Source organism: Sardina pilchardus, chromosome 10 (genome assembly GCF_963854185.1).
Source record: "Sardina pilchardus chromosome 10, fSarPil1.1, whole genome shotgun sequence".
NCBI classification, from domain to species: Eukaryota; Metazoa; Chordata; class Actinopteri; order Clupeiformes; family Clupeidae; genus Sardina; species Sardina pilchardus.
Genome location: NC_085003.1, coordinates 26,820,915 through 26,880,914, shown reverse-complemented (window position 1 = coordinate 26,880,914; position 60,000 = coordinate 26,820,915). Strand labels below are relative to the sequence as shown.

At 42.4% G+C, this 60,000-nt stretch overlaps 3 protein-coding genes and 1 long non-coding RNA gene across 10 annotated transcripts in view; 2 read left to right on the top strand and 2 right to left on the bottom strand.

Moving 5' to 3' along the window:
* Positions 1-2,729: 2,729 nt before the first annotated feature.
* LOC134094078 (uncharacterized) lies at positions 2,730-7,548 on the bottom strand. 2 transcript variants are annotated; one of them, XR_009940415.1, is made up of 8 exons: positions 7,218-7,548; positions 4,387-4,449; positions 4,196-4,265; positions 4,013-4,076; positions 3,817-3,886; positions 3,621-3,690; positions 3,366-3,405; positions 2,730-2,838 (listed from the first exon to the last, which is right to left on the bottom strand). It is a non-coding gene; the product is annotated as an uncharacterized LOC134094078 (long non-coding RNA). The 2 variants fall into 2 exon arrangements; XR_009940416.1 differs by lacking the exon at positions 3,817-3,886.
* Positions 7,549-22,667: 15,119 nt separating this feature from the next.
* bnip2 (BCL2 interacting protein 2) lies at positions 22,668-37,392 on the top strand. 2 transcript variants are annotated; one of them, XM_062547374.1, is made up of 11 exons: positions 22,668-23,734; positions 26,043-26,138; positions 26,679-26,767; positions 26,956-27,132; positions 29,264-29,446; positions 31,009-31,111; positions 31,415-31,546; positions 32,879-32,965; positions 33,156-33,254; positions 33,614-33,649; positions 36,406-37,392. In XM_062547374.1, the coding sequence occupies exons 1-11, from the start codon at positions 23,346-23,348 to the stop codon at positions 36,461-36,463; spliced, it is 1,449 nt and encodes a 482-aa protein (XP_062403358.1). In that variant the 5' UTR covers positions 22,668-23,345; the 3' UTR covers positions 36,464-37,392. The 2 variants fall into 2 exon arrangements, with proteins under 2 accessions (XP_062403358.1, XP_062403359.1); XM_062547375.1 differs by lacking the exon at positions 33,614-33,649 and having other exon boundaries at positions 22,669-23,734.
* Positions 37,393-41,888: 4,496 nt separating this feature from the next.
* Positions 41,889-49,783, top strand: prpf18 (PRP18 pre-mRNA processing factor 18 homolog (yeast)). 2 transcript variants are annotated; one of them, XM_062547368.1, is made up of 11 exons: positions 41,889-42,023; positions 42,627-42,704; positions 43,303-43,329; positions 44,907-45,011; positions 46,022-46,135; positions 46,867-47,013; positions 47,409-47,477; positions 47,780-47,920; positions 48,272-48,343; positions 48,822-48,977; positions 49,212-49,783. In XM_062547368.1, exons 1-11 carry the CDS (start codon positions 41,958-41,960, stop codon positions 49,290-49,292), a joined length of 1,056 nt encoding a protein of 351 aa, XP_062403352.1. In that variant the 5' UTR covers positions 41,889-41,957; the 3' UTR covers positions 49,293-49,783. The 2 variants fall into 2 exon arrangements, with proteins under 2 accessions (XP_062403352.1, XP_062403353.1); XM_062547369.1 differs by lacking the exon at positions 43,303-43,329 and having other exon boundaries at positions 41,897-42,023.
* Positions 49,784-55,275: 5,492 nt separating this feature from the next.
* frmd4a (FERM domain containing 4A) overlaps positions 55,276-60,000 on the bottom strand; it is a 99,941-nt gene continuing 95,216 nt past the window's right edge. For 3 of the 4 annotated variants that reach the window (XM_062547366.1, XM_062547365.1, XM_062547367.1), the window contains exon 23: positions 55,276-59,582. In XM_062547366.1, coding sequence (XP_062403350.1) covers positions 59,480-59,582 — 103 coding nt within the window. In that variant the 3' untranslated portion in view covers positions 55,276-59,479. The remainder of the gene's footprint in view (positions 59,583-60,000) is intronic. The other variant, XR_009940406.1, reaches the window with a different exon arrangement.

Here is a 60,000-nt window from a genome sequence, read left to right as displayed (position 1 = left end):
TGATCTAATGAAATTAGACCAGCATCAAATCCTAATAGCCTAGAGAGTTCCAAAAAATCCCGGATTAAAGTGACATTGTCAAAAATGGACCTGTTTGGCACGCAATAGGCCTGATCAGAATGAATGACCTGCCCCACTACTTTCTTCAGTCTAATGGCCAGAGTTTTTGACAACAGTTTGTAATCACTGCTCAGCAGTGCAACTGGCCTCCAGTTCTTTATATCTTGCAAATTACCTTTCTTAGGAAGCAAAGTTAAAACCGCTCTTTTGCAGGATGTGGGTAGCTGACCTTTGGAAATGCTTTCATTCAACACTTCTAGCAGGTCCTCCCCAAGCACAGGCCAGAAGCACCTGTAGAATTCTATGGGGATACCATCAAACCCAGGCGCTTTCCCACACTCCATGCCCTGAAGAGCACCACTCAGTTCCTCCAAGGATAATGCTGCCTCTAATTCCAGGGCAGATTCCTCTGAGATCTTAGGAAGATCATCAAGGAACTCCCTTTCCATATCCAGTTTTTCAGTGTATTCACTGGTGTACAAATTAGCATAGAAACTGACGGCAATTTTCCGCATCTCAGCAGGATCTACAGATAGACCCCCTGTTTCAGAAAGCAGAGCATGCATGGATCTCCTCTGACCATTTTTACGCTCAAGACTGAAGAAGAATTTAGATGGAGCATCCATCTGTGCAACATTCTGATAGCGAGATCTGACCAACGCGCCTTGTGCCCTTATGCCCAACAGATCAGCCAATGCCACTTTTTTGGTCTTTGCTGTCTCAATATGTATGCAATTTCCTGTGGATTCAGCTAAATCCTGAAGCTCCACAATATCCATCTCTAGGCTGTTCATAGATCTGATGATGTCATTTGTAACATTGCAAGTATATTGCTGACACAGTTGTTTAATGTGAATTTTTCCAAAATCCCACCACTGACGTAAAGACTTAAATGAAGATTTTGTTTCTCTAAAATCATTCCAGAAAAAAATGAAAACCTCTTTAAAATGTGCATCACTCAGTAACGTTGTATTTAAATGCCAATATGCACTCATTGGCTTGATATGCCTCATGCCTATCACACTTTGCACCATACTGTGATCAGACAAGGTAACTGGAATGATATTGCAACTCTGAAAAACATTACGATGATGCTTAAAACTATACACTCTATCAAGCCTGGCCAGTGACAGAACATTATCCCTCGCATGTGCCCATGTGTACTGTCTTTGTTTATTAAAGTCCCTCCAAATATCACTTAATTCATATTTATTAATCATCTCAACAAGTTTTTTACGTGAAGCACTGTGTGGTTCAAGATGATTCCTATCAAAATGTGTCTCAGTGCAATTAAAATCTCCAGCTAGAACTATGTATTCATCTTTACTACAATCATTCAATACAGTACATAATTGATCAAGAAACAACATCCGGTCAATCCCAGAAGAAGGTGCATAAACACACATAAAAACAAAAACACAGTGTTCAAAAACCACTCTGATTTTTAAGAGTCTTCCCTCCACTACACTGTCAACAACACATGACAGAGGAACAAAATGTCTAGAGAAGAGTAAACCTACTCCTCCACTCAAAGATGTTTTATGGCTGAGAAAAGTTTTACCTTCCCATTCTCTAACCCAATCAGCAGCATTCTTATCATCACTATGCGTTTCTTGAATAAACATGACATCAATATGCTTTTGCTTTATCAGTTCAAAAAGCTGTGCTCTTTTCCTTAGATCCCTTGCACCATTTATGTTTAAAGTGGCTATTTTAAAGCTACTCATTGATAGAAGAAAGCATGAAATCAAATCAAAAAACAAAAATAACAGAAACAAGAAGAAAAAGTTATGCGGCCTCATTGTCACTATCATCGATTTGTTGATTTAATTTAGTCTGAAATTTCCTTAGTCTATGAACCTCTGGATCAGTGAAACTCCCTAAACTTCTTAAATGCTGAACTGATCTCACGAAACCCTTTAAGTCTGGAAAATGGTCTTCCACTCTAACCCCTCTAACATTCTTCGTGGAGTCAAGAAAACTTTTGATCATGCTTAACGTATATACTCCGGCTCCGCTAGGAGAAGGAGAACACGAGAGAGAGTCTGAAGAGTCATTTTCTGTGTCAGCATTTTCAGCAACCATGTCATCAACTATGTCCCCCGTAGTATTCACACCAGCAACCTTTTTTGCACCTCTAGAAGAGCGCCTACTAGATTTCTTTCTTTTGACATTTGGAGTTTTAAATACCGACTCATCCCAGATAGCAAAATCTTTATGGGCCAAATTTGGCCCAAAACTGGCTTGCCGTTTTGGCAGAGTTTTGGAAGGATGTACGGCCCATAAATGGCCCACATTTGGCATGCCAGAATCAAAACAAAGGTAGGCCAAAACTCGCCCAAAACCCACCCAAAACCAATTGTGGCATTCCAAAATATGACCATAATTGCCCCAAAAAGAGCCCAAAATCCCCCAAATCCAGCCAAAAAGGTGCCAAAACTTAACCACAAGTGGCCCAAAATGAGGCCATAATTGTGCCAAATGATTGCTGCTACATTAAAATTCCTCTTTAAAAAATATTTAAAATTTTAATCCACTATATGTTTATGTGAGTTTATTGATAATAATTATTAATTGCTATGTCCTACAGTAATATATAGGCTCATAAGGTTTATTTATATTGTGTATGTCTATATAGGTTTGCAAAAAACAAAAACAAGAAGATTAAATGCATTTCATGGTAATTTGATTTATTTATTAAATTATTTGATTCAATTCATTCATAGGCTGGTGGCTGGGTGGCTGGCGTTTTTTCAGGGCATGGCTCTCTCACAGCATCTGTAATCATACAAGCGTAACAAAATGAGTTAAGATTTGGAAGCATATACAGTACATCACTACCTACTTTTCAACGGAATGTCAGCAACATCAATATAAAGGTACCGGCCACCAGCAGGCTGCTGTAATGGTGACACAATCCACCACCTGTAACTAGACAGCTACACTGGGTCCACAAGTGAAGCACTCGCAGAGTATGAAAATAGTTTTAGAAGACTAGTCTAATTTTTCAAACATACTGTACATGCCGCTATCACATCTAGTGCACAGTGTAGTCTTCCAGTAAATATAATGAGGGTTTAAGACATGTTGGCAAAGACCTGTTACTTTAAAATTAAAAAAGGTAAGAAAAGCGGTTCACAGATACAACTACTTGTTAGTTATACTACAGCATTTGCATGCACAGATTAAACAAAAATGTGTTAGATGCTGAATTATAGAGCTTTGTAGGTACTGGAAATGAGGACTTTATCAAAGCAGACAAAACCTCTTTTTTATGGTGAAATGTATCTGCAATTCATCCTTACCTGGTAAAAGCAGTTGCAGAGGCCTTTAGTTATTGCTCTTCTGAAATAAAAAAAAAAATGTACATTTCATTAGAGAGCTTTTGAAGTAGAAGGTGGATTTTATTACAGCAGAGAAAGGCATTAATGTACAGTATGTCGACATTTACCTTCAATTCATCCTGAACTGGTAACAGTTACAAAAGTATATGGTTATCTTGTATGACTAATGTGTGGACCAAAAGTCAAATAAATCAAATATAAAACTGTACAGCTTACTTTATTGGGTGGCAGGACAGGATGAGAAAGGCTAGACCCCCAAACCAGGCTGGAGCCACTTGTGAATGGCCTGTAACACAGATACATAAATATGCATTACTTTTATCATCAGAAAGAAATTGCCAAAATATTTATCATGATCACTAATAAACCCAAGTCAAATAAATAAAATGTAAAGCTGTATACTGTAGCTTACTTTATTGGGTGGCAGGACATGATGAGAAAGGGTAGACCCCCAAACCAGGCTGGAGCCACTTGTGAATGGCCTGTAACACAGATACATAAATATGCATTACTTTTATCATCAGAAAGAAATTGACAAAATATTTATCATGATCACTAATAAACCCAAGTCAAATAAATAAAATGTAAAGCTGTATACTGTAGCTTACTTTATTGGGTGGCAGGACATGATGAGAAAGGGTAGACCCCTAAACCAGGCTGGAGCCACTTGGCCTGTAACACAGATACATAAATATGCATTACTTTTATCATCAGAAAGAAATTGACAAAATATTTATCATGATCACTAATACACCCGAGTCAAAAATGTAAAGCTGTATACTGTAGCTTACTTTATTGGGTGGCAGGACATGATGAGAAAGGGTAGACCCCCAAACCAGGCTGGAGCCACTTGTGAATGGCCTGTAACACAGATACATAAATATGCATTACTTTTATCATCAGAAAGAAATTGCCAAAATATTTATCATGATCACTAATACACCCAAGTCAAATTAATAAAATGCAAAGCTGTATAGCTTACTTTATTGGGTGGCAGGACATGATGAGAAAGGGTAGACCCCCAAACCAGACTGAAGCCAATGACCTGTAACACAGACACATAAAATATGCATAACTTTTATCATCAGGGGAAAAAAGCCAAATATTTATTATTACCAATATTACACCCCATTAATAGCATTATATTGGGATCCAGCGAATATGGTGTTAATCATTGTGCCCTTATATTTTATGGAAGTTAACGAGTAATCTCTACTATTCAATTGAAAAAGTCACCAGGAAACATGCCTGAAAACCAGACGTTTTAGATTGAATAGTAGGCCGGTTTCTCGCTAACGTGTACAAATGTAAGGGCACGAATCCCGATGGTACTTCTTGCTGCCATGTACGAGTTCAGAAGTCTCAAATATGTCTGAGCATGCGCGTGACATGGCGCATCGCTTGCATTACTAGAGCTACGTCGTTCATAATTTAAAATCACCAACGATATCTTATCCCGGACAGGTAATCAATGTGAAATCAGCCTCCCTCCAAAAACGAAATGAGATGTAAACACATCTAAGTCTTCTTAAAGACTCCCCAGTCCAACATCTAAGCTTTCATTGACGTTAACAAAAAACTAGTTTTCATGACAGTTTAACGTTATCGTTAGTCAACAAGCTAACGCTAGCTCACGCAAACCAACTTGTTCACAGGCATAAAGTTAGCGTTCAACCAAATCAAGCTTCGCTCAATTTTAACTCAGTTTTAACTTTTAGCTTTGATTAAAAAGTTAACAAAGTCCAAGTTGGACCAGATTCATGGATTAAAGTTTTCCGTCATATGACGGATTTCCGTCAACCGGAGGCGCTAGAGGTCAATCATGAGATTGATGCAGATCCGGGGAAAAAATATTTGGGGGGGGGGGGGGGGGGGGGTATGCGGCGCGACCTCCCTTGCAAGCTGCAGTGATGGTTACACCTCTTGTTGAACCCTGTTTTGTGATAGGCCTGTGTTTTAGCCTATGTTAAAATCTTCGTTGTGCGCAAAATAAATAAATAAATAAATGCGGTCGTGCAACTGCGTTGATGAACATTAGGCTATATACTACTAGGCTACTACTATTAGGCTGCTGCTGCTACTACTAATAATAATCATCATCATCATCATGATACAATAATAAACGAGAGAAAGGCCAATTGAAACAGATGAAAGAACAGTCTTGATTTATAGCCTACTTTGGAGCCGCATGCTTAACATAGCCTATTAGGCTTTTGTAGGTTAAACAAGCGTTGCAGAAGTTCAGGAAAGCTGTCGTTTTTTCGGTTTAATTAGTCTATGATTTGGGCTAATTATTCTTCATAAAAGTAAAATGAAAATAAACAGTAGTTTCGCCAGTTGTAATAGTAAGCTATAGAATAGCTTCAGGACAGACATCCACGCACTAGCTGCGCGAAGTTCTGCGTTGTTTGCGATGACTTCTTGTCCGCTAGTTCCCCGATCTCATCAAATTAGACTACTTAGAGGTCGGCAGTGTTGGGGAGCTTAAAGATGAATAGTCAAAAAGAACATGGCTATAGCCTACTTTCGGTCATTATTAATATTAATAGAGTCGGGTGCGCCCGAAACGCAGAGACAGACAACGGAAAAGTGTGTGTCTGCGCCACGCCACTATCAGGCTATCCTACTGTTTAGTTTAACTGCTAATTTCTCTAAAAATAATTATAATAAGCCAACAAGGTTAATTTATACAATTCAAAAGGATCCAGTAGCTTAGGCTATGTCTATACAGTTTGCCTAATTTGTCTTCTTCAAAGAGAAAGTCGTAGGTCCGTTTCCAATAAACGAAACTTTTATATTAGGAGTCCTGACTGACGCGTGTTCTTATAAAAACGTATTGTCTTCCAGTTAATATTCTTGGATGTTTATTGTAACAAACAGCACAGTTCTCATACAATTGACACGACCAACACGGTCAGAAATACCGTGGAACTCCTAACATTTCTGCCGTGCATCACGTTCTCCAACAACTAAAACGTCTTAAAGCGACATGCACCTTTAATTAAACAACATGTCACCTAATCACACTAAGTAAAGTTACACCAAATTATATCCTGACATCAGCAAACATCAGAATTCTTTAGCATATTACATTTCAAATCAATTATTCCAAATCTTCAATAACAGAGGCCTATCTGACGGTTAACCTATGGCTGTGAGTTTTAATTGTTTTCATGCATGTCTGGTGAGGATTGAGGAATGTTTTGGAGACATACGTGCATTTTAGGCATAATGCTGGCCCTAATCTCTGATTGAAAATGCACAGAATTTATGCATTTACATAACAGTATTTAATACATTTTCTCAGGGGTGACAGTGACTCCCCCAACCCCCTATTTTTTTTTTTTTTGGGGGGGGGGGGCAACGGGCTATGGCCGGCCCTCGGAGCACTCTTAATAAGCAACAGTGTGCAGTATTGAATAGCTAGGCCTACTTTAAAATGTGTTACTTGTAAACGGAGGGTACAATTAGTCTGTATGGCCCTATTTTATGTAGGTCTGCGCCAAGGCCCTTTGATTTGCCTCACTTGCGTGTGTCAATTTTTAATTTTTTTTTTGGACAAAACAATTTCAGTCAGATGAGTTTTTTTCACTTTAATCCATGCCAGATTTAGCCCTGTCTAAAGTGAGCTAAATTAGCTTGCGCAAGCTAGACGTTAGCTGCTAGGTGGTGTGTAAATGTGAACTATCATCAGATGGCCAAATTACGGATTATATCAGCAAATAAATAAAGCTAGATAATGTAACTTGTGTTATAGCAGTACGTTTTCACTGGATATAACTGCATAAATAAAGCATATAGAAGCATACTTACAGTGAGCCTTCAGACACCGCCATTTCGTCTTCTACTGAGCACTTCATCAGCGAAAAAAATGAAGAAACCGTTACTCCGTCTTTTGGCTATCCACAAGGATGCCAAAACGTAGTCCCGCTCTTCACCCAGTATTATGGCTACCCAGACATATGCCATAACTCACCCGTATAGTTATCTATCCACTGGCGCCTTTTTATCTTTTATGGCAAACCATAATCATGCCAAAGTTAAGACGAAAGCTTTATCTTGCTTACTTTTAGGCCAAAACAAAGCCAAAAACACCACATGTATGCCAAACTACAGCCAGAATGTTTGCTATCTGGGATCTGTCTCTGTTTCGGCGCACAAAACTGGCTCTGCATCCTGAACTGTGGTTTTGTCTTTATCATCCATCAAGTCGTTAGATATTTTTTCTAACATTACACTCAAAATGTCATTCGTGTTATCATTACTCGATTGTGTACTTTCGCTGTTCTCCGCATTCCCACCAGCATTAGATAAAATATCTGTACTTACCGGTAAACTGTCGGCGCTCGCAACCACCGGGTCGCTGGACGGCCCAGTCTCCTTAACTCCTTCGCTATGTCCACCATTGACTTCTTCTCCTTCTCCTTCTACCGGCCCAGTCTCCCTATCTTCTCCTACACCAATGCTAAGATTATTACCGACATTTTCTCTTTCTCCATTAACCGGCGCGTCTTGGGCCGCAGGTGTCTTTTTCTCTGGGCAAGACCGAATAAGGTGGCCTTCCTTTCCGCATCCAAAACATTTCATTGACTCGGTGGTAGCAAAAACGACATAATCGAAGTTGTCAATCTTGAACTTAAAAGCCACATTAAGATCACTAGAGTAATCTTTTAAAATCATGTAAACATGTCTCCTAAAAGACACGACATGTTTTAAAAGCGGAGATTTACAACCAAGAGGAACTTTCTTAATTGATGACATAAGTTGCCCATACCTTGCCAATTCACGTTCTAAGATTTCATCTTTTATAAATGGTGGTACATTTGACAATGTTATACGTTTAGCAGGGGTTACCAGTGGAAGAACATTAACAAGGGTATCTTTGATAATAACACCCCGAGTTACAATCTCATTCACTTTATCAACGCTGTCTAGAAAAAGGACAACGGATCCATTCATCCTTGAAGCTGATAAAACACTACCATGACCTAGGGGAGAGCCGGGTCGATTGAAACGCGGGACGAAAGTAACACAGCGATTTCCTCGAAAACCATGCACATCTGAAATGTCATATGTCGTCAGTTTGTTCAACACACAAGACTTGCCAACCACGGGAAATCTCGTGCCATGACGTCATCGAATTCCAACGTTATCCCCGCAAACCTGTTTTTGACACCGGTGTTATACGGTAACTGGCTTCCCGTGTCAACTTGCTTCCTTGATGACGTTCCACGATTGATGACGTTTCTTCGACAGATGTGGCACCTTGATTTGTCAACTTTCTGATATAAACGGGAGACGAACGAATACAAATATGCATGACATCTTTAAATGTCAAAATTGGTTGTAGTAGGCTACGTGCACTGGATCATGAATATGCCATCGAAAAATTATTACCTAAATAAAGTCATAACTCCACGTGAGATTCGAACCAGCAACAAACTAGGCGGCAAAATTGTCAGTCTACCACTCATCTAGTCACGCCACGAACCATCTGTTGTATAGCTGTGACGTGTAGGGGGCTTGAATTCCTCCATTTATATTATGATTGTAGCAAGTTAACACGCCTGATCATGTTATCTTGCTACCGAGTTATCTTGCTACCGTTGCCCAAGCCATTTCGTAGGCCTTCTAAGTTGGTTATCATGGTTAAGTTTTACAAACGTTTCAGTAACTTCTAGGCTATGGCCACCTCTACCTGTCTGTAGCAGAGACACATGAACGCCAGCAAATAAATAGGCTAAAATAAAAATATGTTGTCTAATTTTGTATCCTTTTGTCCAGCCTAGACTATCCTTTTAAGAATGCAGTTCATGAAACACGGACATTGAAATGCAATGGGCAGAAGAAGTCTAACGTCTCCATATTTTACGCAACATTTACGCACAAGGATAGTCAAAACTCAGTAAACACGTAGGCTTATAGGGTATTAACGATAACGTTGCTGACATGTAAACATGGATTTGGTAGATGTTTTACAATAGCCTACTTCATTTCTCTACTTAAAAGGATAAATGGCTTGGGTTAATGGCTTGGGCAACGGTAGCAAGATAACTCGGTAGCAAGATAACATGATCAGGCGTGTTAACTTGCTACAATCATGATATACTTGGTATAAGTCAATTACCCTAAACGTCACAAGGAAGCTGAGAGTGTTTGTGGCGTGAATAGATGAGCAACAGCCTGTCAATCTTGCAGCCTTGTTTATTGCTGGTTCGACTCCCACGTGGAGTTATAATTACTTTATTTAGGTATTAATTTTTCGATGGCATATTCATGATCCAGTGCACGTAGCCTACTACAACCAATTTTGACATTTAAAGATGTCATGCATATTTGTATTCGTTCGTCTCCCGTTTATATCAGAAAGTTGACAAATCAAGGTGCCACATCTGTCGAAGAAACGTCATCAATCGTGGAACGTCATCAAGGAAGCAAGTTGACACGGGAAGCCAGTTACCGTATAACACCGGCAAGTAAAATCTTATGTGCGGTAGTTTTTTGTGATCACAACTCGTGTTTATTGTTTCATGCAATGATCACATGACCATACGAGAGATGAATCATTACTTAAACACGTCTGAAAGTGTTAAATGTCAGCATTTTGAGGTTTAGAAGCAAACTATGTTTAAGTGTTAGTTAGCACTGTCGGGACGATTGAAACGGTTGTTTCAATCGTCCCGAACTATCAATGCTAAAAAAAATAAAATGTTTCAAAATAAAAGAGGAAGATCAATTGTGAATCCCTCAACAAGGCTTACAACGGGAAATAAGTAAATTAGATGGAAATGTAGTCATCAGCATGGTATAAAATGAAGAAATGTGAGTTTAATCGAAACGCGTATCTCGACATTGACGCACATGGAAAAATACATTTTTTGACCTACTTATATTTTGAAGAATCAGGTGAAATTTTAGCCATGACAAGTACAGAAGTATGTTGTTAGGTATGTTTCATAAAAACTAGAGTAAAGTGAATGGTTTCTGTTTACAATATCCTGTTTCATTCGTCCCGCACATGTGTTTCAATTGACCCCACTGGGTGGGTCAATTGAAACAAATGACAACTTACGTTCAAAGTTAAAAAACAACGCGATCACTCAAGGTGTATATGAAATTACACTGGTAACTAAGAGAGGACATATGTGAGTTGTTGATCATATGACAACATTATTTGTATCCCTTTCACCTGTTTTGAAAAAGACGTTAAATTGAAAAGTGTTTCAATTGACCCTGCTCTCCCCTACAACACTACCTACTGCTAAACCGCATTCCTCAACTGAATTATCAGCGCTTGCAGCAATTTTAATTGCATGTCGCCGACTTAAGTTCTCAAACGCCATTGCTTCCCAAACAAAGGGAAAAACACACCCAGCGAAAGCGCTGGGTGTAAAAACCCCTGAACGAACTGAAAAAAACACTATAATAAACACAAAAAGTAAAAGAAAAGTTAAATCATGAAAAAAAAGAAACAAAGATTATAGATAGAAAGATAGAAAGAAATCACTCAAACCAAACCAACAGCGTTCAAACGCTCCCGCACTCACAAGCCACACCCACTCAGTCAGAGAGAGAGAGAGAGAGAGAGACCCAGCAGTGTCAAAGACCAAAGTGAGACTGAAGGCCGACACCCACCGGACACGGCGTTCAGCGGTGTGGGCTTGACACGCAGGATTTTAGCACAGTTTTCCAACCCTGCGTGGCTGCCGCGCGACAGACGTTTCTACGTAAAACGTCAGACTTTGAACGAACTCAATCTCGGGAATCATCTTTTTTCCGAGACATTTAGACGTATTTTCCAGACAGTTTTGGTTTAGGAAAACGGCTGGAGGATGTCTGACGCGAGTGGAGGAAGTGTCGCAGAGGCGGTTGGTGGCAGCTGGACTGGGAATGGTCAGGAGTTTGCGAAGGGAAGTGATGTTTCAGGAAGTGAAGGTGATGGAATGGAAGACAGCGGGAGATACGAACCATGGAATGTAGCAAGGGGTAAAAAACGGAAGAAAAAGGATAAAAATAGCTTTAGCGACGAGGGGGATGTATGTAGTGTGGGGGAAAGGAGTAATTTAGAGGAAAGGAGTAAAACGGAGTTTAAAGTGTTTGTGAGATTGGTTCGTGAGGGATCTACTTTTGATGAATGGAGTCCAATTCAACTCACCAAAGTGCTTCATAAGGAGTTTGGGGAGGTAAGGAGTGCTAAAAAGCTAAGGAATGGGAGTCTGCTGATTACATGCAAGGATGAAGAACAGCAGAAAAGTGCAATCAAAGTTAATAAAATTGATGGTAACGCAGTCAAGTGTTCAGTGGTGTTTGACAAGAAACTTGTAAGGGGAGTCATTTCTGGGATACCATTAAGGGAATCAGTAGATGATATCAAGGAAAGCATAGCTAATGTCAAGGTAAAGGAAGCAAAGCGTTTGAAAACGAAACGTGATGGAGTTAGGCTATAACTGATAGCCTTTCAATTGTGCTAACATTTGATGAAGTTAAACTTCCTGAAAGGGTATTCATAGGATACATGAGTTATGAAGTCAGGATGTACAGTGGGTATAGTAAGTATTCACACCCATGCTAAAGTTGACTAAAAAGAGGAATATAAAATCATCTTTTGAGAATTGATTGTAATGCCTTAATTCAAAAAATGAGTAAAAATCAAACCGCTAAGGACACTAATTTTCTTTGTGATTGAAGAATGTATCGTAAATAGATAAATGTTCTTCCTTAAATACAGGTTGCATAAGTATTCAACCCCTATGTTAAATTCCCATAGGAGCAGGAGGAGTTTTTATATGTTTTTATTTTTAAAGTCCAGCTATTTCATGGATCCAGGATAATATGCATCCTGATAAAGTTCCCTTGGCCTTTGGAATTAAAATAGCCCCACATCATCACATACCCTTCACCATAGATAGAGATTGGCATGGTGCTTTTTACAGTTAGCCAATTAGCCTGTTTGATGCTCATTGAGCTCAATGCAAATTAAACAGGCTAATAGGCTAACTGGAAAAAGCACCATGCCAATCTCTATCTATGGTGAAGGGTATGTGATGATGTGGGGCTATTTTAATTCCAAAGGCCAAGGGAACTTTATCAGGATGCATATTATCCTGGATCCATGAAATAGCTGGACTTTAAAAATAAAAACATATAAAAACTCCTCCTGCTCCTATGGGAATTTAACATAGGGGTTGAATACTTATGCAACCTGTATTTAAGGAAGAACATTTATCTATTTACGATACATTCTTCAATCACAAAGAAAATTAGTGTCCTTAGCGGTTTGATTTTTACTCATTTTTTGAATTAAGGCATTACAATCAATTCTCAAAAGATGATTTTATATTCCTCTTTTTAGTCAACTTTAGCATGGGTGTGAATACTTACTATACCCACTGTATATTCCACCACCTCTCAGGTGCTTTAAGTGCCAAAAGTTTGGACATGTAGCTGCAGTGTGTAAGGGGAAACAAAGATGCAGTAAGTGCAGCGGAGAGCATGAATATGGGCAGTGTGATAAGGATGCAAAGTTAAAGTGTTGTAATTGTGGGGGAGAACACAGCTCAGCATACAGGGGATGTGAAGTGAGTAAGAGAATGCAGGAAGTGCAGCGGCTTAAAATGGTTCAAGGTATATCATACGCAGAGGCGACAAAGACTGTTAGAAGGACAGTGGCAGGTCCAGACACAGTTGTTAAAGAGGGGAGACAGTGCACAAAGTGTGATACAATTAAAGAGGAAACATTGATAGTGTCTAAGAGTAATTTTGTGTTGTTCATGGCTGAGGTGGTCAATTGCTCAGCACAGACTACAAGTCGAACAGAAAGAATCAAAATTATAGTCAAGTCTGCTGAGAAGTTTTTGGGTGCTAAAGATTTGATGTGGGAATCAGTGAGGGATACTTTAAATGAAGAGGTACAACAATCTCAAGCATGGGGTGGTACAGGATAATGGTTTTGATTATATTGCAATGGAATGCTAGGAGCTTAATAGCGAATGGACAGGAATTTAAGAATTATGTTGAGAATCTATGTGTAAAACCTAATGTTATTTGTATACAGGAAACTTGGTTGATTCCCAAATTGGATTTCATTATTAAAGGATATACCTCAGTAAGGAGAGATAGGGAAAATGGTAAAGGTGGGGGAGTCATAACATTTATTCAAAAAGGTATCCAATATAGGGAAATTAAAAGAGGGAAAGAGCTAGAATACACTGTGATAGAGGCCTGGTCAAATGATGGTAATATAGAAATAATAAATTTCTATAACCCATGTAAGCAATTAGAATTAGGCCAGTTGTCAGACATTTGGAAGGATACCAAAGGGAGAGTGGTGTGGTGTGGTGACTTTAATGCACATAGTACATTATGGGGGGAAAGGAATGATGCCAATGGGGATGTACTTTTAGATTTTATGGATGAGGAAAATTTAGTATGTCTAAACGATGGTTCAGGTACTAGAATGGATGTGGTTAGGGGGACAGAATCAGCAATAGACCTCACAATAACTACAATGGCATTAGCAGACAAGTGTGACTGGGAGGTTATGAAGGATAATGCTATAGGTAGTGATCATTTCCCTATAAAGATTCAAATAGGATTGGAAGTTGCAGTTGAGCAAGAAGTCAAAAATGAGAGATGGGTTCTAGAGAAAGCTGATTGGGATAGGTTTAGAGAGATAAGTGATGAATTACTGGCAGTAATAGACACACAGAAAGATATTGAGTATTTATGCAGATATATCAGTGCTGGCATAATCAGTGCTGCAACATTATCCATCCCTAAATCTAAACCCAAGAAGCTAAGTAAAATAGTTCCATGGTGGTCTAATGAATGTAAAAAAGCAGTAAAAGTTAGGAACAAGGCGTTTAGAGTGTTGAAAAGAACGCACAACTTCCATAACCTAATTGAATTTAAGAAATCTCAAGCAGTTGTAAGGAAAACTATAAGGGAAGCTAAGAGGGGTTGCTGGAGAAGGTTCTGTGACTCTATAGGAAGATCTACACCAATACAGAAAGTTTGGGGCATGATAAAGAAAATGAAAGGATGTGGAAAGGAATATGGTTATCCTGGATTGGTGGATGGTCAAAACATTATCACTAGCAGTGCTGGCAAAGCAGAGATAATAGCAAAGACTTTAAGTAAAGTACATAGCAATGAAAATCTTACTCAACAGGAAAAGAGAGCAAGAGCAGAAACAGTAGGAGAGTATCAACAGGACTGTGAGAATGAAGAGGTGATAGGAGGTGTGATGGATGAGATGTTAACAATAGCTGAATTAAATAATGCACTAAGGAAATTGGGTAAATCATCTCCAGGGGGGGATGGCATTTGCTATTTAATGTTAGAGAATTTAACTGATAAAGGAAAGGAAGTGTTATTGTGTCTATATAATAAAGTCTGGATTGAGGGAATAATTCCAAGAGCATGGAAGGAATCTATAATTATCCCCATTAAAAAACCTGGGAAAGATCCTCAGATCCCTAGCAATTATAGGCCAATAGCACTCACATCTCAAATGGGGAAGACAATGGAGAGAATAATAAACGACAGGCTGGTATATACAGTTGAGACTAATGGGTTGTTACAAAATTATCAAAGTGGTTTTAGAAGGGGCAGAAGCACCATGGATCCTTTAGTCTATCTAGAGGATATCATAAGGCGAGCTCAAGTTAATAAGGAGTCAGTTGTGGCTGTCTTCTTTGACATTGAGAAAGCGTATGACATGATGTGGAAGGAAGGCCTGTTGATTAAGTTAAATCATATGGGAATCAAGGGAAGAGTCTTTACATGGGTTAAGGAGTTCTTGTCAAATAGAACAATAATGGTGAAGATAAATGGGGTAACAAGTGGAAAGTACCAAACTGAAAATGGAATCCCACAAGGGAGTATCATCAGTCCTTTATTGTTCTCCATAATGATAAATGGGATTTTTAAGGATGTGGAGAATCTTGTGGAGGTAGCATTATTTGCAGATGATGGTGCGTTATGGAAAAGAGGAAGGAATGTGGAATTTGTGGTGAGCAAGATACAACAAGCTGTGAATGCTGTGGGTAAATGGTCCATTAAATGGGGCTTTAGGATATCAATAGATAAAACTAAAATAATGTTCTTTTCAAGAAAGAAAATATCTAAGGATCTAAGAGTGGAATTAGTTGGTAAAGAACTGGAAAGAGTTGAATCTTTTAAATATCTGGGTATATGGCTTGACCAAAGGTTAACATGGGCACTGCATATACAAAAGGTCATTGATAAATGCAAGAGAGTGTTAAATGCAATGAGATGTCTGTGTGGGGTGGATTGGGGAGCAAACAGACCTGCTCTAAGAACTATTTATACAGGGTTGATCAGATCGGTACTAGATTATGGAAGCATAGTATATGGATCTGCAGCCAAAACTTTACTGGGTAAATTGGATGTAATCCAAAATCAGGCACTAAGGATATGTTGTGGGGCTGTCAAAACCACACCAGTGTCAGCTATCCAGGTGGAAATGGGAGAAATGCCTCTTCACCTCAGAAGAGATCAGTTAGCTGTTGTATATTGGGCAAACCTGAGGGGTCATAGTGATGACCACATGAGTCATTCAGTTTTGAAGCAATGTCAAGAGCGTGGTAATGGTCAAGTCAGGAGTTTTGGGTGGGGGATCAGTAATAAAGTCTCTGAGATGGGGTTTAATGAGATTGAAGTAAGTCCCACTGTACCTTTCCCAGCTGAGCCTCCATGGGTTTTTAAAGAAGTGTCCACTGACTTGGGGTTGCTAGAAGAGAAGCAAGAAAATGACTTGGACAAATATAGGGTGCATAGCTATTTAATGGAGAGGTACAGAGAGTGTGTTGTTTTGTATACAGATGCATCTAAACAATCTGACAGAAGAATGGGGGTTGCCTATGTCATCCCAAGTTTAAAAAGAGAATCTGGGAGAAGGATTAGTGATGATTTAGCAGTTTTCACAGCAGAGTTGATTGCTGTGTTGTTAGCTCTGGTATGGGTGGAAGTCAATAGGCCAAGGAAGGCAGTAATTGCTTCAGACTCCAGTTCAGCCTTAATGAGTGTAAAAAATTGCCAATCAAATTCAAGGCAGGACATTGTACTAGATATAGTACAACTGGTTAACAAGCTGCTGAAATCAGGGACAGAGGTGACACTGGTATGGGTACCAGCTCATATAGGAGTTGCAGGCAATGAATCAGCAGATAAATGTGCAAAGAAGGCTGCTAGAAAATCCATAATTGATATAGAGGTGGAGTATAGCAAAGCAGACCTTAAAAGTATGGTTAAAAACAAAATGAAAGAAAAATGGCAAGCGTTATGGGACAGTGGGAAGACTGGAAGACAATTTTATAACATCCAGAGCAATGTGGGAAAGAGCAGAGACACGAACAGGAGCAAGCAGGAGGAGGATGTGTTCTCAAGAATGAGGTATGGGCACACAAGATTAAATAGTTCTTTGTTTTTAATGAAAAAGCATGCTGATGGCAAGTGTGAAGTCTGTGGGAGTCCAGAGTCCATAGAGCATGTGTTTCTTCATTGTCCTAAATATCAGGAAGAGAGACAAAGACTAAATTCACAAATGCAAGAAAACCAGCTGAGTCTAGACATGAAGAGCATATTGCAAGGAAGCTCAGGTGAAATATGTTTTAATTATGTACTTGGCTTCCTGAGGAACACAGGATTGCTCCATAGAATTTAATTTAGTTATGTATTATTATTATTATTATTATTATTTATCATCACCATAATTATGGTGACATTTTGATTTTGTTTTGATTATTTATTGATTTATTTTGTTTATCTACTTGTTTGGGGGTTTTGTTTATCTTGGTTTATTGGTTTGTTTTGGTTTATTTGTTTGTTTAAAAGAAAGAGTAGACTCAAGTACCACACCCCAGTCCAGTTGGTGGCGGTAATGCACCATTAACGTTAGTTGCCAACCGCCATAAAAACCGAAAGAAGAAGAAGAAGAAGAACTCAATCTCCCATAGAGCAGCCAAGAGACGAAAGAGAGGAGAGAGAGAGAGAGAGAGATACAGTATACACACACAACTATCCTTATTGGGTCGACATACTGTACAAGACGTGATGGAGTGGGAAAGAGATGGGCTGTAAGACTCGCTTACTCGCTAAAAGTTTTTTTTTTTTGTTTCAGACTTGTCCTCTTCAAGTCAGATCAAGGGGTTTGAGTTTCTTTGCCAAACAAACTGAGTGCCCTACGGGAACACAGCAGGGATTATCACAAGAGCCAGTGAAGTGACAGAGTATTGTGCTAGTGCTTGAGTTGTCTGGAGTGGAGTGAAGCCCTGGTTTGAGAAAGAGACAAAGAGAGAGAGAGAGAGAGAGAGAGAGAGAGAGAGAGAGAGAGGGAGAGGAAGAAAGAGACAGAGAGAGATTAGAGAGAGAACGAGAAAATGAGAGAGACAGAGATATAGCAGACAGAGAGATGACGGGCAGGAGGTTAGAGTGCACCCCAGAGTGTTATTTACCTCAGGAGACCTGGTGTGAGGCGAGGAGAGAATAGAGAGGTAGAGGAAGAGCAGGAGGAGTAGAGGAAGAGGAGGAGGAGGAGGTCAGTGGAAACCAGCGGAGGAGGAGTAAAGTGGGTGAGAAGGAGCAGGGGTCAGGCTATCACGAAACCAAAACACAGAGAGGAGCCGAGAGGAGACTCTGAGGCGCTACGGGAGGGAAGCTAACGCTGGCCAACAGAGATGCGATCTGCATACGTACATTACAGGAGTAACGAGCACGGCTGGCTGTGATATGAGCGAGACCCAGCCGCTGGCCTCCTGCTCGGCGGGGTGCTGAAGCAGCAGGCCAGGCTGCTTGAGCAGAGGCAGGAAGCAGGTCACAGGTGCACCGTGAAGTCCGGCAGAGTGGAAGTCAGGTTGGTCCAGTGTCCACGGCCAGTCCAGGTGGATGCTCAGATCACAGGGGGATCGCCACGGGGTCTGGTCTGCTGTCTCTAGCAGAGGGCAGGGAGGGCAGAGGGCAGAGCAGGGCAGTGTGTCTGGCTGGCATGGCTCTTTGATTGCATTCCACAGCTCATCCCTCTAGCAGAGATAGTACCGGAGAGAAGAGAACCGCTTCTCCAGCAGGCTGCTGTGAGCTGATGATTCAGGAGTCGCTGGGGATGCTGATCCGGTGTGGATCTACTACACATCCGTTCCGGGCTGGATGGGACTGGCTCCACAGGCAGCTGGCACTGCATGGGTCTGTGAGAATAGCACTGGTGATAGATTAGCTGCTCTGTGTCTGTCTGTTCATTTCTATTCTTATTGTTGGTGCAGCTGGAGCTGCAGCACCAAACCACATTCAGGCCCATAGCCGTGACCATAACCATAACCATAACCATTTACCCACAGGTTCCATTCCGCTCTGCAATCCTTTCCGAGTCCCACTTCCCCATCTCTCTTTTTTTCCCCATTTGCCTTCTGTCACCCTCAACTGCCCTGTCCAGGCAAAAGCCCCAAAATGGCCTCTCTGTCTCTGCCTCAGATACCTAGGGTGCTACTTGTCATTAGGTACAAGTGTCTAGTGCCCTATGAAGACCTTTCCACTCAGTCTCTCCCCTGCCAAGCTGATGCCGATTCTTTGAAAGCAGGACTTGGATTCCACACCCCTCCTCTTCTGGACTTAATCCTTATTTACTTTAGGAATCCTCACTCGGATTTAAATTAGGCTGTTGTGTACTCATTGTATTGCTTCTCCCTGAGCCAGGGTTGTTATAGTAACAAAAAGATGAAGACAAATCGATAGACATGGAGTGATATTTTCAATGAGCAAATTCTCCTTTTCCCTAATCAAGCTGCAGCTTCAGTTTTTATTATGAGTGAGCTGCCATCATGTGGTGAAATGGGGAATTGCGTTGAGCTCTCATTATGCCAACGCTTGATGTAGGCCTATATACAGGTCACTTGTGCACTGCTGTGAAATGCATTCTAAATACAGGATTTTTAACTCTCAGGGGTTCCTTAAATCAAGCTTCTGGAAAGCATAGGCTACTTTACAGAAGTAGGATAGGATTATTTATGTGTTTACTCCTGAGGAAATGTGGAAAAATCGAATCAAGGGACAAGACAAATGTAGGATTACATTATGTTCAACTTGATTACTGTAAACATAACTTTATTATATAATGGCAGCAAGTGCCTGAATATGCAGAAAACAATGACAGTGACAGTGCAAACTCTCCGTGGCCCTCAGTTCCCCCAGCACAGAACAACAGAAATGGCTTTAAACAGGATTCAGTTTGGCGTATCTGTTTCAGTCCAGTCTTGATCAGGAAATGTGCGCTTTGGATCAGGAAACGTGTCCTCTGGAATACTTTTATGAAGTGAAACTTATAACTGTCTTCACTGGTATCATGGTGACGCAGTTTGTGGCCACCTTAAGTTGCACAGAAAAAAAACTTTCTTGAGCTCTTAGGTTGTATTTCTCTGTAGATGGAGCAGCACACTGTGATAATGTGGGGGACTGTGGGGAAAGTGGGAAATGACATCAAGCAAACTTCTAATATGCATTTCCTGAGAACACAGAATTGTTCCGATGCAGGCTAGGCCAGGACCATATATAGAGATATCTCTAAGGCTCTAGTCTGGGCTAGTCTCTTAAGCCACACTGTCACAATTGTCCAAGCAGACTACTTTCTGAGGTAGGCCTACTGATTTTTATAAACAGCTCATTTTGGTGGTATGAATTTTGATGGTATATGATAATTTAAAGTCAAGTCTACTTTATTTATAGTGCATTTCATACAAAGAGGTCATTCAATGTGCTTTACACAAACGCAAGCAAACAGGAAAAGGGGAATAGTCATAGAATAGTTTAAAATTTTGATTAAAAGATTACAAAAAAGAAGAAAACGAAACACAAAGACATAGTACATAAAAGCATCAAAGAGTAATAGTGTAAAAGTGTTTAAAAAGTAATCATTAAAACACATTAAAGACAAACACCACAGAATGATTATAGTCAAGCAGCCAGTGAACAGCAGCACTCTTGAAGTAGTGCCAATGTGCACAGACTGCACACATACTGTATATTCCATTTCAGGGCCAAAATGCCAAACCACAGGACAGAAGTTCACTACGTTGGCAGGTTCGTCCGGGATGGAACATATTGCAAAACCAGCCAAGTCGTCTCAGCAGAACATCATTAACAATCGATTGCAATTTATTTATTCTTATTTACATATTGCTAAAAGAGGCAGTTGACATATTTGCAAGCTTTTATCAGCTGTTTATTTTGCATATGTCTTCACTAGGTTTAGACAAGATTACCTCTGGTAAGATGATCTCTGGTTTATGGCCTTGCCAAATACTTAAAATAAAGTTAGGCCTATAAAATTACAATATTTAAAACAAGAACACACTATGATCATGATAATCACTGACAGCCTTCTGAAGCAAGTTATCCATCTTGTGTATGTCAAAGAAGACAATATCAAGCCTCTTTCTCCCATTTGTATTGTAATCAACACAGATTTAGCTGATCAGTTCATTCACAGTTCTAACTGATTGTAAAATCTCACTGAACATCACCAATGGAACATTACTTAACTTAAGTTAAATCAAATGTTATCTGACAGTATAATCCACAGTTTTAAGTTTCAACTTGATTTAATTCACTACGGTCATAATTGCATCTTCAACAATGGGACATGCCATGGAATCAATACATGATTACCTTAGTAATGTGACTATGAATGCTTAAAGATCCAGTTCAAAGGGAAACCGGGAATAGCCACACTTGTAAGCAGATTAAGAGCCTCTGTGCTTTCCAGACCTACAATGACCTGACCTGATCAAGGCCAGTTTTATTCAAGAATATAAATAAAAGGTTATATGTTCATAATTTCAATTTTTTTCTGAATTTTTGTTGAAGAAATAGTGTGCTGCTTTCCAGAAACCCTCTGGCTGACACAACGTGAACCTAGACCAAATACCAGCGCACTGGTAGCAATGGCTGTGCATAGAGGAGCTAGGATACAGGGAGTCATCCCTATGTTCCCCAGGTCGTTCCCCGGTCGCAATACATACCGGGGAACATAGGACCCTTTTTAAAATTGACCAAAAAAAGGGTTCTATGTTCCCCGGTCCCATACAAAGTGGGGAACATAGGACACAGGGAACATAGGACCTGGGGAGGTACGCTCCCAGGATACAGATACACTCTTACACAAGTAAACATCTCTTGGTACTGTACTGTTGCTGTTTTTGTTTCGTTCATCATTCGGGATAAGTGGTTGGGAAAACTTGAACGAAAGAGGGAGCACTGAAGTAGCCTATAGGTGTTTCTCCCAAAAGTCAGGACAGGAGGATATGATGCCTTTATTTCCCTCTGGGTTTCAGTCAAGGTAGATGGGCAAGCTTCCACATGACCTTTGGTTGACTCCCATCACATAATTGCTGGTGTAATTGTCTGGACAATGTTGCCTGTGGCCAAAACAATAGCCCTGCTTGCAGTGCAGAAACTTGGAGAGAGGTTAGCAATTATTTCTCCTGCTTTGATCGCAAATGGCCCGCCTGGAGACAGACAGGCTCTTGGATCCCACACTGACTGGTGTATAGGCTAAGACTGATGAGTTTCAATCAGTTGCAGAAATTTGGGTGGAATAGAGCCTAAAGTAGCCCATCTATTGAGCTAAATAATATCACTGTCTCTGCCATTCGGATTCGTAAAATATTGGATGCATCAGACATGACAGGCTACCAGCTGGACATGAGTAGGCCTAGGCCTACCCTATCAATCATTAAGTAAGTCATTAATCATTAATCATATGTCATTAATAGCCTACGCTTATTCATGCCACATTTCCAACACTAGGTGAATAAAAAGATTCAGCTTTCGAAATTATGCACAAATAGGCCTAGCCTATGTTGACATTTGTTGGAGTGTCCATTAGCACAAGCAATCTAATTAATTAATGGCTATTTGGTCAGATTTATCAGTAGGCCTAGGCCTACAAAGGGGAAGGCTTTTAATAGGCTACTCATTAGGAGGCTTTTTTTTTTTGTTTTTTTTTTTTACCATTTCCTCTTATTATAAAGGACATCGGTAGATAGATCTATGTGTAGATAGAGGACTAGACAGAAACTTATTCCTAGTGAAATACGTTTTAGTTGAAAGGGGAAAAAAATAGGGATACCCAATCCTTTGGCATAATGTACCCCCGTTATTTAACCCAAATATTTCCACGCCGGCAGAGGGCAATAACAAAATTTCGTATTGGCACAGAGTGAAAGAGGAGATGACGACGTGTTGTCCGAATAACGGGGAAGGGAAGAGCTCTGACAGTTTTGGAACTGAGAAGCCCCCGTCTGGAGGAGGGGACTGGGAACTCACCCGGCCCGTATTTCGAGTCGAACAATACAATGGAGGACCAGTTAATACAACTTAATAAATAGATAAGTATATTAGATTGCGGGAGAAATTCCTGATCCATTGAATGGTAGAACTCCATGGCTCTTGACTTACCAACCACCAGATTGAAAAAGTTTTCCTTGTTAACGGTAGCAGACTAGCAAGCTAATTGTATTAGCACGCTAGCAGAGCCGAAGCAATCAAGCCTTGGAAAGGAAGGAAAGGGAAATAAGGACTGCGCACTCTATCACCAAAAACAGATCTCTACCAGGGAAGTTTACAACAAAATTGTCGGTGTGCAGGAACGCTTTCAAGGTCTCCGTTTAACTTAACTTAACTCTGTCAGAGGAATTATGTTACTGAAGAAAAGTCACTTGCATTGAAGTATATTTATTAACGTTACAGCTCTCTGCGGTTAACGTTACCTAACTAACTTCGACTGCTAGCGATAGGTTAGCCTACAGGAGTGTTGGCTGGCCAGCGAAGGAAAGGAAACGCAGATTAGGGGTAGTTTGTGGTGATTGACTTACACTTGAGCCAAATAGCTTAGCTCGAAGTAAAAGAGGGCCGTGACTGATATAAGCTCTCATGGCCTCAGATGTGGTAGAAAGTGAAGTGGACTCGAGGCTGAACACAGCTGGAGACATGGGTCTGAACAAAAGCAGCCCAGATCCAGACACACCCAGGACACTTGAGATGCTGGAAAACAATGCGACGACGAGTCCGTCGCATTCATCAGAAGGTGGAGAGAAGGAAGATGAGGAAAAGTCCGAAAAGTCCTCCACCAAAGACGTTGTTTTGTTGGAGAACGGGAATTGTGCTGCGCCACTCGACAGCCCGACCCCACCAGGATCTTCGCCACAGGAAGCGGAGACTCCAGACAATGGACAAAAACAGGAGGAATCGACTGTGGAGCGAACTTCCACTCCAGTTAACTTTACCCAGCACAACTCTTCACCTGATGATTTAAATGGAAGGTAAACCAGACTTATGCGAAGTTGCGATTAAGTATATTTATTGTTTCCCTGAACGTTCTGTTCTGAAGTGGCGAAAGTTGGTTGGTTAATTTATCCAAAACATGAACTTGTCTCAGCATGAGGTTTCCCCCCCCTGGAATGACTCTTCATACTCTGATGAAAGCAATTACTAAACTGCATTTAACAAACTGAGTATGACATGTCATCTCATGCACCATAAAGCATCAGAAATGCCTGGACCACTACATCTTTAATATTTTGCTTGAGTTAGTCTGGAGGAGTCGTGCAGTCTTGGAGTCAGCTTCTAGTTTTAAAACAACAGGTCCCTTTACATGCACTGAGGTAGTTCACCGATTCACAGGCTTCCACCGCACTGTCAAAACTCTGTTAGACATTTAATTTGGCACACAGCAGAGTCTGCAGAACTATAGTGTCACTAGTGTTTTAGAGTTGGTTAAGTGAGTGGGTGAAAGATGTTGTTTTTGGTCACGTTGAACTGTCTAACTTCCTCTTTAGTGTGAAAAGTAGTGCAGCTGGAAGCTTGGCACCTCTCAGAAACCCCCTGTTAAAACCGCACAGCAGTGAAACAGACACTGCTTGGATTCGTGTCCGGACATCGGCACAGGTTACGAGCAGAGACTTGTAGCTTCTGAAATCCGTAGACTGTGCTTTGGAGCTTGACTTTGTGAGCTATAGCCAACCCCCGATGCCCAGGGGCAGTTGTGATTACATCAGGGGTAATAGTTTAGTTAGTGCCCATGGCTCTGACACATTGAAAGGAGTGTGTCTAACGTGTCATGACTAGCATGAGAAAGAGCTCTGGCCGTCCCCAGCACTGTGCCCCAGTGTCCTGCTTCTCTTTGCCTGTCTGTCTCTGTGTGTATCATGGGGTAGGTTGTCAGTTGTCTCTTTGAAATGACCAAACAGCTGCCTCTGTAGAAGAAAAGCTCCTTTGGGTGGTTTAGGAGAGGATCCCCTAACCGCTTGCCAGCCAGGTGTGCATTTTTGCTGTGCTTTAAGCGTCAAGCAATGTATCTGTAAACTGGTGTGTCTTGTGCACACAAGTGTAAGAAAAAGAAACTACTCTCGCTTTCTTCTTTCAATCTGTCTTTACCTGCTCATGTGCCCTTTACTCCTATTATGTTCCTGTGTTTCTGTCTTGGTTTTTGCTCTCCCTCCAGTCCCATTCAACATTATGCTCTAAATAAACACCTCTTTTTAATAGGTAAGGCTATGTTAAATGTGCAAGGTTTTTTCAACCAGTGTACACTTGTGCACTGAACACTGGCTGGGCTTGTTAACCCAATGAGCATGATATTCCTTAGCACAGGAGATTTGTGTGATTCCCTCCCTGTCAGTCATGTGTCTGAGAGTAGTGTTATTGTTGTTGTTTGAAAGACCGCTGCAGCTCAGCTGATGTATATAATGGCATTTGTTGGTGAAAGGAATGCAGTACAGTTTTCTGTGTCTGGGTGTGCAAGTATATTAGCATTGGAGATTAGGCCATCAAAGAGGCCCTGTATAGTATTGAGATTCCAGAGACATACTGAGCATAGCCCAGTAGCTTTCAGCAACCCAGTAGAGTTATGATTTGCGAACTAAGCCTCATTGTGGTCCTATCATCTGAGGTGCTTAGTGGCAGTAGTCGCCAGGTCGTCTGACCGAGCCCATGACCAGCCTCGTAGACCCCATTCCAGCTATGAGTGAGTCTATAGATAGACAAGATGGCGGTGGTAGCGTAGTGTTTAAGGTGCTGGCTGGGCTAGCGTGCAGTAGCCTGAAAAGTTAAGGGTTCAATTCCCAGCTTCCACCGTTGTGCCCTTGAGCAAGGCACTTAACCACCGAGTTGCTCCAGGTACAGTGACCCTTTGGTTGTCGCTTTGGTTAAAAAGCGTCTGCCTTATGCATGTATCTGTCACAAGACAGAACAGATTGAGGTCCTATCCTCAGCTTGTTTCTTCCTGAACTTCTCCAGACATATATTTTCAGCTGTATGATGGTGTCCAGTACTTAGATGTGACTACACGTCTACATGTCATGTCGTTTATACTGTACTTTATTGCTTAGCCATATGTACCCTACTATATAGCTTAACCCACACTCTACTTTATGGATTAACAATGCCCCTCATAGCACATAATGGCCAACATATTATTATTATTGCTATTATTATTATTGTGAGTGCACAATATTATATATATTGATAGTGTTGAACATTTCTAGCAGTGCACCTGGTAACGTGGTTATGATGTTGACCACTAGTTCGATATGTGTAAATGAACTTTCTGTTCTCCGTGGTTGTTGGCAGTCTGGAGCGCCAGGAGTCTGTCGCCACCACCGAAGCCCGGCTCAGGATGGAGGGGGTGGAGCTTAAGGAAGAATGGCAGGATGAGGACTTTCCTAGGTGAGAAGCCACACCCACCCAGAGTACATAATGGAAAAAGTGATGTGTGAGCTGAGTCTTGGACTCACAATCACTGTGGTCCTTTTCAGTGCATTTTAATAGAGTTGCAGGGCACTTAAAGATGAACAAAGTGAAATATCAAACCACCAGTTATTTGTTGTTTGAACGAAACACTGAATGTTAGTATGCATCACAAACATATTAGGACATTTTCCTGTACATGGATAGAATTTCGTGCTGAAACGACTAAAAAGACTAAAAGCTCCTTTCGATAAAGATTTTTATTGAAGTTTGCTTTTAGTCTAGGATGAGGCTTAATTCACGTGTTGGCAATTGTGCCCATTACATTAAGTTATTTTGTCATAATATCCTACCTCTGTAATTTGTCAGTGGAAATAAACAGAGGTCTTTCACTTAACCTTAACCTCTCTGAAAAGCATCTTCTTATTGAAGAAATTAGACACACACACACACACACACACACACTTTCCTGTCCACCTTTACTGTCTGGGTCTGTAATGAATTATTGTGTGTTGCCAGGCCTCTCCCAGAGGAAGAGGAGGAGGAGGAAGAGGACATTGAGCTCAGTGACGATCTCTTCACTGGCACATCAGGGGAAGGAGAACCTGGTAAGAGTCACCCACCAACATAGACCCATTTAAAGACAATTGTGTAGCAGGTTTATACATTGATTTGGCAGAATGTCATCAGCTGTGAGATTAATGCGCAGGGGTAGGCTATACACGAGTATATGTACACCTGTGAGGTTTAACCTTGACTGAGCAGTACTCAAACTGCTTTGTTGATGCTGTTGTAGCGACAAAACCCTACAGTGGCAAGAAGACCAAGAAGAAGCTCCTGGCCCCAGACATCAGCCTGAATCTAGACCGGAGCGAGGGCTCGGTTCTCTCTGACGAGCTGGACGACAGCACCGAACTGGACCTAGATGACCTGGACACGCCCTCTGACAACAGCAACGAGTTTGAGTGGGAGGGTAAGAGAGGATCGGCCTGATGTTATGTGTATACACGTTGCCTGTACATCCTGCAAAATTGTGGACTTGAATTCTGCTAGTGCGTGTGGTGCTGTGTTTTATTTCTTGCAGGTCCTAAGATGGCTCTCTGCAGCCCATCCATGACCTTCCCCTCTGTACACCCACAGTACAGACCTTCACTGTTGTTATGGAATACATTTCCTGTGATTTTAATGAGGTGATAGACAGCCAGACAGACAGACAGACAGCCAGGCACATTATTTATCCTGAGGGCAATGTAAGCATCCAGTAGCCCACAGACAGAACAAGATAAAAGCTCACGCCACTGTGGGGTATACTACGAATCTCGCTGAACATAACCAGGCTTTCCTTGGATAATCTGGATCGACAAATACGATAGTCGCAATCAGAGTTGAGTGGTATTACGAAACTCACTCACGGGTGAATTTGTCAAACTAGGCTTTCAGCTCAGATGAGCTGACTGACATCATCCACTTCCTCAGGGTGGGTTTATGAAAGTGCCTACATATCAGCCAGGCACTGCCTTGGTGCCTGTGAAAAAAAGAGAAAATTTCAGGGTATTATATTGTGCCATTTTCACTGTGGCATAATTCTGCCCATTGTGCCATCAGATCACGTAAATCAGATTTTTATTTTGGGTGAAGTCACTGAGCTTCAAATGAATGTTGCCTTTCACCTGACACCTTTCACCTGACACTTCGGGTGACCTCACTTTTGGAGTAGTTAAACAGTTGTGTGTGTGTGTTTTGTGTGTGTCTCCTCCTCCAATGCTTCCGTGTCTCTGTGGCCTGGAAGGCTTGTTTCCTCTCAGTGCTTGTGAACGGGCGCTGTGCCGCCGGCACCACGTCGTGGTAAGGTCTCTTGACAGTCTCTCTCTCTCTCTCTCTCCCTCCTCGCCATCTCCGTTCCCTTCGCCTTCGAGCACATCATCAACGACGTCTATGAAATCCCTCCACCGTTCTCCTTTTGAGATTTTAAATGTATTTTTCTTTGTTTATTTACTCCTGGGTATGGTTTGGCTCGGCTCTGCCACAACAAATCAAGTTGTGTGTTCTTTTATGGTTTATGATTTTGTTATGCTTTTCATCTTATGCTTTGTCATTGTTTCCTGTCAGGTTCATTTTGGAACGCTGATGGTTTTTGCATGTTTTCACATACCTCATTTTCAAATCCCTGCTATGTGATTAGTTGAGTGTGTGGTCCTAAAATTCAAAACAAGACTCAAATTGGTTTCTTCTGTGATTATTTATTCAGAATAGTTTTCTGCGTATCGAAGCAGGTTCTACTTTACAACGTGTTTTTCAACAGCCTCATTGGAATCATCAACCTGTACTTTTTCTTGCCCGTGATGGCCATCAGAAGTTATGGTTGTTGTGACTCTGTGGATAATTTGCTTTTGAAATCAGATATGGCTATTATGTGCTGATTTTCAATCAAATTGATATTGTTTTCTGTGCTTTTGGTGAAAAATGTTTGTCCTGCATGCCTATTGCGTCCTGCAATAACAATCAGTCTCCTGGTGGGAGAGTTGGAGTTAAATCATTTTTGGGAGATACATTTCGATACGTCTGTACAGTCTGAAGTGTGTGAGTTGTAATTCAATTTTATTTAGACTAATTTACCTTTATTATTGTCATTATACCTTGTACATTTTGTAAAGGTAATGAATTGCCATTGAGCTCGTTATATTAGCATAGATTCAGAATAATAGGAATGACTGACCTGATGACCTGACATGACGTTCAGTCAGTGAAAGTAGAACATAAGATGGTTCGACTGGGTTTATGAAGTGTGAACTGGCATTTCCTGATGGTTCCCATGCCATGCACTCATTCTTTGAACTGAAAAATAACTACTTCTGTCTCTTTCTTCCTTTCCCTCACTCCCTTTCCCTCTTTGGCTTTCTTGCTTTCTCTCTCTTTCTCTCTCTCCCTCCCTCTTGCTCTCTCTCTATCTCTCTCTCTTTCTCTCTTTCCTCTCTCTCTCCATCTCTCTCTCCTTTTCTCTCTCTCTTGCTCTCTTATCTCTCTCTTTCTCTCTTTCCTCTCTCTCTCTCTCTCTCTTTTTCTCTCTGTCTCTCTCTCTCTCTCTCTCTCTCCGGTCTCGGCAGACGACCTTCCGAAGCCGAAGAGCACGGATCTGCTGCGGAAGGGTGTGGAGTCGGTGCGCGAGTACTCTGCATCTGAGGAGCGGGAGGAGGGCCGTCGCTGGAGGGTCTTCCGCATCGGGGACCAGGAGCACCGCGTCGACATGAAGGCCATCGAGCCCTACAAGAGGGTCATCAGTCATGGAGGTATGCTGGATAGCAGTAATCGGAATACGGTCATTTCCCGTTTATTACCCGCATTGTACCACAGGAGAGAGTTTCATGCCAATAATAATAATATAAAAAAGCATGTATTAACCCTACCCATATATTAACTGCAGTCCCCAGTAGTGAATCAGATTAAGATCTTGCTTTAATTATAAAGAAAAATGAAGCAAAGAACTACATTCCCATGTATAGTCCGCCCCTGTGTATTGACCTCATAGCTCAAGAAATTTGGCAAAAATCAATGTACGGTATTAACCTCAGTCGATAGATGGACAATTCTGGATGGTTTCTAGTCAACTATCATTTGTGCTTAGTTGTTATTGAAAGCCACAGGATGCCGTGACTATATGCTGCTATAGAAATAGGGTTTTCAGTGAATATAGCAACACTGGGGCTATTACTATTTTCCACCTGTAGTCCCTGAGCAGGTTGATGGAATAGTACAAGTCACGTGATAAGATCTAGTCTTGACTTACCCATAGCAATATTCCCTTTACATCTGCAGGTGTGTCTCATTGGAGATGCATACTTTAATGCTCATCATTTCTTCTGGGCTTTGCAGTTGGAATGATATTTTAATGAACATGGCTCAAACCGCTCACAGCCATATGCCATTATCCCTCTCCTCTTCCTCCCACACGTACACCTCTCAACGTGGCTTCGTAGGACCTTCACTGTTGGCCCTAATGGTTCTCTAGAGTAGCTGTTTCAGGCAGACCACGTTATCCCCTGTGGCCATCTGTCTGCCTGACTCAACGCCTCTCTCTTAGGCGGAGATGATCACATTAGAAATAAGGAAGTGGTAGCGCTAAGGCTCAAGGCAACGCTCAGATCATAATGATATCAAGTAAGTTTCGTAAGTTGCACAAGCGGTCTACATTCTCTTACATTTAACGGACAATCGATGAGCCTCGCATTGCTTTGCGCCAAGTTATATGCTCAACTTGATTGACGCTAGCGCGGCTGCACTGCTGTTCCAACTGTTGCGCTACAGAACAATAGGAAAGCTGGCGCTTGCAGCTGGTGAGTGTAATCCCCACCTTAAAGGGAGACTTCACCGATTAGCATTAAGCTTTGTATCTTTAGAAAACCAGTCATGTTTTTTGAATGGTCGTGCATCATTCCCTCAGTTTGCCTTGAGATGGGAGAAATACGGATTTCAATGTTGGACTTCCTGCTTTCAATGATCATCATTTTACATCATTGAAAGCAGGAAGTCCTATTCATGAGTTTCATTGAGATCCGTATTTCTCCCATCTCAAGGCAAACTGAGGGAATGATGCACGACCATTCAAAAAACATGACTGGTTTTCTAAAGATACAAAGCTTAATGCTAATCGGTGAAGTGTCTCTTTAAACAGCAGTTGGCTCTGTTGTCTGGTCACGTCAAGAGGGATTGCACAGTGATCCTAACAGGGTGTGCCACTGACACAGACCTTACCGCCCTAATTTGTCTTGTCTGTCTGGTCAGTGACGGGAATGTCCGAGTCATGCGACAAGAGCAGGATGGCTGCTTATGCACGTTTGTCCTTCTGTTGCAGGTTACTACGGTGACGGGTTGAATGCCATCATTGTTTTTGCGGTGTGCTTCATGCCGGAGAGCAACCAGCCAAATTACAGATACATCATGGACAATCTCTTTAAGTAAGCCTGGCAAAGTTGACCTCACGTTATTTTCCTTACATGCATTCACCCCATACATCCATTTGACAAAACAAACCAAAGATAAGTAAGGGAGCTAACAACAAATAAGAATGTGCTTTGCATAGACAAATTGAATATTTAGGAATGAAACAGTTCCCATACGCTTCAGTGTTGTTCAATAGTCTCACAGGCTTTTTATACATGTATACAAGTTAAGACAACAAGCTAAAAGTCAAGTAAAGACAAGATTGGCTTTAGCTGTATCCGCCCTGTTAACTATGATTGTGTGACCTACTTGTGCAGGTATGTGATCGGTACTCTGGAGCTCCTGGTGGCTGAGAACTACATGATCGTGTACTTGAACGGTGCCACATCTCGCCGCAAGATGCCCAGTGTGGGGTGGCTCAGGAAGTGCTACCAGCAGATCGACAGGAGGTCAGTGTACCCCTTGGATGGTTTTTGGGGGGTGCGAGCAATATAGATATGAGTTAACAGAGACAATCTTCATCACTCATGCACCACTGCTTTCTGCTCTAACCTACTCACCTCCTTCCTCTGCTCTTCCTCTTCTCTCTCACTGTGCTGCACACCCTCCCCTCTTCTTTCTCACGCTCTTGCTCACACCTTCTCTCTTCTCTTCTCTCTCTTCATCTCTCTCTCTCTTTTCTACCACTCTCTTTTCTCTCACTCACTCAATCCCCCCCCCCCCTCTCTCTCTCTCTCTCTCTCATCTGTTGGACATTAAGCTGCTCTATGGGAGATTGAGTTCATTTCATTTAAAGTCTGAAATTATATTGCATAAATTCATGCCCGAAGGCTTCTTTTGGCTTGAGCATTAGTACAGAGGTTTGGCGTGTCTCAGCCTGTAGCTGAATGAATGTTAAGTGAAATATTAAGTCACGAATTCAGGATAAAGATTTGCCAGACAATTTGAGGATACAGGTGAGAGTCTTCTTCATGCAGGGATATATATATTTTAGTTTTGAGTGATTTAATAAGAACAGCTATTATGAATCATTGTTTTTCATCATTATTTAGCTAGAACGCGAGGTAGCTTGAATACTCATCACATGTTTGAGTAGTAATTTGTGCCTTTGTAGGAGCCTTCCTTTCATCACTAGACTCTTACAGCTTTGTAACGCTGTAGAACATAATCAGGAAAAAAGATTAGAATTATAGGTGGGGAATAGTTCATATTACTATTACTATTTCATAGTATTTCAGAGCATACATAGCTGTCTTCATGCTTAAGAGGCTTTGGGTCTGTGTGCGGTTGCAAGTTAGGAACGAGACCTGATATGAGGTTTGGAAGTGGATTACAGGAACTGTACTCAGAGGTCAGTTGTGAAAATCAGCTAAATTAGCGTGTAATTCTGTTCACTCAGTCAAATGAAATGTTATTAGCCTGTTTGGCCAGTTGAAAGGAAGTAGGCAGATAAGAGAGATTCAGTTAAAACTGCAGCCTGTTATTGTAATCCAATATAGTTTTTGTCAAATTCAGTAAATGGCACTTTTTGGTCCTTGGCCCATGGTACCTACCCGTTTTATGTGTGCAAAATTGTCATCCGTAAATTGATCTAAAGTGCATTTTACTCCGGATAATTCCTTTAAACAACTACCTAAGAACATTTGTGACCTTTTTTTAATAGAAGATCTCCATGGCTTCACTCTCCTTCCCATAGAAAGAAGCCAAGCTTGCCACTTGTCTATGTTCTCGGAGCCTGAAAGACAGAACTAACTCTCTTTATTTTCCTGTTTAAATGACAGGTTACGGAAGAACTTGAAGTCTTTGATAATCGTCCATCCTTCCTGGTTCATCCGCACCCTTCTTGCTCTCACCAAACCGTTCATAAGGTAAGTCATGATGTCCGTGCTGTTGGAGTTTTTCAATGTGGCTTCATACATGGATTATATTTTCGCTGTTGTCGCTTTTAACATTTTCATTTTACCGGTATACAAATTATTCAAAACTATACTGCATTGTTTGTTGGTTTATTTGTCTGTTTGCGTTATGTTGAACACAGTTCTCTCTCTGGTTTCACAGCTCAAAGTTTAGCCAAAAAATAAAGTATGTGTTCAGCCTGACGGACCTGGCAGAGCTCGTTCCCATGGAATATGTGTCCATACCCGAGTGCATTAAACAGTAAGCACCTCTCCGGTCACCAACACTCTCTCTGAGCCCTGCCACTTCTTCATGTTTCACAACAAGTCTGAGGGAAGCGTAAATGTTAGCCGTCAGACACGCAATTTGTGCTAATAGTTATCACTTAGGATGTTACTGTTTGGGACGTTTTCCACACCTGTTGAATTATATTTGATATTTTTTTCTTTCATTAATTCTTGTATCTGGTTGATTGCACCTCAGAGCTTGTAGCAAGGCCTTTTCAGTTGACCCTGTCAAAGCCCTTTTTGACGATGTGCTTATGTGTATGTTTGCTGATGGCTGTTGAACTGTCAACCAATCTCTTTTCCCTAACCTCGTCTTCCTGCCCTTCCTCGAAGGTTTGATGAAGAAAAAAATAGGAAAAGACGTAAAAGGTACTTGTCTGCACCTTCCAGGACCCCATAGGTTTTCTCTGCATTGCACGGAAACTAACACCTCAGTCATTGGTTGGCTTTGTGGACAGTTCTTTTTTTAAGAAAGGAAACCAATTCGCACCCTCTTAGTTAATCATCAGTTTCCAGAAGGCGTCACTGGTTGCCATCCTCTCACCACTGCCAGCAGGTGCTAAGCTGTACGCTGCAGTGATTACACCCCCCCCCCCCCCTCATTCACAGAGTGAGATTTTCCTTTAGTTTCGCTGACAAGCATGCTTTAAAAAAAGCTCTGATCTCAAATGAACATGCCACTCTTGAAGCCATAGTTACTCAATCAAGTGATGGCGACCCCAGAATTTACCTTGATGAGTCAGTGACCCCTCTTTTTAATATTGCTTGCCTGTGCGATTGACAAAAGCAGCTTTTTGACCAAATACATCCCGAGTCATCGAAGCTCCTTGCAGTCCAGAATATTCTTGACATTGCAGTCATGTCATTTTCTCTTAGATAAAGCGCAGTCTCTGAGTGCACTCGGGGTAAACAAAACTACATTGTATTTGTTCATTGAAAATGAATGAATAGAACTGAGCTAGATAGAATGGCAAAAGTTGATGACAGCTGGATTGAGTGAGTGTCCCCAGAAATTACAAGTTGACGCTGAAAAATAATAATAATTAAAAAAAAAAATAGACTAAATGACCGACTATTGGGTGTTATCTTTTTATTATTATTCACTTCAGTTGTCATGGATGAATGGGTTTGTTTTGGATGCATTTGTCCCAAACCGGAAGTGGCCGTGATGGCGATAAAAGTCTAGCCCTGTAGCTACAGCACAATTTAATAAACAATCATACACAGTAAAGTGTAGGATGATATCGGAGACACGAAGGTGAGGATCACGTCACAGCCTGTTAGAGGCTGACCACAGCACATTGGCCAACGCATCAGCTGCCTGTGAGTTTTGCTGAGGGTCTGTGAAGGCTCCAGTCCCAAAGCTGACCAATGTGTGGATCGTAGGGAGACTGAGTGGCCTGCCACAGCGTCACACAGAAACAATCCAGTCCTTCACGGTGGTTAATCCCCTAACCAAGCCCCACTCGCAGCCCCTCACCCCTACCATTATAGTCACCCCTGACCCCCTCCTGTTTCCCGACTAGACCGTACTGTAGCTACCCTCTAGTACAAAATAAGGTCAAGTGAATGATGGAATGAATGAATGAATAAGAAATAGACCCATTCCCTTGATAGTGGTAATTAGTTGTGATTGTGAGATGTTTGCTCTGAATGCTGCTGCGGTGTTGCAGGGTGACCCAGTTTCCTGATTAGCCTGCCGTCCCAGACTCCCAGTACAGTTGCAGTCCAGTCCAGCGCTGGTGGCCAGTTGCTGGATTGAGTGTTTGAACTGCTCCCCTGCCTGGCCGTGAACTGATGCTCCCGCTGCACTACCCCTCCTCTGCCTGCATGTGTCACTGTTGCACCTCCTCATCCTGTACTGTACTGGGGTGCGTTTCCCAAAACCACAGTTGCTAACCTGTTAGCAACTTAGTTGGTTGGCAATGGGAAATTGTATTGCAACGCAATAAAGTTGCCAACTTAGTTGGCGACGATGGTTTTGGGAAACGCGCCCCTGCATAGCACAGCACGGCACGGCACACACTTACCCAATCACGCACGTTGCAACCCTCTGTCTCTGTCACACACCTCTTCTAAACTCCTGAAATGTGGATCAAGAGGCAAATGCAGCACTTTAGTTAGTACACAGGGTGACTGGCCAAAGGTTTTGTTTGTTTATTTGTTTGTTTGTTTATTTGTATGTTGTGATATTGTAAGTTATATGTATTTGTTATAGATTTGGTGTGTGTGTCTGTGTGTGTGCGCGTGTGCGTGTTTGTCTATGGTTAAACTGTCTTTGGAAAATAGTCCAGTTCTATGTTGCATCTTGGAAGCAGATTGAAGTAGTCTGATAGTTCATAGTCTGATGTTTTAAAGAGGGGTATGAATGAAATGTCCTGGCAATCTATGATCTGATTGGCAGCACACTAATGAAGTGGGCTACCGTACTGTTTAGCCATGAAGAAACATATTCAGTTCATGTTGATACTTCATATTGAATTTTCTCAACAGTTTGCACACATACAGTACACGCACAATCACATTTACTGCACATTCTCTCATTACTGTGCATCTTTGTCGTGTTGAACCATATTTTGGCTTTCTTTCTAACTTGATCATGCTACTGTGTATGTATTCATAGACCAGACCTCACAGCAATACCTAAATTCTACTACCTCAACAGCTGCTTATATATTTGTTCTCATAAGCTTGCTAAAGCAAAATGTGCTCCCTTTGGTTTTAGTGAATTTGTGAGAACTCTCTTCTTGACCCTCGTGACCGTCTGAAATCCAGTTCTGTTTTTAATCTGTGTACTGTGCTAATACTCACTTGCTTCAATCTGATCATCCGTCTGGTCTGTTGTAATGGCGAAAAAAAATCCTTGCCATGGATGTGGTGGAATTTCAACGATGCCACACAAGATTTATAGGGTACTCTGGAAAATCAGCCAGACATATTGACCTTGGTATCAAACATGACATACCGTACCAGTGATGCTTTTGGGCATTTATAACCATCATTTCTTATCACTTGTGTTGGCCATTGTCCCTTAACAGTTGGGTTGGCTAGAGATGGGAACTGGGTTACTTTGGCTTTTTCTGTGTTCTGTTTGTGATGGTTAATGGGGGTTTTCTTCCGTGCAGGACTGACCAGGACATGCATGGCAAGGTGGAGATGGCCGCAGCAGCAGTGCCGGAGTGATGCAGGGTGTGTGCGTGTGTGTGTATTTGTGTGTTTTGTGTGTGTTTGCACGCAGAGCCCCTCGCGTAGAGCAGCAACAAAAAAAACAGGATAAAAGACAGAAGAATGTGCAGCCAGTGGCATCCAGGCTTGTTATCGTTTTGGTTCTGTGTTTTTGGTTGGTTCTCTTTTTCTGAAGACTCATCGAGATCGAATGGAGATCTTCTCTTGTTGCCGACTTCAGAGTTGTGCCTTTTAAGACGCCGCTGCCTGTTCTGTCTGTGGACATTTTCTGATCTGTGTGTTGTAGTAATGCCAAACACCCGGTCAATACTTTGAGATCTCAATTCCGTTGCAAGCAAGCCATTTTTATAACCTTTTTACATAATGTAGCCACACATAGACATTTCTGTAGCCTTTGTCATAGTTACTGATGTATGTGTAAGGCACTCCATTTCCACATAGATGATGCATGGTCCTCATTTCAGTTAAAATATATATTTATATTTCAAAAAAGTGATGAAAAAGGAGAGATTTAATATATTTTTATGGCTATTGATTTGAACAATATTTTTAGACTGCTCACCACTGGGCTTAGATCACACCTGTTGTTATTTACTGCTGAATAGAACAAGGAGGTGCATGGAAAAAAGAAGAAAAAAAAAGGTTTGTAGCGTGTCCTTTCTCCCTCACATGCTGCAGGTAAAAGGAAGTTAAGACAGAAAAACGTGATTAACCTGAACACGGAGCCTGTGGCCGAAATAAAGGACCGCTCGTTTTCTGACATGTGTTTTTTAAATTGGTTGCCAAATGTAAAATGCCAAATGTATGTGTTGTGTAAATGTGTTTTACTGTAATTTGACAGATGAATAAGAGCAAGTGATTGTAACTACATAAGGAATGGAATCTGTCAAGTCAAATACGGCCTGAAAAAAAAACACCATATGATATGATAAACTATTGGTCTGTGTTGCCCAATCATTTTGAATGTAAACTGCCTAAATGATGGAAATGATGTCTGATCTCACCTGCTGTCTTGGACCCAAGATGAGGTCAGTGTGCCTGCCACTGCGGTTCGCTACACATAATCATGGGGAACCGTCCCTCTCTTGACTGCATGTGCTGTGTGGTCAATTAAGTTAACAGAAAGCGAGAGTACAGCACTCCTAGTCATGTATAACTTTATTTATCTTTTTTCTTGCCTGTGACCAGACGTTTCGGGGTTCTCCCTTCTTCAGTGTCAGTCAATTAAGTTAAGCCAGATTTTTATTTTGTTTTGGGGTTTTTTTTTCTGAAGAGATTTTCAGCAATCTATAGCTAGGAGTTTGTGAATTCTATGTTCTTTTGAATGCAGTTGCTCTCAATTGCTTTGGTGCATTAGTTTAGTTTATTTGTTTATTTGACAGGGGCCATGTACAGAACAATTCCTATACCAGATTTAGCTATACAGCTAATTTACATCTGTGGTCCCTGGGCAGGAGGCAGTAAAACAATACATTTAAAAAAAACAATACACATAGACATATAACACTACACACCCTACTATTACATATTACACATTAGCATTACACAACAGTTGGTGCATTTCTCAAAACCGAGCAAACTGCAGCACATGGTGGAATACCTGCAAAAGTGCACACATTGCTTAGTTGATATCAAAAGCAAATATTTATGCCAATGAAACTGTTGATGCAACCAAAATGACAGTAGTCAAATTGCCTTGTCATGTTGTCAAGTATGACTGTTTACTCTGTAGGATAAGTATTTTCCAATGAAAAATCCACAAGGCAACGCTAGTTTCTGTGTGGCATAGCTGTTTCAAAGCTATGATGTGCTCAAGAAATAGGATACGGTGATATGGGAGACATTATATTAGAGATTTCAATTATGATCTGAAGAATACACGAAAGCGACTGAGAAAAACTGTAATGTCAAATTTAGTTGAATTGCATCCATAGGTGGCACTGCAACTGACATGCTTCATTATCTACTTGGACCCCTGGAGCGGGTCTGTGTGTGCGAGTGCACCTTTTCTGTTATTCACAAAAGAATCAGGAAGATATTCCATATGGTCCCAGGAGAACTAGGGGGTGTTCTCGGAGGTTTAAGTGAGCATTTTTTGAACAAAAAACACCAGGTGTTTTCAGTCTTCCCCCTCCCCTCCTCCTTTTGTCATCCTTATCATCCTGGATTCTTATCAGTTTGCTTTCCCTGGCAAATAGATCTATAGAAGATGCCATCAACCTGGCTGTTCATGAAACACAACACCTGGAATCAAAGAACACTCGTGCAAAATAGTGCATCTTGTTCACTTACTTGCTCGGCCCAGTTGATCCTCTCAAGGCATGGCCAGCTTCATGTCACTGGATACTGGACTTTCTGAGGAACAGAATTCAATCAGTCAAGGTTAACAATGATACAGTGATGACGTCTGATTCTCAATACGGGTGCTACAGGCAGTGTGTTATCGCCTCTGTTTTTCTTGATCTATGACTTGATATCTCACCACTACTCAGTCAAAAGTGAAATGTGCAGATGACGCCACCATCATCGCTCATGAGTGACAATGATTAGTCTAAATAGCCTACAACACGAGGTGAACTGGATTGTAGACTGGTGCAACAAGATTAAGATTAATACAATTTTAGGCCAAACACCAATACCCCAGTTCATATATGTCATTAGGTTGAAAAACAGTTTAGTCACGCGTTTGCGCACCCCGGAGAGCTCCTAATAAAGTTCCTTTTATTTGTTTAGCTAGTAGGCCTTATGTTTTAAGCCCTAGTCTGAGTAGGGTGACCACCTCCAGTCAGACAAAATGTGGGACAAGTAGCATGGTAAAGAGGGACAATGTGGGACAGACGTAATAACTTTAAACTTAAGATATATTGCCAGATCTAATTTACTAAGCAACATTTTTTGTAATCTACCGACATAAGATTAAGACACTACCTAGGCTAAAAGACAAAACATTAATTTCGCAACATCTCATCTTTATTGGGACTATCAAAATTGTCAGCTGTCCAATGGACCAGGCATTATGCAGCTGAAAGAATGCACTCAGTGAATCAAATTCTTAAAACACACAAAGAGGCTTGCATAGAAAGTTGAACTATTTCAGTGCAAATAGGTAAACCAGAATCTTTTATGATTTGCATGTTTCTTTGATGTGTTTTTTTTTTATCTGCCAAGGAGGTTATTTTCATCGGGGCTTGTTTGTCTGTTTGTTTGTCTGTCTGTTGGTTCGCAAGATAACTCAAAAAGTTAAGGATGGGATTTTCAGGAAATGTCTGAAATAATGACCCACGGAAAACGATTAAATGGGAGTTATCCAGGAGGCGGTTGTGTTTTCGCTTGGCCTAGGTCTGCGCTCTCGGAGTGTTTTTTTAGTTTTGTAGGACTCACTTGCACCATGTCGCTTCACATCGTATTCTTCACCATGCCCCAGAGAAAAACGCAAATGCAAAATGCCCTCTCTGCTTCGCCGTCTATAGGTCTTTGCCAAGAGTAGGCTATATGTTGCGGTCCATTCGCTGAAAGTGATCTTCTCTTTCTTGTGGCCACACTGGCCATGGCTGCTTAACCTGACCGAGGAGCGCGCTCTCCAATTTGAGATCTTTGACAACGTTGCGGAGGCGTTCGTGCACCAAGCAACAGTTTGATTGACGTACGACTCAGCCTCGACTACCGATTTTATTGCTCTCCTTTGAACTATTGGACATAAGTTAACACTACGCCTGTGGGCGTATGTGTATTTATTTTCAATTGGCCAGGGTCGAACGAAAAAGCGGGACAGATGCTCAATTTGCGTGAGGCGGGACAAAGGGTAAAATTGCTGTACAGTACAACGTAAAGCGGGACAGGTGGTCACCCTAAGTCTGAGGAAGGGCTGTAAAATACAGTATTTGCAAAGCACTATAGATACAATGGGTTGTTCTTATATGATATTTTGAGGCTAGTTCAGTGGCTTAAAATGGCAAAAATAAATATTTGAAATAATGCCCTCTAAATTGTGGAATATTTATTTTGTATTTATTTATTTTTACAAGACAGCTTGAAGGTTAGGCTGCTAGAGCAGGCTAGTTCAGTGGCATAAATGATGGTTAGGCTACTGAGTATTCCTGTAAGCCACATGTAATGGAACTCACTTGAATTAGTGAGATTTGTCGAAATAAGACAGAATTTGCCTTTAGCTTAATTGCAGCTAATACTTCAGGGTATCAGGCCAACCAGGGGTCAAGGCTGAAGAGTGAAAACCCTACAGAAATAAATACTGGTCCTTTATAAAATAGCTTTGAGACAGTTCTGTTAAAACAACAGTCTGCACCAAATGCCCTAACACTGAAATGAAGAAGGCACATTCAGTAGGCCTACAGTGTTTGGACAACTGGAAAACACTGACATTTGATTAACACATTTTTCTTCTGTACAGTTTTGTGAAAGGTGTGAGAGTTTTTTTTTTTAATGAGACAGTTAGATTAAACAGTAGATGGCGCCAAACTCTGTGCCCCATCTAGTGTGAATGCTGAACAGTTCAAGTGAGGACATTTACTCAGGTTATGGTTGAAATGCTGAAAGGTGTTCAGAGTATTCATCGGAGGGTAGTCCAAGAGAATGATGATTTGTATAGGACTGCACTGTCAGGGAGTCTGGCTCATCTATGAATGGCCGTCAGGTGAGGAGCAAGACACTGATGACTAATGACGTAGGCTAAAGACAATAGACGTCCTCGGTATGAGAACAAGATAGCCTGCTATAAGATCAATCTTTGGAGTAGTATTGGCAGTCTGTGTTGTATTTCTGCACAAGATGCATGATCAATGGGTGTAATTCAAATGACTGTACACTTGGATAGTCCTTAAACCTATCAGACCAACGATCTGGATGCACCTGGGCCATAAGCCAGTTTGTGATTGGTTCCAGCAAACGGGGACAGGAAGCAGGAGAGATCTGTGCAGGTTTCGTCTGAGCTGAAGGGCAAAATCCAACACCCATGAACAGGATAGAAATGTGGAAATGATCTCTCCACGCCAAGCTTTATCTGGATGAAAATGACAAAACATTTACAAACAATGATTATTATTAATATTTTAAAACGTTTTCCATTTAGTGCTGTGTAGGCTGTCATTTGAATAAATGGATAGGCTATATATTCAGTGAAAACACTAAATCTTTTTGTTGTAGGTCATACAATAATATACAGCGCTGAACACTTGAAATGAGAGTTTGTCATTTACAATTTTCAAAGTTTCATGGAAATGTGACTTGGACATAAAGTAATATTCTGACAAATTCCTTCTGTGTGCAAGTAGGCCTACGTTTGTGCAAGGTGTTTCGCCGACGCTGTAGGCCAGCCTAACAAACACAGGATTATGCCAATCCGCTAGGTGGCAGTAATGTTATAATGTAGTTAAAATAATAAGTGTTGTTAGTTGTTTCACATAACCAGAAGAAGACTCCAAGCTGGTAGCTAACAGATTATTGTGAATCAACAATCAAGTTTTCAGTATTGAATATGGATATCCTTAAAGCCGAAATCGCAAGGAAGAGGAAGGTGATGGAAGAGAAACACCTTGTAGATGTGAGTAACAGGTACTAACCTCGCTGTAGTGATGGAAGAAAGTATTGTACGCTAGCTATGCTAACGTAGCTTAGTTATCATAGCCAGCATATGTGGCAGCTAGCCATTCTCAGCGTTTAAAATCCTTTTCTAAAATTTGTATAGCTAGATCTACCCATATAATACTGCCGATTCTTTTCTGAAATGGTCGGTTCCACGAAAACACCACTCATGAAAGTTATAGCAAGGAGTGTTGGTTATTTTGTGTAACATGCTAGCCACGTAACATTAGCCACATAACGTTGTTTGTTAGTGGTCTAATTCGTGTGTGTTTTGATGTTGCAATTATATGTGCGCTTTTTACCTAGGTCGCCTTTGTAGCTTTTAAATGTGTATGACACACACGGGTTATTATTAGGTGTGTGTGTGTGTGTGTGTGTGTGTGTGTGTGTGTGTGTGTTGTGTGTGTGTGGTGTGTGTGTGTGTGTGTGTGTGTGTGTGTGTGTGTGTGTGTGTGTGTGTGTGTGTGTGTGTGTGTGTGTGTGTGGGGTGTAGGTTTACTTGCAGTGTGATGTCATTTTGCGTCCCCGTTCTATTTTTAATTTGTTTTTGTTTATTATCAAGGATTCCAAAAAATACTTCAAGCGAGCTGATCTTGCACGGAAGGAGGAGGAAGAGTATTACAAAAGATGTGGTTACAAGGTAACTCTCACCATACATTGCAATGATCACCATGCAGTTAGTCAAATCTGACTTCATATTGAAATGTATGTAGTCTCTAGTCACCACAGAAAAGTCCAACAGAGTATTATGCTGTTGTCAGTGCATATTGATTTTGTTAAATTAATTTATTAACTATGAGGTTGCTACTGTGTTTGTTATATTGGAGCAGTGTTTTTATGAACTGTGTCAAAATGTGAATCTTAGGCTACATTTACAGTGATTGAGGGCAGTCAGTGCGGCCCTATTTGTAATCTCTTTGACAGAAGTTGCAAACAAGCATAACAGACTGATTCAGATCTGTTTTGCCTTGAAACTTGTTAAGGTTTGTCTAAACAAATTGGAAATGACCAAAACCATGCAGTGTAAACGTAGCCTTTATGTGTTCAATTAAATTGTTCTCTCACCATTTAATTTATTTACCCGTTATTCTAACCCCCACATACACTTGGACTGAGGGGGCTGGAAGACAAGACTGTAACGAGCCCCTGACCCAGTTTATGTGACCTACATGACCCCCCCCCCCCCCCCCCCCCCCTCCCTTTAACCAACTGTCCCTCTGTCCTTGTTGCATGTGTAGGTTGCTATTGAAAAGCCCGCGGGACAGGTAGGACTCAGACAGAGCCTCCGTGCCGACTGCTCTGTGTTTAGGTCTTGGAGCATGTGTCAGGCCTTAAAGGGATAGTTCGGGTTTTAAGACACAAAGTTATATGGGTTCCCTGTCAGCAACGTTGTGCATCAGCACTGACTTACCCCCCGACAGCGTCCTGTGAGCCGAGATCCAGCCGGTTTTTGATGCTGAAGAAAGTAGTCCGGCAAGTTGCTGGGGTCACAAAAGTAAAGTGTTTTTCTTCTCAAAGCCATATGCGTTCAAAAGAGTGATATATTTGCACCACAAAAACGTTGTCCAGGAAAAATTCAAACCTCGTTATCACTTGGCACTATTTTTCTCGATTCCTATCACTGCGCGCTACTGACAGCTGAAGGCTGCGCAGGAATCAAAAACCGGCTGGATCTCGGCTCACAGGATGCTGTCGGGGGGTAAGTCAGTGCTGATGCACAACGTTGCTGACAGGGAACCCATATAACTTCGTGTCTTAAAACCCAAACTATCCCTTTAAGCTCCAGCTGTCTGGTCCTTGCATGGAAAAAGAATGAGTGGTGTATCTTGGACAGGTGTGGTTAGCTTGGCCGCTCAGTGTTGCACAAAGTTGTTGGACTTGGCAGCAATGTGGAGCAATCCTTCAGGTTTTTTTTTTTTTTTTTTTTTTCAAGTGATGATTGGAATTGCATTTCAATGTTTTTTTTTTTTTTGCAAGTGCATTTTGTTTGTGCAAGACTGGGATTTGTTTGGTTAAGTTGAATGTCTTGGTATGGAAAACTGAATTGATATTCCAGTTAAAGTCTGGGTCTTTCTGAGGCCGTCTCTCTCCACCATCAAGAGTAATGGTTAGGAATTTTGTGGTGTGTTGCACTTCGACCTCTGATTTTGTGCAAATATTTGTTGTTGTTGTTGTTGTTGTTGTTTTCCCTTTATTTCTTCATTCAAGATGCTCCAAGTAAGATTTGCCAGAGGCACATATCAGTGCATGTTTGTTTTTTGAGAGACCGCATGAGTCAATAGTGCATCTCAGACTGGGAAAACTGCCCTTCCCATTCCCATCTCATTGCTGTTTCAGTCATCTCTAGACAGAGCACATGGATTGGCCATTTGCCATTTTGCTTGGACTCGTTCAGGTGTGATAGACATGAGAGGGCCATGAGATGGGCTTTCATACATCTTCATGTGGTGAGGGCAAGGCTTTTTCTCCAGGAATCTTGATCAATTCCAATGCTGCATTTTGTGCTACTGCATTTCTACTCGTCAGCGTCAGGCATCTTAAGGTAGGCGGCTTGGAGCATAATTTGCATTGCATGTGGTAGAGTTGTCATCTCGCAATAGAGCAGTAGGGACAAGTTGCCGGAGCTTTTGGTGTCGGTGTGTTGTTGTCAGGGTAAAGCCCCCTCCCCTCCCCTCCCCTAAAACGGTTTCCATAACATGTCGACTGAGATGCACTGAATGATTTGCCATGCATCCCAAGTTGTGCTTGTGAGCCCTGATGACTTGAGTTTTCATTTCCCATTTGCGCTTTAATCATTCACTTCTGTCTACTCTGCTCTCTCTCAACATCGCACACGTTGCAGCCAGAGGAGAAAAAGGAAGAGGCGAAGCCATCCAGTTCAACCAATCCCGTGCTCGAGCTGGAGCTGACGGAGGAGAAACTTCCGATGTCCCTCTCTCGACAGGAGGTACACATGCATTCTGTTTCCAGGGCTTACATTTCTCAGGCACTGTGCCTGATTTCAGGCCTGGGCAGGGCTGTTTTAAGATTTGACTGCCTAATGTACAGTATACCAGCTTCAGACATTTCTGGTAATTACAGACATGAAAGTATTCCTTACTTTAAGCCCTGTGTTTTATGTCATACAATGTTGCATCATGTTCTGAACCAAGCAAATGCCTACAGTTCCAGTAGTTAAAGGGACACTTCACCGATTAGCATTAAGCTTTGCATCTTTAGAAAACCAGTCATGTTTTTGAATGGTCGTGCATCATTCCCTCAGTTTGCCTTGAGATGGGAGAAATACAGATTTCAATGAAACCCATGAATAGGACTTCCTGCTTTCAATGATGTAAAATAAAGCAGGAAGTCCAACATTGAAATTCGTATTTCTCCCATCTCAAGGCAAACTGAGGGAATGATGCACGGCCATTCAAAAACATGACTGGTTTTCTAAAGATGCAAAGCTTAATGCTAATCGGTGAAGAAGAAGACGCAGACAAAGGCAACACATTAGCAATGATGGAAATGGCAGCTGAGTTAGTTCATGAGATGTTTATGGTTATGGTAGTTTGTTCAAAGCAACTTCTAGTATATGAATGCGGCATATATACAAATATATTTGAAAAGCCTACATTAATAATAATAATAACAATAGTAAAAATAGCAACAGTAGTTTTAACAACAGCATTAATAATGATAATTATAACAAGATTTCCATCAATAATGGAAATAATGAGTGTTCATATTAACAGAAAACATAAACATAGAAAACAGAGAATTGATTAATGTTTAGAGGTTTAGATGTTTAGAGGTCCTGGGTAGATGCTGTAAGGATACCATATCATGGATGCTTTGCAAATGGCAGTCCATGAGTTGTGTGGTTTCTAATGCAGGTGTTATTGGTAGTAGTTTGTAGTAGATATGTTGTGTGTGTGTGTATTTCATGGAGGTCATGATCATGTATGATGTGTCCAGGTGATCCGCCGGCTTCGGGAGCGTGGAGAGCCTGTCCGGCTGTTTGGCGAGTCCGACTATGAAGCCTTCCAGAGGCTGAGGAAAATTGAGATCCTCGCACCAGAAGTCAACAAGGCAAGGCTACTAGCCATCATTAGATCACACCATCGCATTACACCATTCCACTAACCATCACATCACATCATTCCACTAACCATCATCACATCACATCATTCCACTAACCATCATCACATCACACCATTCCACTAACCATTATCACGTCACATCATTCCACTAACCATCATCACATCACATCATTCCACTAACCATCATCACATCACACCATTCCACTAACCATTATCACATCACATCATTCCACTAACCATCATCACATCACATCACATCATTCCACTAACCATCATCACATCACATCATTCCACTAACCATCATCACAGCAAATCACGTCACACCATTCCACTAACCATCATCACATCACACCACACCATTCCATCAATCATCATCACATCACATCTTATCACATAATCACATCATTCTATTAGCAATCATCACATCACACCATTCCACTATCTTCATAATTTCACTAAACCTCTTTAATCAGGTTGATTTAATCTTTTTAACCGTTTGAAATACACATTGTATATGTGCTGCGGCTGCCATAGCAACATAAGTGGCAGACATGTTTTCTCACCCTGCTTCCACATACTGTACACATGTGTGGCTTTGCCCCTAGTGCTAGCTTGCCTTGACTGGCCAGTGCTGTAATACCTGTGTGTGTCTGTGTCTGTGTCTGTGTCTGTGTCTGTGTCTGTGTGTGTGTGTGTGTGTGTGTGTGTGTGTGTGCGCAGGGCTTGAGGAATGACCTGAAGGCTGCCATGGACAAGATTGACCAGCAGTACCTCAATGAGGTTGTGGGAGGACAAGAGGCCGGTGAGGTCGACACACAGCACGACCTGAAAGTGCACGAAGAGAACACCACCATAGAGGAACTGCAGGTACACACACACACACACACACACACACACACACACACACACACACACTAGCCTACCTGACATGTAAAACAGTGTTATTGTACTTAATTTTGGTACTACTTCACATTTAGTGCTATTGCTCAATAATAGACTGGTTATGGAATGTATTGCTACAAAGTTCTGTTGTGATAGTACATTTTGTCCACCAGGTGGTGCTATCATTCCTCTCAATAGCTGCTGAAATGCAGCCGTTGGTTCCAAGCATTCAGCATTCGAAGCTTCAGCACACATGCTCGTTCCTAATAGGCTCAGGAATGTAACAAAAGCTTGATGACATGCCAGAAACATTTTGGTTTTGTCATTATTGTTCATGAAATAATGATGTTTGTTTGTTTGTTTGTTTTGTTATTTTGCAGGCATTGGGAGAGTCCTTGGGCACTGGAGATGACAATGGTGACCAGGACGTCATTCACAAAGTCTTGAGGGTGAGAGAAGAGTTTCTGAACTACATTTATTAATTTAGCAGACACTGTTGCCCAAAGCAATTTACATGTGTCAGCTATATTACAAGGGATTACATGGTCCCTGGAGCAACTTGGCGTTGAGTGCCTTGCTCAAGGGCACAACAGTGGAAGCTGGGAATTTCAGACAATTGCATGTTAGCTCAGCTCCTGTGTAGCCACTACACTACCACCGCTAGATCATAAAGGAATATTAAAGGCACAAATTAATGAGGTGAACGATTCTCTCTCGTATGTGTGTGTGTGTGTGTGTGTGTGTGATGTAGTTCTTGTTAGGTGTGTGGGCTAAGGACCTGAATTCAAGAGAGGATCATGTCAAGCGAAGTGTCCAGGGCAAGCTGGCCAGTGCTACTCAGTCACAGACGGAATCTTACCTCAAGCCCCTCTTCAGGAAGCTGCGCAAGAAGGTACGACTGTCTGATATGTTGATGAACGAGCATGTTACAAAAGAACTTATTGGGTGTCTATTGGTTCCCTTTTTTACCTGTACAGTAATTTCCTGTGTATTAGCTGCACTGTATATTAGCCACAGGGCAGTGTTTTATGCAAGTTAAAAGAAACAAAACCGTATTAATACCATGTTAACTGCCCCCATGTATTAACCTCATAGCTGAAGAAATTCTGCAAAATCAATGTGTAAGCCGTGACTAATAGTTGGGGAATTACGGTATTCATTTTCCCACATTGAGGGACGAAGGAAGGTGTTTCATGTGGTGGGAATACTCTTACGTTTAAGCTTTTCTTCTCCTGTTTTTCAGACTTTGCCCGCAGACATCAAAGAGTCCATCACAGACATTATCAAGTTCATGCTGCAGAGAGAATATGTGAAGGTAGGCGCTGTCACCCATTCACCCCATCAACTATTGCACTCCAGACAGACTTGAACACATTCTTGTACGTCTTCCTTAATCAGGCAATGTAACCCAATGAAGAGTTTTCCCCCAGTAGACTTATGGGATTTGCATTGCCTGTGCATTGCATCTGTGTACATACATACATACATACATATATACATTTAATTATTCAGCTGATATATTTATTTATCCCAAACGACTTACCAAAAAGGAAGATATTCAGGCCACTATACGACAAGGACGTTAGTATAGAATGTAATGTTTGCATAGAATGTTGGTGCAGCAGTAAGCACAGCATTTGACTCTTCTAAGAGCGGTTTCATCTTATATCAGCTTGTTTGGTGAGTACCGTAATCGTAATTGTAGGCCTACCACTGCGGTGTGTGTATAGTAGTGGTTCCTATTGTACCTGGTCATCATCGGTGTATTTAACATCAGAGTGTTGTGTCCACAGGCCAATGATGCCTACCTACAGATGGCCATTGGCAACGCCCCCTGGCCCATCGGAGTGACCATGGTGGGCATCCACGCCCGTACGGGACGAGAGAAGATCTTCTCCAAACACGTGGCACACGTGCTGAACGACGAGACCCAGCGCAAGTACATCCAGGTGTGTGTGTGTGTGTGTGTGTGTGTGTGTGTGTGTGTGTTTCAAAGGTGGACTGAAACATGTTTGCACACTTTTCACTCTTCTCATCAGCTCTGTGACTTGGAAACATTTGTGGTGTGTGTGTGTGTGTGTGTGTGTGTGTGTGTGTGTGTGTGTGTGGACAGACAGTGTGAACATGTGGTGTCTTGTGGCTGTGGTCTGACTTGGTCTTGTCCTTTTGTCTGTAATCTGTAGGGAATGAAGAGGTTGATGACCATCTGCCAGAAGCATTTCTCCACAGACCCCTCTAAGTGTGTGGAGTACAAGGCCCTCTGATTTTCTACGGAGATGATGTCCTTTGTGTGTGTGTGTGTTTGTGTACACACACAATAAACACTCACACATTTGTCCATGTGTAAATAGAGGAGGACATGTCATTCTTCAAGTTATTTTTACACAAATGTCCCAACACTGCTTCATCATGCATTGTCAGTGTGATAATATTTTCAGTGTCACAAACGGCAATGGGCTACAGCTATGTGTGTCGACTGGCTGTGTGTGCGTGCATGCGTGTGTGTGTGTGTGCGTGCGTGCGTGCGTGTGTGTGTGCGCATGCGAGAGAGGAAAGAAAAGCAAAGCAGAATTGTTTTTTTGGGGCTGATGAGGGACGAGGTGCCTAAGTTTTATTATGCAGATCTCTCCAGACCAGTGTGGAGTGGTGGGTGGAAATGGCCTATTTTAGAGCGGCGTCTATTTTAGGACCCAAACTGTCTTTGACCATCGTGTTCACCTGTATTTTTGTGTTTTAATTAAACATTCTCAACCAAGTTCTCCTGTTGACATTTATGATGGGGGTATGTGTTTGACTGACTGCTCATGTGTGTACATGTGTGTATGTGTTTGACTGACAATATGTGTGTGTGTGTGTGTGTATGAAGAGATAGATTACTCATTACTTCATTCCTCCCCTTGGTCACCAACGATGGTGTCACACTGGAATGAAGCCCACAGGAAACACACACACACACACACACACACACACACACGTCATGACACACACTTGGCAAGAGCACTGGGTCCTGACTCACTGGGTTTAGTCTGAGGAAAGTGGCTCCAGATTTAGCTTTCTCCATCCCTCCTTATCTGCACTTCCCAGATCGGGACACGGAGTGCTGGCGTAGGACGGATGGAGTGACTCCACTGTGTTCCTGTGACGCCGTCAACAGTGAGGCAGTGAGTCACAGGGCAAAGGCAGCCTCTCTCTCTCTCTCTCTCTCTCTCTCTCTCTCTCTCTCTCTCTCTCCATCTCTGTGTCTCCCTTGCTCTCTCTCTCTGTCTCCCTCTCTCCATCTCTGTCTCTCTCCCTTGCTGGCTCTCTCTCTTTCTCTTCTTCTTTCTTTCTCTCTCTACTCTTCTGTTCAGGCTACGTTTCCCTGCTAATCCAAGCCCTCTATCTGTTCCTATCTGCCCCCCACCCCCTCCCCCCAACTACATCTAAACCTGCACTGCATTCCATCACACTTTCATTCAAGCTCCAGATCTCTCCTCCCACCCTCTCTCCTGTCGTACAACGTTTGCACATTCCTCTGTCCTCTCTGATAGACGTCTGTTGGATAAGCGATTGTCACCGTTGATCAACTTTCCCCCTCTCCTTCCTGTTCCTCTGTCTCTCTCGCTCTTATCTCCTCTCCTTCCTCACACGCCGCCATCGTCCTTTGCTTTTACTCTCTACTGTCCTTTCTGATGCGAATATTGATAGCACAGATGAATGGACAGCCAGTCAGCCAATAGGAAGGGGGGAAAAAAATCAGGAGCAGAGTTTTGTTTACAGTGATGTGCATCAAGGGAGTGACGGCATGACTTGCCATGAAGGTCCTCCAGCTGTTCTAACTAAACAGGAAAATAGTCAGGGCTTAGATGTCCCTCCAGGCTGACGTTGGTCATCCCATGTTACGTGGACCACACTGAATCAGACCCTGATAATAAACTCTCCCTCTGCTTCCTGTCACTCGCTCCTCTCTAGCCCCTCCTCCCCCTTGTCCTTCGCTCTTACCATCATGGGTGCGCCTCATTCAGCTTGTATACGTTCTCCCTTCCTACTCGGGCCTCAATCCTCACTGATCTACATAAAGAATGATGGGGCGGCAACAATTGGATAGTCTATCCAGTTTTAGTTATAGATCAGTGGGAACGGCCATTGAGGAGAGATGTTGAGAGGCACCCCATGTCTCTCCTTCCTCTCCTCCACCTCCTCAGCTTCAAGCCTGCACCAGAGATCCTTGATTACTCCGCTTTATGTCCTTGCTTCTTGCCCTCCTCCTCTTCTCCTCTCTTGATCTCCCCTCCTCCTCTCCTCTCTTGCCCTCCCCTCTTCCTCCTCTCCTCCTCTTTTGCCCTCCTCCTCTCCTCTCTTGCCCTCCCCTCCTCCTCTCCTTTCTTGCCCTCCCCTCCTCCTCTCCTCTCTTGCTCTCTCCTCCTTCTCTTCCCTCTTCCTCCTCTCCTCTTTTGCCCTCCCCTCCCCCTCCTCTCCTCTCTTGCTCTCTCCTCCTTCTCTCCCCTTCTCCTCTTCTCCTCTCTTGACCTCCTCTCCTCTCTTGCCCTCCCCTCCCCCTCCTCTCCTCTCTTGCCCTCCCCTCCCCCTCCTCTCCTCTCTTGCCCTCCCCTCCCCCTCCTCTCCTCTCTTGCCCTCCCCTCCCCCTCCTCTCCTCTCTTGCCCTCCCCTCTTCCTCCTCTCCTCTCTTGCTCTCTCCTCCTTCTCTTCCCTCTTCCTCCTCTCCTCTCTTGCCCTCCCCTCCCCCTCCTCTCCTCTCTTGCCCTCTCCTCCTCTCCTCTTCCCTTTGCTCATATGCCTTCTACTCTCACTTTCTCTCTGCTCTACTCTAGGTCATCGAAATCTGAACTTTCCATCTTGGCTACTTTCCCCCCCTCCCCCACAAGAAGCCTCTACGCAACAGTATCCCCTGGTCAGACAGGGGGCATGAACGGATGGGACTTCAAATGGCCAGAGCCAGACAGAGTTCATGAACCGAAAAGGCTCACAAGTGCTGCTCTTTCTCTCTCGCTGCCCCCTCCCCTATCTCACCCAGCTCAAATCTCGTGGGCTACCCCTTAGAAAAAAAAATCTGGTTCATAGCACGCACCACACATCCTCATGACAGCTGTTTCCATGGCGCCAGGATGCTCCATGCTATAAACAAAAGTATTTCAAAACTGCCTTCGGCACCGAGAAAAAAAGCGAGTACAGTGAAAGAGAAAAGAAAAATAGCAGGGACCACTTTCTCATGGCGCAACGCAGTAACGGCTTCCAGCTGTTCTCGAAGGCCGGAACGCATTGCTCCTGACTCCGCCCAACCTCCCGAGCATTGCCATGGGAACCCTGCTTGCGAGAGATACCGGATTTTTATTAGACTGAAGGCCTAGTTGTGAAAATGAACAGCTGGACTCTCTAAAGGTCTCTTTCTTGCTAGTTGCTTTAGTTCTGAGCCCAAGATTTCTTTTGTTGTTTCGTTGTACTTTGTAGTTTCTTGGCTTCTGTAGCTCTATGGACACTACCACTACAAAACTTACTATTACACATTCAATTTTCTTTATTTCTATCATTCTATAATTCAGGCTTTTCTATCCACAAGGCTAAAACGATTAAATTAATGCAAACATGCACTGTATCAAATGTACATACTGTAAATAAAGTTTAAAGTCAGTTTTACGGTAAAGAATAGAGTAGCCGGTGCTTCAGTGACCTTCAGGATTACTTGTGACCTCTCTACACCCAGAGCCAGCTACTTCTGAAAGAACACGAGGGATAATCAATCAATCAGCACAGTCATTAGAGTTTAGATTGGCATTCCATTCCAAAGCAAATCTTCCCTCCCTCCCTCCCTCCCTCTCTCTACCTCTCTCTTTCTCTCTCTTCCTCTAGCTCCAGCCTCCACACAGCTGACGACAACATCCTGAACTGAGCTTGTTTCCAACACCACCACCTCGACCTCTCCGGAGAAGAAAAGACCCAGAACATTCCTTCATACAGTCACTGCTCCATCTCTGGAGGGTTCCGAATGCCAGCTGAGCGTATTCAGATTCCAAACGCACGGAAACACAGCAATAACAGAACAGAGAAGAGAAAAGAAATCCGACTTGTGGGGCTTCCATCTCAAACAATGGCAGCTGTGACGGCTGCCTATTTACTTTCCCCAATGTTTTTCCCGTTGCCGGGGGAAACCCTTATCCATTGTCTGGAGTGCAAACATCCTCAGCAGGAAACAGAGTCCTCCCAAGGGATACAAACATTCCTAGAGAAGGAAGTCAAAGTGGGGAGGGGTGGGGAGGGGTGGGGAGGAGTGGGGAGTGGGGGATTCATCTCAACAATCCCGGTCTTCCAAGCAGACATGGCGTAAGGCCAACGGGCCCCTCAGAGAGAGGAAAAGAGATAGGAGGTGTGAATTCTTCCCGGTGGATTACAGATCATCTCACTCCATCTCACACTGACTCAGGCCTTCCACCACTTAATATTCATGTGAGGAAGTAATTTCATCATGGATGAAGTAATTTTCATACAGTGTTGTATGCAAGTTAAGAGAAACAGAACCGTATTAACACCCCCCCCCCCCTCGTATTAAGAAATTTTGCAAAATCAATGTACAGTATAAGCCGCGGCTAATAGTCGGGAAATTGCTGTAGTACAACAAATTCAAACTTGTCTATACAGCAGAAACTATACAGCAGGTGGGAGAGAGGGGATGGGGCTCAGTATCATTTGAGCTGGAGGAGGAAAAGGGTCAGTCGTTCTTGGAGAAATGAGCATTTCTCTACGCATGACTAAGATGCAGAGAGTACTGGCTGTGAATGTTCCTCCCTCTTCCATGTTAGTGAGGATCGGGCTTCAGTGGTGACGTGAGAGTGTATAAAGGGACATGTGGTTGATCTTAGCAGAATCTACTCAACACAGCTGTGGAATATGGACAGACACACACACACACACACACACACACACACACACACACACACAGACAACAGGAAAATATGAGACTGATGGGTTTAAGACTCATCATGCTAACCACAGTATAGACTACTGCATTTAAGTGATTGAAAAAACCTAAACAAGTCGGCTGTCAAGTTTCCTGAGGTAAAATATTGAGTGTAAAAGTAAGAGTAAGTAAGTAAGAAGTGTGTGGTGTTAGATACATTGCATATTTACACATGGGTAACTATATAGGTAAGGCATAGTGGCCATAAGGCATGCCCCACATAACAGGCAAGACATAGTGGTCATAGAAGCTGGACAGGACTGAAAAACAGAGACAAAGGACAAAGAAAAGACAGAGACAGTTTCACCATCATCATCATCATCATCATCATCATCACCACCACGAGCCCAGGAGCGGCGCTGAGGTCAGTCCTGGCACACAGCTGCAGACCACTCCCTCCTCTTACCTCAGAGATGGCTACGCAGACGGAGGATCCCAGTAGGCTTGTGAAGCAGCCGTTAGTCCAGTTCGCCGAGATTTACCGCCCCTCTTTGGCACACATGCAGGACTGGGGGGCGCTCCACAATCTGGGCTGGACAGTGGTGTACTGTACACACACTCACACACACACACACACACACACACCCTAACAGAGTGTACTGCGGGTGATGTCGAATGATTTCCATGATCTGTAAACCGTAATCGTCAAGATTAAAATGATCAAGATAAAAAACAAGGTTCGAAATATTTCAATGAATCTAGATTACATAAAAGTTTCCCTTTCTGAAATAACACCCTTTTCTGTGATATTGCAATTGTTTGAGATGAACCTTACAGGTTATACAGACGTGTAGGAAAGGGATGCCATGGCCATAAAGGACATAACTCACTGCTGTAAGTCGGTCTGGCTAAAAAGGATCTCTAAACAAATACATGGAAATGTAAAATGTCAGAGAGAAAATGTGTAAATTCTAAGCTTTGTTTTTTGTAGCTATGTGTTCTGTGCCTGATACAATAGAATCGGGCTTTAAAAAAGTGACACTGATGGTAAATTTGTTGCAGGTGAGGGTATACATATTTATGGGGACTTTAGTTTTAATGAGATCATTGGGGAGGTCCTCAGAAGGATCCCCGAGCAAATCATTACCATTGTCTCCTCGGTAGACTCCATAGAGGATCATGATGATATGAGTGAAAATACAGTATAAAAAATAACATTAGATATTCAGGTCTCTCTAAAAAGAAGCAGTCACATTATTTTTCATGCTCTTGAAAGGGAACCTGGCAAAGGCGAGCAGAATCTTGACAAATAGATAGACGTCACTGGGAAACAATGAAGAACAACCACACTTCACTTTAGAGAACATTCAGCAATAATTTATTTTCATAATCTCAAGAACCACCAAGTTTTTCTCAACTGGAAAATTCAGTATCAGTTTCCAACAACACAGTTTTGAAAAATGTAAAGTTACTATACAAATTCTTAATAGAAAAAAGAATAAATTAACTGTGGAATTCTGTATTTTTTCCTCTCTCTCTCTCTCTCTTTCTTCCCGACAATTCCACATTGTTTTCTACAACACCGTTTTTTTTTTTATTATTCATTTTGTCTGGTTATGTTAAGAACAGAACCCAGTAAAATCATGTTACATGCTCTACTGTGAGGAATAGTGGGCTGAGCTACGCAGTTTAGTCCAAACTAACGTCCTTCCGTTTGCACGACTGGTATTAAAACTATTGACAACAATTAGGAAAAGTCTACACCTAAGGATCCGAGCAGTAACTGGTCTTCTTGTAGCACCTGAAAGGGAAGGGGGAGTTTGTTACTATGTCTGAGAAAGAAAAAAAAAAGAAAACAAAAAAGAGTAATTTATATGTTTTTTTTTTAAAAAACCCGAACATTTAAAACAATGGCAAGTGTACAGTATTTGTCTTCCAAAATGACTCTCACCGGCCTACACTGCCTTCCATCCTCACAAGTGTTGATAAATGTGTTAGTTTTAGATTTTACTGAACTATAAAAAAGTCTTAATGTTGCTATTGAGTACAGGTTGCAATGGTGAGCGGAACGTGGGTATACAAGGGGGAGTTCAGACGGGTCACAGATGTCAAAGGTCACCAAAAAAGCCCCAAGCAGACATGTGAAGGTCAGGGCGTCTGATTTCAAGGGTCGGGCTCAGATCACTGCACATGGAGGTTCTAAAAAGTTTTTCCTTTTTTTTTTATTCTTCTTGGAGGAGGGGGAAGGGGAAGAATCCATGGTGTTTAGTATCAGCATGCGTGGCGATGACTACTCAGATTCAGGGCCACAACGCGGTCCTCTCTGAACGAACAATTAAGGACATAAATGAAACAAACAAATGCGAACCAAACGACAGTCATCTCCCCCCATACCGTCATCTTCCAACATCTGGGCCAGGGAGGCATGGCACAGCAAGGAGACGAGCACAAGTTGTTGGGAGTGCGTGTGTTCATGTACTGTAAGTGTGTGTGTGTGTGTGTTTGGATGTCTGGTAGTAAAACTCAGGGTGTAACGCAAGGGAATTGGTTTTCTGTACACAGAAAAGGACTGCTGATTGCTGTCTAGAAGGAGTAGCAACATATTGATGCTCTCAGCGCGTTCAAAATGTTTCGAAACGTTTTCGAAAACCAAAAACCACATATGAATGTGTGCTTCTCATTACTCCGCAAGGGCGTCTTTACACGTTCTCTGCACTTGTGTGTGTACGCGTTTCAGTTGAGTGTGTTATAGATTCAGTGTCGGGGTGGGGGGGGGGGGGGTTGTCAAGGGTCATGCAGAATGCGATATCAAAATGTATTTAAAGTATGGCTTCACGTAGGCCCTCTGCTCCAGACAGAGGGGAGGCAGGTGACGGCGGTCGGTCGGTCGGTCGGTTGGGCAGGGAGAATCGCTGAGAGAAATAAAGCACTATCGCGTCCAGAGAGCCTCATAGCTTATCGGCTTACATGGAGGAGGTACCATGAAAGCAAAACTGAGACGCTCTGGGGTTGCACTTAAGAAGTTGTTGATGGAACCATTTGAGTGCCTTCGGCAACAGGCTGATCACTGTTTAGTTATCTGGGACGGTGGAGGTCAAAGAAGCTACTGCTGTCCTAAAGCCCGACAGGTGAGCTGATGATGGGATATTTCAACTGATTCTCTTTAACCCACTGTACTTACTGCAGTATACGCTGCCTTTTCATTTGGGGTTAAAGCACGGATCCAAATGGACACCCGATGAAAACTGAACTCAGAACAGCCCTCGCATCTGAGAGCCTACGCTGGAGCTGTTAGAATGGCAACAGAAAACAGCACGTTCAGTCAGATTTCCGTCTAGATTCTTTTTTGCTTACTTCCCTTCAGCTGAGGTTTTCTTGTTAAGCTCTGGCCTTTGTTACATGCTGGAATGCTGTTGTGGTTTTCAAAATGTGCAGTTTTGTCCTTCAGGTGAAATCCTGTGTGCTAATATTGGCTGTGCTCTTATGAATATCACTTGAATATTAATAACTGTGGCAAGAGGTAACTCATGATAGATATAAACGTCCATGGATATTGGCAGTTGACCATTCACTGTCCTGTTTCCCTCGGTTTTCCATGTTTGGTGCTGGGAACCCTCCTTTGGGTTCCACTGTAAGGCATGAAGCACTCAGTCTGCCATGAACCCTTGTTTAAGTTATTTGCGCTGTATTTGAACACTGAGGGAGAGCAAAGGTTGCTGGGAGTTGTAGTCCCTACCCCCCTATGGGCTTTGTACAGTACATGTTCTAAGCACCATAGTCATATTTAGGAAAGAGTAGGAGAGTGCTTGGAGGAGGCTGGATGCAGCTTTTCGTTACCATGGTTACCAAACACGCTAGTTTACACGCTGGGGGGACACACACGAGCCCCCTAGCACACAGATAACGCCTTCAATACCCATGCTGGCACGGACAAACAGTCCACAGATCTCGTAAATCGAACAAGGAGACGTCACACAAAACGTTTTCAACACCATGAAGATCTCCCCCGAACAAAATTCCCGACAAACCCAACAAGCGAACAAACAAACACATTTTCACTCCCCCTCCACCCCCCTCCTGCACTCCCACACTGTGTTTGAGGGGGTTGGGGGTATAAGAAAACACCCTGCTAGCCGGAGTCGGAGGAGCGAACATGGGAAAGGGGAAGGGGGGGTCACAATTCAGCATGAGCGAGCGCCCCGGTATCAACTGAGCTTCAGGAGGCCCAGGGCTCCAGCAGTCTGTCCGGCCAACAACGGGTCTGGCTGGGCTGCTGGTCAGGGAGTTCTGGAAACTTCCACGGTGCCTGGTCGGCTCGGGTGTGGGCTGGGGTGTAGACGTAGGTGGAGGAGGAGCTGGGGAGTCTGCTGCTCTTTGGTTGCGGGTGAGAGGGCTGGGAAGGTTGTTGTTGCTGTTGTTTTTTTTGTTGTTGTTGTTGTTGTTGTTGTTGCTGTTGTCGTTTTCAGGACTATCCACAGCTGGTGAAGAGAGGGTGAGCGTATGATCCGTAAAAGAGGGCAGGAGAGGGAGGATGAGGAAAGGAGTTTGCCTCCAGTGATATATATATATAGAGAGAGATTTATATAACTTCTTTTAAAAATCTTTTTACAAAACAATACAGAATGAAACAAACAAACAAACAAACAAACAAAAACGAACAAAAGAGCCGAACCCTAATTCCTCAGATGGAGGCTGAATGAGTCCACGTCGCAGAGCATGGCGGTCAGTGACACACATCACACCTCACCGCTTAGTCAAGATCAGGGATATGCAGTCACCGAGTGGTGTGTGTGTGTGTGTGTGTGTGTGTGTGTGTGTGTATTGCCTGTGTGGGGTTTTTGGGTAAAGGGGCGGCTTGGAGTACAATACAGTCTCTTAGATTGAACATGAGTGTGTGTGTGTGTGTGTGTGTGTGCTAGTTTGTGTGTCCATGTGTGCGTGGGAGATCAGTCTCCATTTCTCCCTCTTCCAAACGCATATGGTGTTGAAATGAGCCAATGTGATATGTGCACACACACACACAAACACACACACAATCACGGGATCAGACCAGCCACACACACCAACATACGTCTGTCCAACCGTGGACTGGCTACAGCTGTGGTCGATCTATGTGCTGTTGGTCTGCCGCTCTCTGGGTTCAAAGTTCAAAGGTGAAGACGAGTCTGATGGCACGAGGGACTAAGGGTTTCAAGGGTATTCGGGAGTCACTTCAGTTCAGATTCAGATTCAGTTCAGACTCAGTTTTTTCCACAGATTCAGTTCCTCTGTCTGATGTGAACTCTCTTAGTCCAGCAGTGTCCCTCTAAACAGACACACACACGTGTGAGCGTGAGAGGCGCTGTGTTTGTGTTTGTGTGTGTGTGTGTGTGTGTGTGTGTGTGTGTGTGTGTGTGTGTGCAGGTCTTCGTAGAGGGTGGCTGAGAGGTCTGCCCATATGGCTCAAGCCTGCCTAGAGGATGGGTACGATGGGCAGTGATAGATGGATGGCGGGAGAACAAGAGAGATCGAGAGATGGAGGGAGGGATGGAGAGATGACCGGAGGAGAAGGGGGGTGGGTCAGACGAGGGTTCCAGGCTTGGCCTTCTCGTGTCCATACCACTGCACGTCCACCAGCTCAGAATACAGGGAGCCGTTCAGGAAACAGCTGTCTTTGAGAGATCTGTGAGGACACACACATACACACACACACACACACAGGAGGTCAATCACGAATTGTTTCACAGCTCTGCTGACCTAAAGTTGTAAACAAGTAGCCGATAAGGAAACCAAAGGAAACAAACAAAAAAGGAATGAATGCAAGCTGGCTTAACGCCTCTGAACCCTCAGAACTTTGTCTGAGAGAAAAACAAAACAAAAAATTCAAACACAAAAACAAAAACAAAAGACTCAACAGGAAGTGAAGTATTGTTCTTGCTGACCTCATCTGCACTGTATGCGGTGTCAGAGAAATCTACTGGCATTTCAGAGATGTCAAACTAAGACAGGCTTCTGTCCTGCTCCGGGATGCTCTACACTGATCCGAGATCAGACCTCACCTGCTTTATAACGGCTATATAAGTCTACCTCATGTTAACAGA

Bases quoted from the DNA above. Each gene is read 5' to 3' on its own strand.
- bnip2 (XM_062547374.1), top strand. From the start codon at position 23,346: ATGGCCTCAGATGTGGTAGAAAGTGAAGTGGACTCGAGGCTGAACACA. The intron at 26,768-26,955 runs GTAAGAGTCACC...ATGCTGTTGTAG, and splicing joins ATCAGGGGAAGGAGAACCTG to CGACAAAACCCTACAGTGGC. The intron at 33,255-33,613 runs GTAAGCACCTCT...CCTTCCTCGAAG, and splicing joins ATACCCGAGTGCATTAAACA to GTTTGATGAAGAAAAAAATA.
- prpf18 (XM_062547368.1), top strand. From the start codon at position 41,958: ATGGATATCCTTAAAGCCGAAATCGCAAGGAAGAGGAAGGTGATGGAA. The intron at 42,705-43,302 runs GTAACTCTCACC...TTGCATGTGTAG, and splicing joins ACAAAAGATGTGGTTACAAG to GTTGCTATTGAAAAGCCCGC. The intron at 45,012-46,021 runs GTACACATGCAT...TGATGTGTCCAG, and splicing joins TGTCCCTCTCTCGACAGGAG to GTGATCCGCCGGCTTCGGGA.